Source organism: Schistocerca americana, chromosome 2 (genome assembly GCF_021461395.2).
Source record: "Schistocerca americana isolate TAMUIC-IGC-003095 chromosome 2, iqSchAmer2.1, whole genome shotgun sequence".
NCBI lineage: Eukaryota > Metazoa > Arthropoda > Insecta > Orthoptera > Acrididae > Schistocerca > Schistocerca americana.
This window is the reverse complement of record NC_060120.1, coordinates 834,698,576-834,770,664: the sequence shown is the minus strand read 5'-3', so window position 1 is coordinate 834,770,664 and position 72,089 is coordinate 834,698,576.

The following is a 72,089-nucleotide window of genomic DNA, read 5'->3' as shown; positions in this document are numbered from 1 at the left end:
CATCCGCGCCACGCTTACAGTACAGTGGTACGCTGATGATATTCTACGCCCCATTTTGTTGCCCTTCATTGCAAGCAATCTTGGGCTTCAATTTCAGCAAGATAACGCCCGCTCGCACATGGCGAGAGTTTCTACTGCTCGTCTTCCTGCTAGCCAAACCCTACCTTGGCCAGATCTCGCCAGATCTCTTCCCAATTGAGAACGTTTGGAGCATTATGGACAGGCCCCTCCAACCATCTCGGGATTTTCACGATCTAACGCGCCAGTTGGACAGAATTTGGCACGATGTTGCTCAGAAGGATATTCAAGAGCTCTGTCAATCAGTGGCGAGCCGAATGACTGCTTGCGTAAGGGTCAGAGGTGGACCAAGTCGTTATTGACATGCTCAATCTGTGAAGCTCTTTCTCTTGAATAAATCATCAATTTTTTTCTGAAATTGTAATCATTTGTTTGTCTGTACATGTACGTCACATCTACCGATTTCCGTCTCATTCGGACGCTTCTTTCGTGGTGCTTGTTTATCTTACATTTAGAGAGTAAACGAGAAAAGGACTTATGATACTAAAAATAAAACGGGAATTGGAATTTCAGCAGAGTTGTTGTACGTATCAGAACATCATGTGGAAAATACTGAAATTTAAAATATTTATTTTGATGGCTACAAGCTAATATCATACTACTGTAGAAACAATAAAAAGAAAAGAAGATTAGCAGTATATGCAAAAGATTGAGCTACATACCAGTCTTTTCCGATTAGCAAAATTTGTGTTCAACAGCTTTTTGAATACTGTGCCACAATAGTGGATCAGGAAACACACAGTCTTGTACTAACGGCAGTTCACAGAACACAACTCGAAAAATACTGTTCACAGGACCTGTAACGTTGGTTTTCAGTCGGATGGCTGACTAAGGACGCCTGGAGTTGTTGATGTCCAACTCTGAATAATTTTCCCAGTAAAATTTCCTATGAGGATCGATGTACATAATGCAACTGCCATGGACAACTTGATTTTAGACCCAACAACCTACAGTTATTTAGCTGTAGAACCAATAGTCAATGATTTACCTGACGAAGGTGGTCAAATGTTAATGGTAAAAGTTACTGACCTTAGGTGCAGATTATAGAAGAACATTTTTAGTGAGAAATTACGGGATGTAATACTTCGCAGCCGTATACTCATGACAAAAGGACTCCACTTAAGTTCTGTCTGGGCGTGGTGAGACTTCTGCGAAAGCCAAAGCAGACGGACAGGTACAGTTTAAAGTGTTTACTGCGATCTGAAAGCGGTGGCCTGTTTGAAGACTGACTTGACAGCTGACCGACGCCGCCAAGCTCCGAGCATCAAAGACACTCGAGTGAAGGTTTACAGGCTTTCCCGTTACAAACAAATAGATTTGTTGCTGGGCTCAAGACTTCTCGGCAGCTCAGGAGCGCAGAAAGGCACCTAAAATAATTCTCGGCGGCTTTCACAAGAAAATCCGGCTGTAAGCCGCTAGGAAACCAGCGGCTAGCGGTGGGGAGAGTTGCAACGTTAGACAACGCGAGAACAATGCATGAGTTCCCATGCTGCACACTAGCAACAGCCCAGAGACTTTCCGAAACAAGATCAGTAAGTCTGAGACGCTGCATGTGAGCTGGCTAGTGTTGTTACCCAGCGTCAGTCATCTATTTGCAGTCATTGCAAATTGAACCCACCAATGACCAAGCCGATTGAGGAGAAATTCAGCGCCCTGAAGGACAGAGTGGGGGGAAATCAACAAAACTGCCAAGCAGGTTCAAATGGCTCTGAGCACTATGGGACTTAACTTCTGAGGTCATCAGTCCCCTAGAACTTAGAACTACTTAAACCTAACTAACCTAAGGACAGCACACACATCCATGCCCGAGGCAGGATTCCAACCTGCGACCGTAGCGGTCGCGCGGTTCCAAACTGTAGCGTCTAGAGCCGCTCGGCCACTCCGGCCGGCTGCCAAGCAGGGCAGCCTTGGGAGAGATCAGTTGCATAACCGAGTCAACTGGATCAGTCAGTGAGCTGGAGGACTTAGAGGAATCAACCACTTGGAACATTTGGAGGTCTTTCAGAGATCACTCGTAGTTGTCGCTGTGAGACCCTGATTCAGGGATGATTAGTTCATTCTGAGGTGTCTCGAGAGTTACACAGGAGATCGTTTCAGAAGGTTATCATGTGTCATGATAAATGATTAACCGGCCGCTGTGGCCGAGCGGTTCTAGGCGCTTCAGTATGGAACCGCGCCACCGCTATGGTCGCAGTTCGAATCTTGCCTCGGGCATGGATGTGTGTAAGTAGTTCTAGATCCAGGGGACTGATAACCTCAGATGTTAAGTCCCGTAGTGCTCAGAGCCATTTGAACCATTTGATAAATGATTTGTATGCTGCTTCGCATAAAGCGTTCTGACTGTGCCTTCTAAAGGCGTGCCTGTTATCGATTCAGTTGTGAAATTGAATACGACCTTACATTCTCTTTGATGTCTATTGTCACTTTGTGACAGTCTCTCTTTCAAGCATCAGATTGTCTTTCTAGTGGCCCTATGAGGGAATGTTTAAGCATACGATCTTGTCTGACCGCAACTTGCAAATATGCAGGCAAGGAAAATTACCGCACTTCAAGGTCGACATGCGATTCCTCATCCAGACTCAAGACAACATGTATCAAAACGAGAATCTGGCAGCACTATCACATCGTGCAGTGCACTGGAATGTATAGAGGAATGTGTAGCAAACTGCACTATCGTACCAGCCATCATAATTCACTGAATAGACTGCTGGGACATCAAACCCACATTCACAATGGAGCTACGATTCGTATCCTCGTCAAACTCCGTTTTCCGTTTTTTAGACGTCTGTTTCCTAGTTCTCGTCGTTTGTAAGCAATACATCAATTTGTCACATGACAATAGCCTACTACATGGCAATGGGACCCATTAAACTGCAAACTGCATGCCTGTGTCTACTAACAGCACAGTGTACAACCATAACTGGCCCTGTCATGTTCATGTACGACGGCTTCCTGATGGAGTACACAAACGAAGAATATGTCGATATTGTTTAGGTACCAGGTGCATGTGTATCCTGCGACGTACTCTCCAAGCCGCCGTCCAGGAAGATTGTTTTTCGTCATCTGGAGCAACTCCTTCAGGAAAACGGCAATCTTTGTCCACAAGTAATGAACAGAGGTCGTCCAAGGACTAGACGTACATTACTCCACAAACAGATGACGCGATTCTTGAAACCATTCACCAACCAGCTCGGCAAAGTACCCGTGATATTGCAAGGCAGTTCCATATATCTCAAAGAATGGTCATTGAAGTGTTGCACGGTGAAGAACTGCATCCATATCATTACACGTAACTCAGCACCAGCAGAAGGCCGTATTCGATGAGTACGATTTTCTGAATTCCTTTTGCACCAATTGGAAGACAACGACATTTTATAAATAACGTGATGTGGACTAACGAATCTAGTTTCACTCGTGGAGTTATTTACACCCTCCACTACATCGCTAATTGGTCGGAACACAACCCAATTGTCACCCATGAACGAGGCTTCCAGACAGGCTATTTCATAAACCTGTGGGCTGGAATCATGGGAGGAGTGCTTTTAGGCCCTTAACTACTGCCAGACAAGTTGAATGCTTTAATCAGCGAGCGGTAATGCAGAGAACAGCCGAGTCCCGCTGTTCCTCCAGGGAGGGCGCTGCCGCCGGGAAGTATAGCCCGTCTGTCAGTTTGATTTCGACGCATGTGCAGAATACTCATATAGCGCTGTATTTTGCAGAATGGAGGACGTCGGCGTTAGTCTTCAATGGACCACCTGAGAATGACTGACAAGTGCTAATTTGAAATATCGTGCGATGCATCGAAAGCCCGAAATTTGTTTGAACGTTCAAGTCGCCGGGAAAATTTTTAAAATTCACATGAAAGAAACCTATTCAGCCAAGTGAAACTGAGCCTCCAGAAAACAGCTTCTGCACGAGTGGTGACACTTTCAAATTATTGTGTGCCAATTTCAACGATTAGTGCCTCACAGTGGCTGCAAATACTGCATCCAGTAATAAACAACCAGATACAGGCGCGTTTAATTTACAACTGCAGATACCGCACACACCACTACCAGATATCAATTTAAAAAATACAACCGCTAAGGACATTCTAGAATTCGCCAGGCCAGTAAACTGTAGTAATTCTGTGGTGGTGTTTCAAGAAGAATATTAAAATCTTGTGCTGGTTTGGTGGTACAACACTACTCTTAAGCTATCATCGTAACCAATTAATGACTTGGGGTATATCCCCCAACAGACTTAAGCTTGCTGGAGTAACACCCATCTACAAAGCTGAAATTAAGCAACCACTTTTAATTACAAACGTATATCAGTTCTTGCAGTCTTTTCAGAAGTATTTGAGTTAATGGCCTATGATGGAATACTAGCTCATTTAACCTGACAGAACTTGTGAACCGCCTTTCAGTTCCACTTTCGTAAAGGATGCTCCTCACAGAAAGCAAGAAAAGACCTTACAAACGAAAACAATAGAAATATGTTCTTCGTATAGTCTGAGACGTTGTCACAGCTTTCTATTTTGTGCATAACACAAGTCTACCTAGGAAACTAAAGAGTAATTACGATAATGGCATGAATGGAACCTTTCCTCCGTAGGAGAGGGCAAGCTGTATCTCAGATTTGAGAATAATCTCAAAATGGGGAAACATAACATGTGGAGTGTTACAGGGATCGGTACTGGACCTAATCTTCTTTCTAACCAAAACAAAGTGATAAGCCAAAACATTATGACCACCGCCATCTTCAAGGTTGGATGGCACCTGGCGGCTCTACAGGCACGTGACGCAGTAAGAAAAACATGTAAGCAATACAGAGACGGGCGGGGGGTTATCCTAGCGGATATACGCCCTGCAAATTGAGAAATCCACTGAGATAAGCGACTTTGCCAAACGGCAGATTATTTTCTGAACAGGTATCTCGACAACGGCGCGGCTGGTCGAATGTTCACGTGCTGCCATCGTGAGCATCTACGGGAAGTGGTAGAAGGGCAATGAAACTACTGCTAGGTGCTAGGTGGTTGGACGTCCACGACTCTTCACAGAACGTGGGTTTGGAGGCTTTTCTGTTCTGTAGACAGCTCTGGCGAAAGAGGACAATGCTGGTGGACGCACAGGTGTTCCAGAGCACACCATTCCGTGCAAAATGTTGAACAAGGCTCTACGCAGCAGACGACCCCTGCATGTTCACATGTTGGCCCAACGACATCGTCAGTTATGATTGTAGCTGGTTCGGGATCATTGAGATTAGACCGTGTGTCACTGGAAACGTATCGGCTCGTCGGAAGAATTCACATTTTTGCTGCGCCAGCTCGATGGTCGTCTCCATCAGTGCCGTCATCCCGGCGAACGGCATCTCGAAACGTGTACCGCGCCACAGACGTAGGTGATAGGAACAGTATTATGGTATGATAGACATTTTATGGCGCTTGCTTGGGACCTGTGGTAGTGATCGAAGACATTAGTTCAGCAGCAGACCACCTGCATGCCTTCACGCTTGATGTTTTCTCTGACGACGATGTCATCTGCCAGCAGTATAATTGGACGTTTGTAGGCGCCACAATCTTACAGCAGTGGTTAGCGGAGCAGGATAGTGAAATCACGTTAATATTTTGGCCACCAAGATCGCGCGATGTGATTCCAATGGTTCTCATCTGGGTCGTAATCGGGTCCCATCACCACGTACACAAATCCCCTGCCAGTTATTTACGGGAATTAACATGACTTGTGCATAGGCACCTGGTGCCGCGTAGCTCCACAAATCTACCAACGAACTGTAGAATCGGCGACTGCGCTACATTGCGCTACAAAGATGGCCCAACAAGCTGTTAAGCATATGGTCATAATGTTTTGGCACGTCAGTTTAACTGACCTTCCAATGATATTAAAGGGCAATTCAAAAACTGTAACATATAGTATCCAAAAATTAAGTAGCTATAATGTAGAAAACGGTGATGTAAGGGTAAGATTTGTATGCTAGTGCGCTGCAGGTGCATTGTAAATGTAAAAGTTGTAGTGGTTCGTAAAACGATGAATTGGTTTCAGGGCACAGCTAAACATGCGTTCTGTTGTTACAGGCACCTTAAAAACATTGTGTTTACTGTGCGAGAGAGGATAGTCATTGTGATGTTAAGGTTGTAGACGTTGTCGCATCGTGAAATACGGACGACATTTGATCGCCGAGTCCATAAACCTGGACTTACTGATAAGGCAATTTAACAATTACTGAACAAGTTTAACTGCACTGTACTGTTAAGAACGAGCCAGAACGGGACTCTGTCAGCCTCTGCTGACCGAAATGAAGACATTGGAACATCCATTAAGCGAAGTTACATAGCGTTGCGACAATTGTCGGTGGAACTGGACATTCAACGATCGAAAGTACATAAAGTGTTGCGACACACGCAGTTTCTCCACGAACTACATGACGAAGATTTGGCAGAGTATAAGATGATGTGCCAGGATTTACTTCAAGCAGATGCAAATTGCAATATCTTCAACCAGATCCTCTTGTGTGACGAGGCAATCGTCAACACTTGTGGAAGGGTAAACCGACATAATTGCGTCGTTTGGGCTGACGCACCACCCGTGGATCACTTGTAATTCCAGTGTGACTACCCAAAGTTACTGTATGGATGGAAATGTTGTTTTGGCTTCTGTCTGAAGACTTGTTTGTTGTAGCTCTCAGTGTTAATCTACCCTGTGCGTGCCTCTTCACCTCCGAATAACTACTGCAACTTACATCCTTCTGAATCTGCTTGCTTTATTTATCTCCTAGTCTCCCTCTACGATTTTTACCCCCCCTCTCCCCCCCACCCCCTCCCTCCCACATACACGTACACACACTTCCCTTCTCTATTAAACTGGTGATACCTTGATGTCTGAGAATGTGCCTTCTGAACCTATCCTTTCTTCTAAACAAGTTGTGCCACAAATTTCTTTTCTCCCCACTGTTGTTCAGTAACTCTTCATTAGTTACGAGATGTACCCATCTAATCTTCAGCATTCTTCCGTAGCACCACATTTCAAAAGCTTGTGTCTCATTTCAAGACATTGTCCATTCTAGTCAATCGCTCTTCCAAGTCCTTTGTTAGCTCTGACAGAATTACAATGACATAGGCATACCTCAAAGTTTTTATTTCTTTTCCTTGAACTTTAATTTTTACTCAAAATTTTCTTGCGTTCCCTTTACTACTTGCTCAGTGTACAGATTGAATAACATCGGGGATAGGCTACAACTCTGTCTCACTCCCATCTCAACCACTGCTTCCATTTCATGCCGTCTAACTTCTGTACAAGTTGTAAATAGCCTTTCGCCTATTTTACCCTGCTACCTTCAGAACTGTCAGAATTGCAAAGAGAGTATTCCGGCCAACATTGCCAAAAGAATTCTTTACAACAAAAACAGATGTAAAAGCAGGTTTTCCTTTCCTTAACGTATCTTCTAAGACAAGTGGTAGGATTAGTGTTGCATCGCGTGTTCCTACATTTCTCCGGAATCCCAACTGATCTTACACAAGGTCGGCTTCTGCCGGTTTTCCTATTCTTCTGTAAGGAATTCATGTTAGTATTTTGCAACTATGACTTACTAAGCTGATAATTCGGTAACATTCACACCTGACAGCACCTGCTTAGGAGTTATATTATCCGTCTTGAAGTCTGAGGGTATTTCGCCTGTCTATACATCTTACACAACAGATGGAAGAATTTTGTCATGGCTGGCTCTCCCAAGGCTATCAGCAGTTCTGATGGAACGTCGTCTATTCCAGGGGCCTTGCTTCGACTTAGGTCTTTCAGTGCTCTGTCAAACTGTTTTCGCGGCGTCATGTCTCCCATCTCATCTTCATCTGCTTCCTCTCCCAAATCTATAATATAGCCTGAGAGTTCATCTCCCTTGTATAGACCCTCTATGTATTCATCCCGTCTTTTAGCTTTCCCCTCTTTGCTTAGAACTGAACGCTTGATGTTTCTCTTTTCTCCAAACGCTCTTTAGTTTCCCTGTAGGCGATGTCTATCGCCCTAGTGATAAATCCTTATATTTGTCTTTAATTTTGGATAGAAATATCCACTGACAAAATCTACGGCCCATTCTGCTTCGCCGACAACTCCATCAATGGGGGCAACGTGCCTGGATATGCTGCAACAATTTACTTACCACAGGATAAATGTGTGCATAATGTTTACGTCCAACAGGACGGGGCACCATGCCGTTGTGCCCTACAAAAAAATGGTTCAAATGGCTCTGAGCACTATGGGACTTAACTTCTAAGGTCATCAGTCCCCTAGAACTTAGAACTACTTAAACCTAACTAACCTAAGGACATCACACACATCCATGCCCGAGGCAGGATTCGAACCTGCGACCGTAGCGGTCGCGCAGTTCCAGACTGTAGCGCCTAGAACCGGCCGGCGTGCCCTACATGTGCGTATGTTTTTGAATGATGTGTTTCCTGTGTTGGGCGCGGATGACCTATGATCTTGGCGACGCGTTCCCCGACCTCAGACTCATGCTCTTCTTCGTCTGTGGATTTATCAGGAGATGTGTGTTTGGCCGACACCGTATCAACGCATTGGCGGAGCTCTGAGACCGAATTAGGCAAGCTGCTGCAGGTATAACAGCACAAATGCTCCGGAATGTCTTCCGTGCCACAACTGGCAGATGGGAGTTTTTCCGGGATGTGAATGGTGCTCATCTTCAGTGATAAACGTATACCATCAGAAATAATAAGAACACAATAATTATTTCAACGAATTCGATAGCTAATTTTTTGGCACTGTATTTGATGATGACGCAAGAAAAGGGTACAAACTCTTTCCCAGCAGACACAGCTCATATGATAGTTGAACATGCCTGTAAGTGTTTACAGATAACACTTTAAGTCTTAGCCTCACAAAGACTCATATTAGGCAATACCAAACAAACAATAAATACCTTCTGCCAACAAAAGTACACATTGTATGTTGTATGTTAACCGGGGGCCTAGAAACGACAGAGAGGCTCCATCCCCGTAGCAGCCGCAGTGGTCCACAACCCCACGACGACTACTGCAGTCCACTTCACCCCTCCACCACCCCACACCAAACCCAGGGTTATTGTGCGGTTCGGCCCCCGGTGGACCCCCCAGGAAACGTCTCACACCTGACGAGTGTAACCCCTATGTTTGCGTGGTACGGTAATGGTGGTGTACGCGTACGTGGAGATCTTGTCTGCGCAGCAATCGCCGAAACATAGTGTAGCTGAGGTGGAATAAGGGGAACCAGCCCGCATTCGCCGTGGCAGATGGAAAACCGCCTAAAAACCATCCACAGACTGGACGGCTCACCGGACCTCGACACAAGTCCGCCGGGCGAATTCGTGCCGGGGACCAGGCGCTCCTTCCCGCCTGGAAAGCCGTGCGTTAGACCGAACGGCTAACCGGGCGGGCTAAGTACACATTACTCGTCATACACCAAATGAAGTACAACGTGTAAAATTGCCTGGGGTCCTGCTGCATAACAAGTTCAAATTAGCACACAGATCAACAAATCAAAAAGAAGCTCAGTCTTGTTGTCGTCTCCTTCCTCTGCCCCCCCCCCCCCCTTTCCATTCCAGATCCTGCACACACTCTTGTTTGGAGATTTACTCAACTTTGCTTTGTTCCACATTGAGAGCTTGTCAGCTGGTTTTGACCAGGTGGTGATTTCATCGAAATCTCTCTGAATATTACTTCAGTTCTGACGTTTAAAATTGTCTCATCTACAAACAAATGTATGTCAACAGTAGGGAGGTTCCTAAGGAAAACAGGGCTTTTACGTGATGACAGACGAAATGCGCAGTATTCGATCAACCATCGGCGTCTGACATTTAGTCACAATGAAAATCCTTATTGATTACGACTAATAAGAACTAATGGCGTGGGCACTACTGAACATATTGACAGCTTCGAATTTCCTCTGCCTTCAGAGTACTGAATTGTCGTACAGATTAAATGCTTAGTGAAGTTACTTTTATCTTGATTTTCTAAGTTGTCGCTTAACGACGGTGAAAAAGACATTGCGGTACAGTGCAATTCTTCAGCTAAGGGCAGCCGTTGTAAATGCCACTGCTATGGTAAAAACCCATGTATTCCGATCTTCCTTCGGTCTACGGTTTCTTACGCTATTGTCGGCAATGCTGGGTGTTTTGCCACAGTCCCCTCGCGCTCACAACTTTTTCGTCATCTGCTACTATGGAACAAAAACGCTTGTGTTGGCGACAGTCATATTCTGGGGTTGGACTACAGTGCACACACAGTTAAACTTTGTTTTTCGCGGAGATAGCTACGGTTACATGATACCGGGCGTACTCTGCTGCACTATGTTGACTGCGACAACCGCCTCCTCTATTCTAGCGCTGGCTGTGGGCGGAACTCAAACATTTGCAAGCATAACTGCTAACATCCGAAGTGTAGACGATTTACTCGGCGAACATCGAGGACTTGGTGACCAAGAAACCGATATAATTTTAACGATTGCGCTGTTCTTTACCCTTGCATTATACGCAACTGGCGTCACATTCGCAGTCGTAACTAAATTTTACATTACCGCTGGAATGATGTCGGCCAACTTTGTAACATTTCTCATCTTGCTGCAGTTCATATCAGTCTGCCTGATGCTCAGGCAGAGGTTTCGTACACTCAACGCTGTAATTAGAGCAGATATTTGTTACGATTTCACCTCCTTCGGATTCGTTGGATCAGTCCTCCTTATAACTATGGAGAAACGAAATGCTCTGGACAGAACACATGGAAAGCGGCGAGATTTAGGTACCATCTGCAGGAAAATTATCGAGCTACAAAGTGCACATATGAAACTAACGAAACAGACGGAATGTCTGAGCACCATGTATGGTGTTCCTCTCGCTATGGCGATTGTGCAGTCTATCGTACTGACAGTGCATCTTTCGTTCCGTGTAATATCGGTAATCGTCAGGGCGCCTGCCTTCTGGTATGGTGACATCATAATTTGTATGTTTTTCATGTCATTGGTGGTTATGGGAGTGTTATTTCTCACCGTTGTCTCACACACGACGTGTATCCAAGCAGACAGAACATCAAGCCTCGCTGAAGAGCTACTGTTGCAGAATGAAGTAGGTGTGTACTACAAACATTTCTTTCATCTGTGTTTATACGTTGATAATTTTGTGACATTGTGAGAAAGGGGGTATATACAGTAGACACTTGTAACTTGTGATACTAAGGCTATTAGGTAAGAGACATTGACACAGATAAAAAAGACGCGATTTCAGTGTTTCAACCTAAGAGGCCCCTTATACTGTCATTGAGACTAATAGGACTTTCCACGTTTGTTTGGATTACTTGTTGCAGTTGGTGTATTTCTAGTTTGAAACTTCAAGGTGATAAACAATAAAGCCGGACTTCCGTCTGAAACTAAATTGACTCCACTCGACTCTATGATAATTAATTGAAACCCTCAGCTGCCGACAGGTGTTGTTGATGCACCTCGATGGGGACAGCTGAATATGTGTGCCCCGACCGGGACTCGAACCCAGGATCTCCTTCTTACATGGCAGACGCTCTATCCATCTTTTTTTTATCGTTGTGTTTGGTCGTTGCGGACGTCACATGACATCCGTTCAAGTTCGTTTGTTGATCGTTCCACTCAGTTTTTTTTTATTACAGAGGCCAACTAGCTCTCTGACCGAACACGCTGAGCTACAGTGCCGGCTGATCTCATGTTTGTTCGCTTTCGTTCGTTGCATCTGCTCGGGGCGGATGTCGTACGAAACCCTTTTAAGTTCGTTGTTGATCGATTAACTCAGTTTTTTTTTTTTTTTTTGTTACAGAGGGCAGCTAACCCTCTGACCGAACACGCTGAGCTATAGTGCCGGCAACCACAATCTACGTACGTAATGTTCCTAATAGATAACTGCCGATCCACTCATTACTCGCGCCAACTAAGGTGAGGATTCCCGTAACGGCTCGGGCAACCTGTGCACGGTCGAGGCACACATCTTCAGCTGTCCCTATAGAGGTATATCAACAACACCTGTCGGCAGCTGACGGTTTCTATTAATAATCATTTATTCTAGAGAAGCTGCACGGTCATCAACGGTATCTATCCTTTCGAGAACGGTTATTATCTTCATATATCCACTCGAGCGTGGTCATCGAAGTTGTAATTGGAAACACTCACAAGGGAACATTCCCAGGTGTAAATAGACGATCTTGATGGAAGTTGCTGGGTACGGAGAGCGGTCAAAATAGTGCACCACGCGCTTTTTCATTTTTCCCAAGTTCACTTTTCAGGAGTGAAACACATCTCGAAAGGTACTTTGGTGTATTACACTGAGGTGACGAAAGACATGGTATACCTCGTAATATCGTGTCGGACCTCCTTTTGCCCGGCGTAGTGCAACAACTCGACGTAGCATTGACTCAACAAGTCCTTGAAATCCCCCACATAAATGCTGAGTCATTCTGCCTCTGTAGCCGTCCATAATTGCGAAAGTTTGCCGGTGCAGGATTTTGTGCGCGAACTGACCTCTCAGTTATGTCCCATAAACGTTCGATGTGATTCATGTCGGGCGATCTGGATGGGCAGATTGTCCAGAACGTTCTTCAAACCAGTTGTGAACAATTGTGGCCCGGTGACACGATGCATTGTAATCCATAAAAATTCCGTCGTTGTTTGGGCGCAGATGGTCTCCACGTTGCCGAAAAGAACCATTTCCTGTCTTGATCGGCTCAGTTGAACCAGAGGACCCAGTCCATGCCATGTAAACACCGCCCACACAATTAGATAGCTACCACCAGCTTGCACAGTGCCTTGTTGACAACCTGGGTCCAACGGCTTCGTGGGATCTGCGCCACACTCGAACCCTACCATCAGCTCTTACCAACTGAAATCGGGACTCATCTGACAAGACAACGCATTTCCTGTCGTCTGGGATCCACCCAATATGGTCACGAGCCCAGGTGAAGTGTTGCAGGCGATCTCGTGCTATTAGCGAAGGCAGTCGCGTCGGTTCGTCTGCCGTCATAGTCCATTAACTTCAAATTTCGCCACACTTTCCTAACGGATACGTACAACCCGCACTGATTTCTTCGTTCACACAGTGTTGCTTGTCTGTTGGCACTGACTACTCTACGCAAAGGCCGCTGCTCTGGGTCGTTAAGTGAAAGCCATCGGCCACTGCGTTGTCTGTTGTGAGAGGTAATACCTGAAATTTGATATTCTCGGCACACTGTTGACACTGTGATTGTTGGAATATTAAATTCCCTAACGATTTCCGGAATGGAATGCCCTGTGCGTGTAGCTCCAAGTACCATTCCGCGTTGAAAGTCTGTTAATTCCTGTCGTACGGCCAGAGCCACGCCGGAAACCTTTTTGTTTCACTCACCTGAGTACAAATGACGGTGGCACCAATGCACTGCTCTTTTGCGAGGGTTGGAACTTTAATAGTGGCAACTATTTATTTGCAGCTCGTACGAAATAGATACGTGTTTCAAACTTTTACAGACCTTCAAAGTAGTCACCAGCATTGTGTATAACCCGTTGCCAGCAATGTGGAAGTTGCAGGATACTCTTAGCAGTGCCAGTTGTGTTGACAGTTCGAGCGGCACAGTCTATTTCCCGACAAATTTGTAGCAGTTCTGAAGCGAACTTTTCCTTCAGTTTAGAAATCGAGTTGAACTCACGAGGTCTTAAATCAGGGGAGTGCAGTAGGTGGTATAGCACTTAGCAGCCCCACCAGTCCAACAAATCAGTAACAGCTTGCACTGTATGTGCTTGAGCATTGTCCTGCAAATGGTCAGGTCCTGCAGAAAGTGTCATCACTTCTGTCTCTAAGCTGATCGTAGGTTCTGTACCAAAAATGAACAGTACAGAGGCAGGACAATGCTCAAGCACGTACAGTGCAAACTGTTACTGATTTGTTTGACTGATGGGGCTGATAAGTGCTGTACCACCTACTGCACTCCCCTGACTCAAGCCCTCGTGAGTTCAACTTGATTTCTAAACTGAGGGAAACACTTCAAGGCATTCGCTTCAGAACTGCTACAAATTCGTCGGGCAATAGACCATGCCACTCGAACTGTCAACACAACTGGCACTGCTAAGAGTATCCTACGACTTCGACATCGCCGGCAACGGGCTATACTCAATGCTGGTGACTACTTTAAAGGTCTGTAAAACTTTGAAACACGTATCTATTTTGTACGATCTGTAAATAAATAGTTGCCACTATTACAGTTCCAACCCTCGTCTACCATGTCTACGGTATACTACCACCACCATCTGTATATGCGCATATCGCTATCCCACGACTTTTGCCACCTCAGTGTAAGTCGACTAACAATTCCTTAGAATCTGTCTCGCTATCAAGGGCGGCATGCCGAACTTAATAACTATTCTAACGAGGCAAACACGGGAGGAGCCATAATCCGATTTCCCAGAAGCTTGTTCAGTGAGAGAAGAGTCAAAATACGCGAACATGTGTCTCGACTTATCCACAGATACTCGACCCCTTTGAGAAAACGACCGTTAAAACTTTCTAGTAACTTTATGTACCGTTTGGCCGGTTGAACCGAAGCGGTAGCACAGTGCCTAGCGTCAAGGCTTCACACTTTTTGCGACCCGTGTTAGAACCCCGATTATATTTTCTATTTTTTTTATTTATCTGGTATTCAGGGAATGAATCAGTTTCATGAATAATAATCATAAGAGTAAAATATGAGAAATTAATATAAGAACTGATGGAAGAAAGCAGTGTAAGGATAAGAGGATTTAAAAAGATTGTAACCGTTGAAAATGCCACACCCACATACACTGAAGAGCCAACGTATTTAAACACAGAGATATGTGAACAGGCAGAATACGGCGCTGCCGTCGGCAACGCCTGTGTAAGACAAGTGTCTGGCGCAGTTGTTACATCCGCTACCGCTGCTACAATGGCAGGCTATGAAACGTTAAATGAGTTTGAACGTGGTGTTGTAGTCGGCGCACGAGCGATGGGACACAGCATATCCGAGGTAGCGATGAAGCGGCGATTTTCCCGGACGACCATTTCACGAGTGTACGGAGAATATCAGAAATCTGGTAGAACATCAAATCTCCGACATCGCTACGGCCGGAAAAAGATTCTGCAAGAGCGTGACCAGTGACGACTGAAGAGAATCGTTCAACGTGACGGAAGTGCAAACATTCTGCAAATTGCTGCAGATTTGAACGCTTAGTCGTAAACAAGTGTCAGCGTGCGAACCATTCAACAAACATCATCGATATGGGCTTTCAGAGCTGAAGGCCCACTCGTGTACCCTTGATGACTGCACGACACCAAGCTTTACGCCTCGCCTGGGCCAGTCAAGAGCGACATTGCACTGTTGATGACTGGAAACATGTTGCCTGCTCGGACGAGTCTCGTTTCAAATTGTATCGATCGGATGGACGCGTACGGGTGTGGAGACAACCTCATGAATCCATGGACCCTAAATGTCAGCAGGGGACAGATCAAGCTGGTGGAGGCTCTGTAATGGTGTGGCATGTGCAGTTGTAGCGATATGGGACCACTGATACATTTAGATACGACTCTGACAGGTGACACGTACGTAAGTATCATGTCTGAACACCTGCATCCCTTCATGTCCATTGTGTATTCCGACAGACTTGGGAAATTCCAGCAGGACAATGCGACACCTCACACGTCCAGAATTGCTACACAGTGGCTCCAGGAACACTCTTCCGAGATTAAACACTTCCGCTGGCCACCAAACTCCCCAGATGTGAACATTACTGAGCACATTTGGGAGGCCTTGCAACGTGCTGTTCAGAGGAGATCTCCAGACCCTCATACTTTTACGGATTTATGTATAGCCCTGCAGGATTCGTGGTATCAGTTCCCAGCACTACTTCAGACATAAGTCGAATCCATGCCATATCAAGTTGCAGTACATCTGCATGCTCGCGGGGGCTCTACACGCTATTAAGCAGGTGCAGCACTTTCTTTTGCCGGCCAGAGTGGCCGAGCGGTTCTAGGCGCTACAGTCTGGAACCGCGCGGCCGCTACGGTCGCAGGTTCGAATCCTGCCTCGAGCATAGATGTGTGTGATGTCCTTAGGTTAGTTAGGTTTAAGTAGTTCTAAGTTCTAGGGGACTGATGACCACAGCAGTTAAGTACTATAGTGCTCAGAGCCATTTGAACCATTTGAAAATGGCTCTGAGCACTATGCGACTTAACTTCTGAGGTCATCAGTCCCCTAGAACTTAGAACTACTTAAACCGAACTAACCTAAGGACGTCACACATATCCATGCCTGAGGCAGGATTCGAACCTGAGACTGTAACGGTCGCTCGGTTCCAGACTGTAGCGCCTAGAACCGCACGGCCACTCCGGCCGACGAACCATTTGAACCACTTTCTTTGGCTCTGCAGTATATAAACGAAGTGATCGAAACGAGTTAACGCCTGATAGGTATGCAATACACCTAACGTGTATGTAATGCAGTTACGGTCTTAACTGACCAAGGCTACTAGGAAAACTACCGTAGTCTGCGCTTACTTATGATAGTCTACAGTAGCCTATTTCAGTTTACAACTCTAGGCAGGTGTGTCGTGTTGTCCACAGCCGGCGGGCCGCGGGCTGTGTCCACACAGCTGCGCCTCCTGTCCCGTCAGGTCCGGCGCCGCCGCGTCCTCTTCAGCGCGTGCTCGCTCTTCACAGTGGACGCCAGCTTGCTGACCAGCATCACCAGGACCGTCGTCACCTACATCATCATCCTGCTGCAGTTCACTGGAGGCCAGCCGATTCATGACAGCCTTCCACCTTCATCATTTGTCGCTTACGTTTCCAAAAATCGCATGTCATTAATAACGGAGGTCTATTGATAGTGAATCACAGTCTAACTGTAAGTAATTCAAATATAGCGGTATAAATAACTTATAGCAGTGATGTATTTTTATGTATTCATTGTGATTGCAAAATGACAAACTTGCAAGGCGCTGTAATACTTGTTGTTGCTGTTGTGGTCTTCAGTCCTGAGACTGGTTTGATGCAGCTCTCCATGCTACTCTATCCTGTGCAAGCTTCTTCATCTCCCAGTACCTACTGCAGCCTACATCCTTCTGAATCTGCTTAGTGTATTTGTCTCTTGGTCTCCCTCTACGATTTTTACCCTCCACCCTGCCCTCCAGTACTAAATTGGTGATCCCTCGGTGTCTCAGAACATGTCCTACCAACCGATCCCTTCTTCTAGTCACGTTGTGCTACAAACTCCTCTTCTCCCCAATTCTATTCAATACCTCCTCATTAGTTATGTGATCTACCCATCTAATCTTCAGCATTCTTCTGTAGCACCACATTTCCAAAGCTTCTATTCTCTTCTTGTCTGAACTATTTATCGTTCACGTTTCACTTCCATTCATGGCTACACTCCATACAAATACTTTCAGAAACGACTTCCTAACACTTAAATCAATGCTCGATGTTTACAAATTTCTCTTCTTCAGAAACGATTTCCTTGCCATTGCCAGTCTACATTTTATATCCTCTCTACTTCGACCATCATCAGTTCTTTTGCTCCCCAAATAGCAAAACTCCTTTACTACTTTGAGTGTCTCATTTCCTAATCTAATTCCCTCAGCATCACCGGACTTAATTCGACAACATTCCATTATCCTTGTTTTGCTTTTGTTGATGTTCATCTTATACCCTCCCTTCAAGACACTGTCCATTCCGTTCAACTGCTCTTCCAAGTCCTTTGCTGTCTCTGACAGAATTACAATGTCATCGGCGTACCTCAAAGTTTTTATTTCTTCTCCGTGGATTTTAATACCTACTCCGAATTTTTCTTTTGTTTCTTTTATTGCTTGCTCAATATACAGATTGAATAGCAGCGGGGAGAGGCTACAACCCTGTCTCACTCCCTTCCCAACCACTGCTTCCCTTTCATGTCCCTCGACTCTTATAACTGCCATCTGGTTTCTGTACAAATTGTAAATAGCATTTCGCTCCCTGTATTTTACCCCTGCCACCTTTAGAATTTGAAAGAGAGTATTCCAGTCAACATTGTCAAAAGCTTTCTCTAAGTCTACAAATGCTAGAAACGTAGGTTTGCCTTTCCTTAATCTTTCCTCTAAGATAAGTCGTAGGGTCAGTATTGCCTCACGTGTTCCAACATTTCTACGGAATCCAAACTGATCTTCCTCGAGGTCGGCTTCTACCAGTTTTTCTATTCGTCTGTAAAGAATTATCTGAGGAGTAAAATGATGTATTCTTGTATATTACTGATGAAAGGCGCAAGAGCCGTGACGTCTGTTTGTATATCCATTGTGACTGAAAACTACAAACTTGGAAGGTGCTGTAATATGGAGTTGTCAAAATTATAACACTCAAATGGCAGAAAAATTTTATTAACTTTACATACATCTATTAACGAAATGCATCGAATGTTTAAATACGCTGCAAGTGCTAAACACCTATGAACTCAACCTGCTCACCATCACGTTCAAATAGCAGCATTTAAAGCCCGTACACACATTTCACTGGGAATAGATGATATCACATTCCATATACGGTCTTTAGGTCATTGATGTTGTGAACTTTCCTTCTGTACACGTGTTCCTTCACCATGTCCCATAACCAGAAATCACATAGTGCTACAGTCAAGAGATAGTGGAGGCCAACACAAAGGTCCATCACGGTCAATTCAACGAGCTGTAAACGTCGCATCGAGATTGTCTGTAACAGTACGGGCCCAGTGCGAGGAGCGGCACGTTGTTGGAAATATCCTGAACTGCAGATGTCTAGCGGTAGTTCTTCAATGTTGTACTACTGCAACGTCTGTAAGAAGACGTCAGAAGTTACTGTTCGTGTATCAAAAAAAGTAGGGTTCAGTTACTCCAGCGGCTGTCACAGCGCACCAAACATTTACCTTGGGTAAGTCGCATTCATGCTCCCGAACGACTCGTGGGTTTTCGGTGGCCCAGAAAATCGTGTTACGTCGGTTCACAGACTCTTGCCGGATATTCGTCACTTCTGCTAAGACCTGACAGCGTTCTACCCACTTACGTTTCTGCGCCAATGTCAAAGCTTTGGAGACTTGGGTGCGATACGGACTCATCCCTAGGTCGTGTTTCAAAGTGCGCGACGCTGTGTTTTCAGCAATTCCTATTTCCAAATTGCATCGTACGTTCGATCTCGAAGGACTCTGCGACAGGGCTTCCTTTACAAATGCGACGTTTTGTTCACATCTTCCTGATCGACGTATTGCATTGCCTCGATCGTTGTTAGCTACCGATCAAATATCCACAAGCTTTTCGTAGATGCGGTACACTGTTAAACGGCTTGGTGTCCCACGTGCATCTAAACCTTTCACGGACAAGAGTCGCCGAACAATACATTTCCATCAGGCTTGCTGGAAATCTTCTTTGCTCCAGTGTCAACCGTTCAGCCATTGTGTCAACTAAAAACAGAAGAGACTGAAGACGTTACAATGATCAGTTGTGCAACATCTAAAAATACAACTTAATACATATTACGACATATTTCAATGAATTATTTGTGTCCTCTACGTTTTATGTCCATTTCTTTGCTAACAAAATCTTTACCAACCCTGTATATCACATCGCCGGAAAAAATATGGTTTCAAGACAGAGTGTTAAATGCTCGCTGACGGACTGAACTACAAGGAAATGACTCTAAATAATTTTAAAATGAAGTGTCTATTATTAAAACTCCCACTGTACCCGATTCCGCGCTTATTACTGTCTCTTTTTGTGTTGTGATGACATGTATGCAGACGAAGAATTCGTTGTTGGATAGCAAGAAGGTGGGTGATGTGAGACCGTGTAAAATTACAATGCAATGAAATGTGTCGCAGTGCACAGAAGGATAAATCGGACTTCATATTTGAAACAAATAACACTGCATACTCTAAAATAAATGAAGTAATTGATCAGATGACGCTTAGTCATCACATCACCAAACTTATCCATTGCAGCAGAAATAAATAGCTGAAACATAAAATGTGATTACCCAAATAATCACGGATGTAGGATAGGTTTGTGAAATAAATATAGCCCCGTATTATACCAAAATTATTACCAATTAACTTAAGAGTAATACGATAGAAGTTTTACTTTTAAGACAGCATAAGAGAGAAAGGGCGAGTCTTTCAGACTCATTTACTTTCAGTAGAAAAGAGAAGAATGAAAATGGAGCAAAGATACAACATAGATATTGAATTCATAAAAGTTAGTATATTACAATAAATTTGTTCTGTAACATGCTGTCCTGCCTTCGTAGGAAGGGAATCAAAGACGAGAAACGGAACCGCTTTGTATAAAACATTGTCTTCATTCACAGAAGACTGTGATAATCATTTAACAGGATAACAATGACGTCGCTTGCTAGAATCGTAGTTATAACTGCTGACATGACTCAGTCACATTGCTGGCGCAGATCGAACAAAGAGGGGAGGAAGACTACATCGGGTGCTCTTGTAATATGAAAATATATGACGAAAGCGAAGTGATTCTGGATCCACCATATTCTAAGTCACCTAGCAGCCTGGGACGTTACTTTTCGATTTTCAGAACAAAAATCTCGGAGGGAAGTTGTCCGATAATGAAGATGCTTTTATAACTTCTTTTGACTACTTCAAGTTCGAAACGAGCGGATTTATGAAGAGATCCTAACGGTAAACTACCAAAGTTCGGGCGAGTGGCAACGATAATTTAGGAGAATATATCACTGATTAATTTCTGCATATTGTCAATATTTGCCAAAACACATTACATAACGTCCACAAGTAGGAACACACACACACACACACACACACACACACACAAAGACACCCACTTTGTTATCGTTGTCAGCTGCACTGTAGTTTGTGTTTAAGTGGTATTACAGATGGAATAAATACCGGGTGATCAAAAAGTCAGTATAAATTTGAAAACTTAATAAACCACGGAATAATGTAAATAGAGAGGTAAAAATTGACACACATGCTTGGAATGACATGAGGTTTTATTAGAACAAAAACAAAAAACAAAGTTCACAGAATGTCCGACAGATGGCGCTGGACAGCAAAACGTCAGTGACTGCGCATGAAACTTGTGTATATAAGGAGAATCAGAGAGAGAATCAGGGCGCATCCATCTCCACCTCCAACAAAACCACCTCCTCCCAAACACCCAATGTGGCTTTCGACCTTCCTTCTCTGCTGATGACCAACTGCTCCGCCTCACTCATCTCCTCTCCCTCCAGCTTAACTCCCGTCGCTCCGCCATTTTTGTCTCACTTGACCTTGAAAAGGCCTACGACCGTGTCTGGCATCCCGGTCTCCTGTTTAAACTCCAAACCTACGCCCTTCCTATCAACTACATCCGTCTGGTGGCCTCCTTCCTCTCCCGCCGCCCCTCCTACGTTACCATCCATCATGCCAATTCCCACACCTTCTACCCCTCTGCTGGTGTGCCCCAGGGCTCTGTCCTCTCCCCTCTCCTCTCCCTCCTGTACACGGCCGATATGCCCCAACCCCCCCCTCCAGTGCACCTCTTGCAATATGCTGATGACACCGCATTCCTCGCCCTCGCTCCTACCCTCCAACGGTCCCAACGCCTTCTCCAGAATCACCTTGACCTTTTTGCTGCATGGTGTAACCAATGGCTCCTGAAACTAAATCCTTCCAAGACCCAGGCAATCATCGTAGGTCGTACCACTCGCTCCTTCCGGCTCCTGGATTTCTCCCTTACTGTCTGCACACGTCCTGTCCGTCTCACCCCCACCCTCACCTACCTTGGCCTCACCATTGACCGTCACCTCACCTGGATCCCTCATCTCCGATCCATCCAATCCAAAGCCCACAACCGCCTCCGCCTCCTCAAACTCCTCTCTGGCCGGACATGGGGGTTGCACCCCTCCACCATCCTCCACACCTACAAATCCTTAATCCGTCCCATCCTCTGTTATGCCAGTCCTGCCTGGATATCTGCCCCCCCCCAAATTCTATCAGTCCCTCCAGATCCTTGAGCGTCATGCACTCCGCCTCGCCTTCCGTATCCGCCTCCCGTCCCCCACGCGGATCCTCTATGATCTCATTCCTTTCCCCCATCTGCTCCTCTTCCTCGAACATATCCGCATCCTCTACACCTCCCGCCGTCTTGAACCCCCTCACCCCCTGGTTGCTCCTCTCCTCTCCCATCCCCGCCCCCTGCCGCGTCTTCACCGTTGTGTCCCCCCTACCCTCCATCTCTACACCCTCCATCTCCTTTCCCAAGGTGGCTTCCGTCAGCTCCCCCTCCCGGATGATGCCCTCTCTCCCTCCATTTATCCTTCCTATCAACTCTGATCCTCCCTCCCCCTCCTTTCCTCTGTCCTTTCCCTGGGCTCCCTCTTCCCCCCCCCCCTTCCGTCCTGTTTCCTCCCCACTACAGCTCTCCCTACCTCCCTTCTCCCCCCCAGTCCTTTTGTATTCCCCTCCTCTACCTACCCCCCTCCCTGTCGCGTCTGCCCCCTACCCCTCTTATGGGTCCTCATCCTCCATCAGCTCCTTTCCCGGTCCCCCCCCCCCCCCTACGCTTTTACTCTCCTTTCCCCCTTTTGTTTTCCCATCTCCTGTCCAGTTTCCCCCCACCTGCTCTCGACTGTGGTGTCACCTTTGCCGACTTTTTCGTGCTGTGTTCTAGTGCCTATTCAGTGTTGTGTTGCGAACAGAAACCATGCTGTCGCTGGGTGTGAATTTTATATACTTTGCGAACAGAATCCAGACTGTCGCCGTGTTTTTTTAACTGTCTATTGTTTTCCCTGTCTGCTCCGTATGTATTTTTATTCGCTTCATCATCCCTCTGTTGCTTGTTTTAATTTCCCCATTTTCTTTTCACCTTGTTACTCACTAAGTCCCCGATTTTATCGCCTGTTTTTTATTATTATTTATTCTCCTGCTCTTTGTCAGAAAATCTGTAGGCTGCAGAGCGGCGTCCTAAGCTGCTGCCAGCCCGCCCCCTTTGGGGGGAATTGAAATTCAATAAAGGAAAAAAAAAAAAAAAAAAAAAAAAGAGAATCAGGCGCATTCGAGGGTTGGATTCCCTCTCTTCTTCATCGAAGAGTATTACTGCCTGGGCTACTCTCAGGGTGCACCTTCGACGTGGAAGATTCCCGCCGTTTCCCTGCCGTGTCGTCTGCTTGCCGTCCATACTGCCTGCCGGTGCTCGCCGCCGCCGCCGCCGCCGCCGCTTGGTCGCCGCCTTCCGGTCCTCGCCGCCGCCGCCGCCGCCGCCGCCGCCGCCGTCGCCGCCTGCCGGTGCTCGCCGCCGCCGCCGCCGCCGCCGCCGCCGCCGCCCGCTGGTCGCCGCCGTCGCCGTCTGCGCCGCCGTTTGGCCGCCTTCCGGTCCTCGCCGCCGCCGCCGCCGCCGCCGTCGCCGCCTGCCGGGGCTCGCCGCCGCCGTCGCCTGCCGGTGCTCGCCGCCGCCGCCACCGCCGCCGCCGCCGCCTGCCGGTCGCCGCCGTCGCCGTCTGGTCGCCGCCGCCGCCCTTCTCGCGCCCCGCCGCCATGTCCCAACCCACCACCACCACCACTATCATTTTCACCTCTCCCTCCGCTGCTCCAACCACCATCACATGGAGCTCCTCCTCCACCCCACTTCCCGTCCTTCCTTCTCTCCCTGTCCACCCCACCCCTGCACCACTTTCGCTTGTAACCACCCCAACTCCTCCTCCCCTATCACTGTCGCCCCATCGACAGCTACTGACTTTCCGCCGCTCCCCGCACTGCCTCCGACAGGCTCCAAGCCAGCACGGATCTCTGCTCGACGTTCCACAGTCTCAGTGACGCGGCTCCGACCCCCGCCCCCGCCCCGCCTGCCACCCACACCTTTGTCCTCTCCAATCCTGACCCTCAATTCCTTGATGCCCGCTCCCTCACCCTCGCCATCCGGAAATACTACCCCAATGCTCCCATCTCCCAACTGATTCCTCGCAAGGACTCGGTCCTCATCAAATCCCCCAGTGCTTCCCTCCACACCGATCTCCTCTCCCGCATCCCCTGTATCCAATTTGGCCAACGTGCAACCCTCACCCCCTACCACACCCCGTCCTCTCCCCGTCAGCCTCAACCTCCCCGGCGTCCGCCAACCTTCACCGCTGTGATCACGAAGCTTAGCCCCGTGATCACGGAGGCTGAGGTGTTGGCGGAACTCAACTCCCGGCCCGACATTGAAATCCGCTCGGCCCGTCGCATCTTCAATGATGCCGGGCCGACTTTTCTCATGCGGATATTCACCGAATCCTCCTCCTCCATTGACCGCCTCCTCACCGAGGGAGCCCTCATCTACAATCAGCGCCATAAGGTGGACCCCTCCCGTTCCCCCGTCCAATCCTACCGCTGCCAACGCTGTCTCACCTACAACGACCACGTTACCTCTGCCTGCAGGAACCCCCCTACTTGTCCCCACTGCAAAGCTTCCCACTTCCTCAAGCATTGCCCCAACCTCACCTCTCCCCCCTCCTGCAACACTTGCAACGAACGTCATCCTACCTACTCCTCGAAGTGTAAAGCGAAACCTCCACCAGTAACCCCTGAGCTCACCGTGCCTGTCCGTCCTGTTGATGACCCCAGCCACCCCAACAACTCGCTCCGCCCTCCCCCTACTGCTGAGGACATCATCCGTTTCACCACCATTGTGCTCCAAAACATCCACCCCTTCCAGCGGTCACACACTCTTTCCCAAATCGCCCTCGCTGCCCGTTCCATCTTACCACCTATGCCACTTACTCCCACAACCAGGCCCACTTCACCTTCACCCCCTTCACCACCCTTGTCTAACTCTCCACTCCCATGGTACAACAACCGTACCGTATCCTGTACCACAACATTCGCTCCCTGCCCACCCACAAACTCCTCTTCCTCCACACCCTACGTCAGCACCGCGTGGATGCCTTCGTCCTCAATGAAACCTTCCTTCAGCCCCGTATCTCCGTCTCCACTGCCCCTTACACCCTACATCGCACCGATAACCCGTACCCTCTGGCACGTGGCGGAGTTGCTATAGGCCACCTCAAGCACCTCCCAGTCCGGCCCCAACCTCTCCTTAACAATCCTGCCGAGCATCTCACCCTCAGCCTCTTCTTCCCTGCCCTTACCATCACCTGTGCCACCATTTATGTCCGCCCTCGTACCCCCATCCCGTACGATTTCCTGGCCCACATTGACCGCACCTTCTCCACCTACGTGATTGCCGCCGACCTCAATATCCACAGCCGTGATCCTGCCGACCTCCGGCGGTGGCATCAGTTTCTCACCACTCTCCAGGGAGACCTGGTTCCCCTGCCCCAGCACACCCGGCCCGAATCCAACACCACTCCTGATGTAGTCCTTGCCTCTCCCAACCTTCTTGAGCGCATCACCGCGGATGTCCTTGACCTCATTGGCAGTGACCATGCTCCTGTCCTCCTCACTATCTCTAACGGTCGACATCCCCGCCACACTCCTCGCCCTGACGTCCCTCCTAAACTTGTCCATGATTACTCCCGTGCCAACTGGGATGCCTACCGGGATTCCATTCACACCCAGGTTGACAGCCACGACCTTACCCTCCAGTCTCCTGATGACATCTCTCGCACTGCTGCCTTCCTGCACCAGACCTTGTCTGACGCCGTCGCCACCCATATCCCCACCAAAGCCATCCACCCTCACCGCCCCGCCCTGCCTCCACAGGCCGTCCTTCTCCTTCGAGAGTCCCGCCGCCTCTACCGCTCTTTTCTTCTCACTCGTGACCGGGATACACTTACCCGCCACCGGCAATTACAGCGACACATCCGCAACCTGCTTGTTGCGAAGAAACGCCGAGCTTGGCGCCAGACATGTACACGACTCAACACCACACTCCCCATCAACTCTTCCAAGTATTGGTCTGCTTTCCACCGCCTTACTGGGAACCGCCCCACCCCCCAGTACCCTCTCCTCCTTAATGACCGTCCCTTTCCTGACAACCTCAGTAAGGCCAACCACTTTGCCTCCCACCTCTCTGATGTTTTTTCCATCCCAGATGATCCCCACTTTGATTATTCCCTCTTCCCTGATGTCATGGACCGTACGAATACCTCTGTTCCTCCCCTTGCTCCTAGCTTCCAGTACTTGGGCCACACCCCACCTTCTGCACTTAACACTCCCATCACTACACAGGACATCAGCCTCACACTCCGCACTAAACGCAACACTGCTCCCGGCCACGACTGCGTTACCTACCGCCACCTCAAACACTGCCCTCCCTCCTTCCTTTCCCTCCTTGCCACCCTCTACAATGTCATCCTTGCCACTGGCTTCTATCCCGACCTGTGGAAAACCTCCCGTATCCTGATGTTCTCCAAACCAAATAAGCCTCCATCTGATGCCTCTTCCTATCGTCCTATCTGTCTCACATCGGTGTTCAGCAAGCTCTTGGAATCCATCCTTTCCCGGCGCATCCATCTCCACCTCCACCAAAACCACCTCCTCCCAAACACCCAATGTGGCTTTCGACCCTCCTTCTCTGCTGATGACCAACTCCTCCGCCTCACTCATCTCCTCTCCCTCCAGCTTAACTCCTGTCGCTCCGCCATTTTTGTCTCACTTGACCTCGAAAAGGCCTACGACCGTGTCTGGCATCCCGGTCTCCTGTTTCAACTCCAAATCTACGCCCTTCCTATCAACTACATCCGTCTGGTGGCCTCCTTCCTCTCCCACCGCCCCTCCTATGTTACCGTCCATCATGCCAATTCCCACACCTTCTACCCCTCTGCCGGTGTGCCCCAGGGCTCTGTCCTCTCCCCTCTCCTCTACCTCCTGTACACGGCAGATATGCCCCAACCCCCCCCTCCAGTACACCTCTTGCAATATGCTGATGACACCGCATTCCTCGCCCTCGCTCCTACTCTCCAACGGTCCCAACGCCTTCTCCAGAATCACCTTGACCTTTTTGCTGCATGGTGTAACCAATGGCTCCTGAAACTCAATCCTTCCAAGACCCAGGCAATCATCGTAGGTCGTACCACTCGCTCCTTCCGGCTCCTGGATTTCTCCCTTACTGTCTGCTCACATCCTGTCCGCCTCACCCCCACCCTCACCTACCTTGGCCTCACCATTGACCGTCACCTCACCTGGATACCTCATCTCCGCTCCATCCCATCCAAAGCCCACAACCGCCTCCGACTCCTCAAACTCCTCTCTGGCCGGACATGGGGGTTGCACCCCTCTACCATCCTCCACACCTACAAATCCTTCATCCGTCCCATCCTCAGTTATGCCAGTCCTGCCTGGATATCTGCCCCCCCCCCCCCAAATTCTATCAGTCCCTCCAGATCCTTGAGCGTCATGCACTCCGCCTCGCCTTCCGTATCCGCCTCCCGTCCCCCACGCGGATCCTCTATGATCTCATTCCTTTCCCCCATCTGCTCCTATTCCTCGAACATATCCGCATCCTCTACACCTCCCGCCGTCTTGTACCCCCTCACCCCTTGGTTGCTCCTCTCCTATCCCGTCCCCGCCCCCTGCCACGTCTTCACCGTTGTGTCCCCCCTACCCTCCATCTCTACACCCTCCATCTCCTTTCCCAAGGTGGCTTCCGTCAACTCCCCCTCCCGGATGATGCCCTCTCTCCCTCCATTTATCCTTCCTATCAACTCTGATCCTCCATCCCCCTCCTTTCCTCTGTCCTTTCCCTGGGCTCCCTCTCCCCCCCCCCCTTTCTGTCCTGTTTTTCTCCCCACTAAACCTCTCCCTACCTCCCTTCTCCCTCCCAGTCCTTTTGTATTCCCCTCCTCTGCCTACCCCACTCCCTGTCGCATCTGCCCCCCACCCCTCTTATGGGTCCTCATCCTCCTTCAGCTCCTTTCCCGGCTCCCCCCTTCTATTTTACTCTCCTTTCCCCCCTTTTTTGTTTTCCCATCTTCTGTCCAGTTTCCCCCCACCTGCTCTCGACTGTGGTGTCACATTTGCCAACTTTTTAGTGCAGTGTTCCAGTGACTATTCAGTGTTGTTTGTCTTTCTCGTGTTGCGAACAGAAACCATGCTGTCGCTAGGTGTGAATTTTATGTCCTTTGCGAACAGAATCCAGACTGTCGCCGTGTTTTTTAATTGTCTATTGTTTTCCCTGTCTGCTTCGTATGTATTTTTATTAGCGTCATCATCCATATGTTGTTGTTTTAAGTTCCACGATTTCTTTTCGCCTTGTTACTCTCTAAGTCTCCGATTTTATCGCCTGTTTTTTATTATTTGTTCTCTTGATCTTTGTCACAAAATCTGTCGGCTGAAGAGCGGCATACTAAGCTGCTGCCAGCCCGCCCCCTTCGGGGGGAATTGAAATTCAATAATTGAAAAAAAAAAAAAAAAAAAAAAAAAAAAAAAGAATCAGGTGCGCCAGCAGTCGCAGCATGTTGACGTTACCTGAAAAGGCGCTTTTAGTGAAGCCGTATTATCAGAATGCGGAATGTGCTGGTTCAACGTTACGATGCTAGGAAGGGGATTCGAACAGGTAAAGCTCCGTTGACAAATGCAGCTGTGGCGAGAATGATTTCGAAGTTCGAAGCCACGGGTTGTTTAGACGATAGACCCCGTAGTGGCCGACCGAGCACAAGATGTAATGATGCTGAGAAAGTTCAGGAAGAAATGCAGACTGTAGCGGGTTCGTCTATGCACGGGGAAGTCAGCGCTCGTGCAGTCGCACGTCGCACCGGCATTCCATACACTACTGTTTGGTTGGCACTGAGGTGTATCCTCCGATGCTATCCGTACAAAATCCATCGGCATCATGAACTGTTATCTGGCGATTTAGTGAAGCGGAGAGCATTTGCGGTGTGGGCGTTTCAAAAGCCGACGGAAGATGAAGGTTGGTTGTGTAACGGGTTGTGGACCGACGAAGCTCAATTCACGCTCCGAAGGTCTGTCAACGTCCACAACTGCAGAATTTGGGCTACCGAAAATCCTAGAACTGTCGTGGAAACTCCGCTGCACGACGAGAAAGTCACGGTATGGGTTGTATTTACCACATCTACCATTATCGGGCTTTTTTTCTTCGAGGAAATGCGAAATTATGGTTTTGTAACTGCTACCGTGATGGGTGAGAGGTACGCCAATATGTTACAGAATCACATCATCCCCAGCCTGGCTGATAAACACCTGCTGGAACGTACGATGTTTATGCACGATGGCGCTCCACCCCATATTGCTAGACGCGTGAAAGATCTCTTGCGCGCGTCGTTTGGTGATGATCGTGTGGTCAGCCGCCACTTTCGTCATGCTTGGCCTCCCAGGTCCCCAGACCTTAGTCCGTTCGATTATTGGCTTTGAGGTTACCTGAAGTCGCAAGTATATCGTGATCGACCGACATCTCTAGGGATGCTGAAAGACAACATCCGATGCCAATGCCTCACCATAACTCCGGACATGCTTTACAGTGCTGTTCACAACATTATTCCTCGACTACAGCTATTGTTGAGGAATGATGGTGGACATATTGAGCATTTCCTGTAAAGAACATCATCTTTGCTTTGTCTTACTTTGTTATGCTAATTATTGCTATTCTGATCAGATGAAGCGCCATCTCTCGGACATTTCCTGAACTTTTGTATTTTTTTGGTTCTAATAAAACCCCATGTCATTCCAAGCATGTGTGTCAATTTGTACCTTTCTATCTACATTATTTCGTGATTTATTCAGTTTTCAAATTTATACTGACTTTTTGATCATCCGGTATTTATAACATTAACGTATGAATAACTATCCATCAATCAACAGTGAACAGCAAAGCGAATTCTACGTTTTTCTTGATTTTTTGGATGCTTTGTGACGTAAACTCAGCACTGCTTCTGGGTTCAGCAATCTGAGGCTCCCGTATACGATCGAACGGTTTGTCAAACTGTGTTACATTTGCAAACATTTGACCGTGTATGGTGATGTTTGACGTGTTTGACAAGCACAGATCGTGTTTGCGAGAAAGTTTGGTGGCTGAAAGTTTGAAAAGACGGCGGACGTTGTTTGTGCCAGTGTTTCGCCGCATATGTATAGTGAAAAACAGTTTTCTTACAATTTATCTCACTGTATAGTGAGTTTCAACAACTATGGATACTACGATCAAGGATAAAAACAAAATAGCCCTTGCAACTACCAAAAAGTTAGAGGTATAACCTATCTCATCTTTCTCAGCCAAGGAGGAAGAGGTTATGAACAAAACCAATATTTTAGGCATGCCATAAAAACGGGAGTGCAATGAAATAAAAGAAATCGAAGTTCTCCAGTACTTCTACAAACGATGTGGACTATATGTTCTCACGTCATGATATTTTAAAGAACTGTCGCTAGAGGACCAAGTAGAAGACAATAAATTTTCGCATAGCTGCGTCTTCGTTTTCAGTGTGAGTACGAAGTTGTCTAAACAAGTTATTAAAAGTTTTACTGCCCACCCACCGAAAGTTGGTGCAGTCATTAGGTTCTGAGTGTAGCATTTTCATTAACAGGTTTTCATGAGTATATTTCTCTCCCATTTTAAACAATTTTCTGGATCAGCGTCTTATTTTCATCTTCTTTAAACACAGTGTTCTTGGTTAGAAAAACTTTATCTATATTTGTAGCCATTCCCACTATAACACCAAAATACATTATACACTAAAAGCGTCTGTTTCAAACGTAAGGTTTATTTGGCATATTTTCTTGGTACGTGTACAGCTTGTTTGATCCATCCGTGGCTACATATGATCGCATTTGACAGGAAAGTTTGCTCTTTTACTAGGACCTTAAGAAGTTTTAAAAGTTTCATTGCCCATTCGATGACATTTGATATAATCATTTCCTTTAGCAGATTTTCAAGTGTGAATCTCTCATTTTAAACCATTCCCTGAATCAGTGTCTTGCTTTCTTACTCTTCTTTTAAACAGTACCAAAGTCAATGCCAGGACTGCTTTGTCTACTTTTGTGGTCACTTTACTCATGTCAAAATCCTTACGAACACGAACGGCGTCGGCTTCAAAGTGAGGTTAAACTGACAAATTTTGCTTGTACGCGTGCCAGACGTGTACACATTCCTCTTTTAACATGCCTATGCTTGTCTGTTAGCCAGGCGGCAAGCTGCCACTCATAATCTGCTCCAAGCCAAGTTATTCCCGACCCAAGGAGGCTAAAGGAATCTTGCTTGACTGCTCGTCTTCTAACTGTCTGACGCTACGTAGAAATTAGTTCTGTACGCTTTCACTTTAATGTTATTAGTAGGGTAAAATATTGATGACAAGTCTTTTTTTTTACCCGAGTGTCACAAGACGAGGCTCAATGAAATATACTGTTTATTCATTTTCCGCCATTGAAAGTTGGAAAATGGTGAATTTTATTTGTCCTTTGTTTCATTTTCGGCGTATTTCGGGTTTATTTATTGCGGTATGAACGGTTTTCTCCATTGAATCATAGTTTTTTTCTACTTCAATCAATGTTTGCCATAAGTTTAGCAAGCCCGTATACTGTTAAATGGCCTCAAGTTCTTGGCACATATTTCGACACACTTGTTAGCCACTAAGTCTTTGTCGCCGGCCGAAGTGGCCGTGCGGTTAAAGGCGCTGCAGTCTGGAACCGCAAGACCGCTAGTGTCGCAGGTTCGAATCCTGCCTCGGGCATGTATGTTTGTGATGTCCTTAGGTTAGTTAGGTTTAACTAGTTCTAAGTTCTAGGGGACTAATGACCTCAGCAGTTGAGTCCCATAGTGCTCAGAGCCATTTGAACCATTTTTGAACTAAGTCTTTGTCGTTTTTCAAAATATATATGGAGTGAGAAAATTGCTGGTCACATTTACAAACATGTCGTAACACATTCGTGGATCCCGAATGAGGATTTAACAGCTTTTCATAATTCGCATTGTGGGACACCTGCTGAATTATTTGAAGCTGTCTCATAATCATACGAAAACTTTTCCCCTGCCGCGCTTGACCTCTGTTTCGTAGCTAGCAGAGAAAGCGGTAGAAATATGGAATACCATTTTGTTTTCCGTTCATAATTTTCTCAGTTTTTCACATTAAGCAAACAAAATAGTTGTTCCACATATTTTGAGATATATTTTAATACTTCCTGTATTTTCGATTAGATACTACATTAGGAACATTTCTACATTAGGCTTAACGCAAAATTTGACGTTTTTGACACTTCAGGTGATGGGGTACAAAAAATGGAATATTTCATTCGTTTCAAGTTTGCTAAAGTGAAAACAAATAATTGCAAATCTAATAATTTATTGTCAAAGAAAACACTATAAAACATAATAACACAATAGAAAAACACACGAAATATACCATATACACTGCTGTCCACAACGCTACTAACTGTGGACGAATCATGTCTCATTAAAAACATCATCCTCAGAATCAGATTATTCTTGGTTCCTAGGCGTTGGTGACCCCTGCTCCTTTGTCTACGGTTTACTTGTTGGTGTCGTCGATACTGAAAGAGATCTATTGTATAGAGGCAAGGTTAGTGCTACTGAAGGACCTGCTTTTCTTCCTTTCATTCCTGGCCTCTTCTTTGTTTGTGCAATCTGTGATATTTGTCAAGGTGTAATTACAGATGTTCCTCCCTCGACTTCAACATAAGCGTTTTTCACTTTTAGAAGCCGCAACTCCTGTATTGACTGGGTCATTCGGTAAATCCTTAATTATTCCTTCATTGCTGGCAATGAAGTCTCATCCGTGAAAATATGAGGGTTTAACGAGTTTATATTCCTGCCACCCTAAACCCATTGACTGCTATCTCCCCTATCTGGCACTTGAGGTAGACGTCCATTCAATTCAGTGATGTGCGTGTTTGTTACTAGAAATTCATTTTTCCTCATCCATACGCGTACCAGTTCAGAATAATAGGCTCTCAAAGGACTTGTGCAAGTTCTGTCCAGCGGTTGCATCTTGTGGGAGGCATGAGGTCGCAGACACAAGGTTTTGACGTGGTTTCGCGTGCGAGATTTATAACATCCAAATATCTGGAGTGGCCCATTATCTATCCTCTAACATTTTTAATTGATATTTATATAGCAGGCTCATTCCACTGCTTTAGAGCTCGTGAAGTCATGTCTGAAGCAATTCCTATAAGTAAAACAGGTTTTGAAAGTACGATACTAGGATACAAATATGAAATACTAGTATTTCATATTAGTAACACAGCCATCTTGAAATTCAGCAACGCAAATAAAATCTAAAATTAAATTTAAATAGGTAACAAACAAGCCATTTTGCGGTTTAGTGTATTAGCTAAACGTCTGTTTACAAAATACATTAATAATTAACGCGTTATGTCAAGAATGGTACTGAAAACCAGCAACCTGCAACAATTATGCCTCCCAATGAATTCGTTGAAATGGCTTCACTCACTCGCAATGGTTGCCAACTGTAGTATTAATGCATTCCAAAGCAGTCTACACATGCGGAACGTAGTTTTTAAGCATCTAACCAAAGTACAGCACTTACAAGGCAAGAAATCATAGTATTCCATATTACTACCCCTACTACTCATTAGTACCTCTTCCTCTTTATATTCCCCTACTCTTAATTTCTCCCCAATCTCCTTTCAGTTCGGTTTGTTCATTTTGATGCTCTCACCGTTGTGGTAAATGAGTTGCAGTGAAACTATCTACGCCAACAACTGCAAATGAAAGCCGGCCGGAGTGGCCGAGCGGTTCTAGGCGCTACAGTCTGAAACCGCGCCGCCGCTACGGTCGCAGGTTCGAATCCTGCCTCGGGCTTGGATTGTGTGATGTCCTTAGGTTAGTTAGGTTTAAGTAGTTCTAGGGGACTGATGACCTGAGAAGTTATGTCCCATAGTGCTCAGAGCCATCTTTTTGCAAATGAAACAACAGATTCTAAAAACCACAAAGGTATCTATTTGGAATCACATATACTATATAATACATTGTTATGTACAAATATTAGAAGTCCCCAGATCAAATTTTCTTCAATCGCCAACCCACTGCCCCTTTTACTTATAATCCATCTTGATTGCAAAAATGTTTATTCACATGACCAGTTTCGGTACCTCCAGAACCATCTTAAGATCTGCAATTTCGGTTGCAGGAGTAACCCGTCCACACTCAGCAACCTTCACACGCACCTTCTTCTCTGGCAAAGAATTCAGCAAATTTATCTCTGCTAACAGCGGCTGATTTGTTCCTTGTTCTCGGCATTAGGGCTTCCTCGACTTCGTGTAGTCCAACGATGTTCAATTTGTCTTCGAATGTATACCCGTCTCTACGAAGAACGAAATTATGTAATATTCAGCATGCTTTTATTATATCTGACGCCAAATCAATTGAAACATTGAGTGGACGATGGAATATTCTCCGTTTGTTGCTGATTATTCCAAATTGCGCTCTCTATGAAACGTCTCGCTCGTAATAAACGATATCGTTTTGATGACTGACAAATTATTTCCACCATAGGGTGTTTGCATATATTCTGTCAAACCAAATGCTTCATCACCAACGAATGTAAATGGCAGTGGCTCTCCTCCAGCCAGAGATGTATCTGATGAGAGGCCAGACAAACGTGTGGTTCCTGAAGAGAGGCAGCAGCCTTTTCAGTAGTTGCAGGGGCAACAGTCTGTATGATTGACTGATCTGGACTTGTAACATTAACCAAAACGGCCTTGCTGTGATGGTACTGCTAAAGGCTGAAAGCAAGGAGAAACTACAGCCGTAATTTTACCCGAGGGCATGCAGCTTTACTGTATGATTGAATGACGATGGCGCCCTCTTACGTAAAATATTCCGGAGGCAAAATAGTCCCCCATTCGGATCTCCGGGCGGGGACTACTCAGAAGGACGTCGTTATCAGAAGAAAGAAAATTGACGTTCTACAGATCGGAGCGTGGAGTGTCAGTTCCATTAATCGGGCAGGTAGGTTAGAAAATTTAATGTAGTCAATCTAAATCAGGTGATGCTGAAGAAATTAGAATAGGAAATGAGACGCTTAAAGTAGTAGATGAGTTTTGCTATTTGGAGAGCAAAATAACTGATGATGGTCGAAGTAGACAGGATATAAAATGTAGACTGGCAATGGAAAGGAAAGCGTTTCTGAAGAAGAGAAATTTGTTAACATCGAGAGTAGATTTAAGTGTCAAGAAGTTTTTTCTGAAAATATTTGTATGGAGTGTAGCCATGAATGGAAGTAAAACATGGACGATAAATAGTTTAGACAAGAAGAGAACAGAAACTTTCGAAATGAGGTGCTACAGAAGAATGCCGAAGATTAGATGGGTAGATAACGTAACTAATGAGGAGGACTGAATAGAACTGGGGAGAAGAGAAATTTGTGGCACAACTTGACTAGAAGAAGCGATCGGTTGGTAGGACATGTTCTGAGGCATCAAGGGATCACCAATTTAGTATTGGAGCGCAGCGTGGAGGGTAAAAATCGTAGAGGGAGACCAAAAGATGAGTACACTAAACAGATTCAGAAGGATGTAGGTTCCAGTAGGTACTTGGAGATGAAGAATCTTGCACAGGATAGAGTAGCATGGAGAGCTGCATCAAACCAGTCTCTGGATTGAAGACCACAATAACAACAACAACAACAACAACTGTTTTTAAAGATTTGTGAATCTGAACGAAATTATAATTTGCATCACAAATGGCTAATAACACAACTGAGAAAAAGTGTTTGGAGTTAAAATGAGCTACTATGCCGGGGCTTAATCAGACGCATTGCCCCTATACAGTTTGGAAAATCTGCATTTGTCTTGAAACCTTCTGCAATGTTCAACCAGTCCTCTTCAGTAAGCACTGGGAATGTAGATTCTTTCAGAACATTTCAAATATTTTGGCAAGTGTCCTTTACTATGCTTGAGATGGTAGAAACTCCACATTTATATATTTAATGTAGATCTGTGAATGTATTTCCTGATGAACGATACTTTAAATCAGAAAAGAAATCTTTTTATTTTAGCAACACAGTTGCAATAGAGGTGGAAAACTGTAAGAGATTCGTACACTCGAGAGCTGCAAAAACAGAAAAGAGTGGAGTAGTTCAGCGGCAGATGCCAGGGAGCAGTACATTTTCTTCAAGCAAGTTTCGTTTTTAGCGCCTGTATGTGAAACTAAACCTTCTGTTGAGTAAGAAACAGACAATATGACAAATGAAGAGTCAAGCACTTATCAAGAACCATCTCCTACTGTCTCAGGCTCTAGAGTTCCCAAAAAGAGACTTTTGGAACAGCAGAAATTGTTTTGCATACGTGCAGAAAGTATTCAAAAGAAATTAAAATTATTGGAGGAAGATCCTGACAGATTATTTCTCTTGTCCCTGCTCTCTCATTCCAAGGCCATGCCTGAACAAAAGCGATTTAATGCGAAATTCAAATTTATGAGTGTGTTGTAAAAATGCATTAAAGACTATACTGCACATGGAAACGTGGCCGTATCACAGGGAAATGTAAGAGGAACGCACTTCGTGGAACATGCCTCATCTGCTTCCATGACCATTTATGAGGAGCAGCTGGCTCAGTCAGAACAAAGGGCGTCGTTGGAATCGCCATCTCAGTTTTCTGATACATCATTGTACGAAGATTTGTTTTAGCATTTCTATACATATTGTAATTTTCTCATGTAACACAAATTGCTAAATTGAAATCATTTTACATGAACTATTTGTAGGGCTAGTTTGACAAACGCGTTGCTAGACAAGGGCGCATTTGACAAACAAGTTTTCTCATATACTGGGGCCTTAACGGCTCCACAGTGTTGTCAACTTCGAATAAAATAGTTTCAAAATACAGAGTTTAGTAAAAGAAAACCGTCAACGTACTCATTCGTTGCCATTATACAGTGCAGCTTGGACTGTGTTGTAATACAAACACACGCAACACTGTACACTTCGTACGCATAAAATAAGTGTTTCATTTTTTCCTCGTAAAGTTATTCGGTTTGAAAAACCTTGTTGTGGAATATCTATAGTTTATTACTGACAACAAGCAACCCACAAAAATACAAAGACCGTGAACAATCACCAGAATCAGACAGGCAAGTGAGAACATTAACAGTAGAATTGCAGTCCAGAGCAAGTCTGATAAGATGCAGCACTCGTCATAGAGTTGAGTTGTTTTGGGGGAAGAGACCAAACAGCAAGGTCATCGGTCTCATCGGATTAGGGAAGGATGGGGAAGGAAGTCGGCCGTGCCCTTTGAAAAGAACCATCCCAGTATTTGCCTGGAGCGATTTAGGGAAATCTCGGAAAACCTAAATCAGGATGGCCGGACGCGGGATTGAACCGTCGTCCTCCCGAACGCGAGTCCAGTGTGCTACCACTGCGCCACCTCGCTCGGTCGTCATAGAGTATCACGGACCTGTCCTAGTCGGTAAATGGAATCTTCGCTGATTGTAAGCAGGGATAAAGCGAGAGGGGATGTGGCGGCGCTGGTGGCACAGGACTTCCCCATTACGTCCAACGCTGGGGTGCTATCCCAATGCCGGAGAGTCACGGCAATAGTGACCATGTAAGGGGAAAATAAGCTGAGGATATGAGTCGAAGTTTGCGTGGGGCAGGGCACTAGTGTTGCAGTGGTGTAATGGTTACCATTTTTGTCCAGTATGCAACAAGACCAGGGTTCGATAACCGATGTGCCACAAAATTTAATTAATTTCTTTATCTTCCATCACCATCGTAATTAGATGGGTGTTTTTTTTCCGCAGATTAAACCGTGGCGTGCCGACATTCCACTGAAGAACAAAGGAAGATAGTGGCCTGGATGAAGATTTTCAGTCCCAAGCATCGTACAACAAAAATTCAAGGCCTGGACCGGACGGGATGCACCGTGACACCTGATCTGTAGGAGCTACAAGAAGTTTATAAAGACTGGATCCGTTCAAGATGATTGCAAGGGAAACAGCAGTAGAGACAGACCTGTCCGAATGCAAGAGAATATTATCCTCGTCCACAGAGCGACGGTAGCCAGCCCAAACAAGTTCTGTAGGGAGAAACATTTCTCAAAGGTCAGTGGTTAGAATTTTGCACCGTGATTTGGGAATGAACTCGTACCACTTGCAGACTGTACGCAGCTCACAAACGCGGACAAGCAAGCCCGTGTGAATGCTGCACAAATTACCTGGGAAACGGTGAACATGGCGCCTGACATTCTGTTCACTTTTTTGACGAACCAGCATTCCACATCAGCGGTCGTGTGAACAAGAACAACTATGTCATCTGCGAAAGCGAGCACCGCCTGGAAATTCGAGAGAGTTTGTGTGATTTCCCCAAGATGAAAATCTGTTGTGCAGTGAGGAAATCTGGAGTGATTGGGCCCTTCTTGTTTCTGAAGAAAGACCGTCAGGGGAGAGAACTACCTTGCCATGCTCAGAACATTCATGGAAGAGAATGCACCTCTTACCATTTCCAGGGAGGGTACTTTCAGCAAGACGACGCCTCTGCCCATTACAGTCAGATGGTTCAGGACTACCTAAACGGCACGTTTGGCAAACGTTGGATTGGAAGAGGTGCTCTTCTTCCATGACCAGCACGTTCAACCGACATGAAGCCATGAGATTTTTGGCTGTGGGGCCTGTTCAAGGATAGTGTCTATGCCAGAAAATCTAACAATTTCGACGACCTAAAGCACTACATCACTGAAGTGATCGCTTCTATCCCTGCCCAAATGGCCCCTTGTGCCTTGCAGTCAACAATGGGCAAACTCTATAGGTGCACTGAGCGGGATGGGTGCCGAACTGAAACCCCGTAACCAAATCCCTGCCTTGTAATTTCGCATGATTTAACACCCATTTAACGTTAACATCTTTTTGCTTCATCCTGCACAGTTTATCTCAGAGAAACAGGATAAACGTAGGCGAAGCACCTTCCTGAGGAGAAGTTGGCAAAGTGCGGCGGGCAGAGAGGATGTGGAGAGGAAGGCGGACTGCATGTAGCATCTGAACTGGACAGACGTGTATGGCGTACACGAGCTCACCAAAGCTTTTATATCGTTAAACTGCGTCATAAATTTCTTTTCGATCTAACAGTTCTTCTTTAGTTATCCGATCTATCCATCTATTTTTTTTATAGAAAAGATTTTCTCACTATTGCATGTGCATACTTCTGTCATGGGCGCCGGCCGGTGTGGCTGAGCGGTTCTAGGCGCTTCAGTCTGGAACCGCGCGTCCGCTACGGTCGCAGGTTCGAATCCTGCCTCGGACGTGGATGTGTGTGCTGTCCTTAGGTTAGTTAGGTTTAAGTAGTTCTAAGTTCTAGCGGACTGATGACCTCAGATGTTACGTCCCGTAGTGCTCAGAGCCATTTGAACCATTTTGTCATGGGCAATCATTTTGCTGTCGAAATAGAAACATTTGTTTGCTGCGCTTCGTGCCCCATAACCTAATATTCACTGCCTCACCAAAAAGAGAAGCAGCCAGATGTGGAGGAGGAAATGAAATTAAACTTCAGGTGTTGAGATAGTTTGTGGTGTTATTTCAGTGCTTACAAAATCGAGTCAAATTTACAAAGAACTGGACAGTACGATCCCCTCTTATCAGTGTGTCGTTGCACACCCTCTGGCATGGATGCGGGCACTGATGTGGTTGAGAACAGCCTCATTAAGCCATTGTATCCTTTTCTATTACAACATGGTCCACAACTATTGTAACTGATCCTTAATAGCCTAGATATGGGGTCTGGGGCAGATTGACGTCCGAGCTGGACACACACATCTATCAGGGATTAATCTGGGGATCTTACTGGCTGCAGGAGTACCTCAACATCACGCAGAAAGTTCATAGAGACACGAGGCAAATGCAACGAGGATTGATCTGTTGAAACATGGCACCACGTTACTGTCCTTTGAGGGGTAATAAAAAATGGCTCTGAGCATTATGGGACTCAACTGCTGAGATCATTAGTCCCCTAGAACTTAGAACTAGTTAAACCTAACTAACCTAAGGACATCACAAACATCCATGCCCGAGGCAGGATTCGAACCTGCGACCGTAGCGGTCTTGCGGTTCCAGACTGCAGCGCCTTTAACCGCACGGCCACTTCGGCCGGCGAGGGGTAATACATGATGGTACAGGATGTCAGAGTTCCCTCAGTCAGTACTAGCCGTGACGTGATATCTTACTTGAGGGCTCCCCCCTAGAACTGTTGGTATGTTTAAAAATATCGGGAATCCGATGTATCAATATTTAAAGGAATATCATTATCGACCCTCGATATATCGACAAAGTACCGATATATCCGCCTACAAAAATGTCGACTCCACATTATAAATATACTGCCAGTTTTAGAATTTTTATTGAAGTACTGATTTATTATTAGATATTCTGTCCATCTACAAGCTACCAGCCTGCCTATTCCCCTTACAAGAGAGGTCCCCAGCGGTGCGATCGACTTTTTGAATCTGTCTATACGGAGAACTTTACTGATGTGTCTTTAATTAATTTTATGTATTAATTTCCATTTACTTTCCATTGTTATATCACCCAGTTTTTTTCGCCCACATTTTTGCTTTCATTATATCTGTTCTTAATTTGCTTGAATTTCGTTTTTCTGATAAACCCGTCTTTCATTCAGATTTTCATCTGTGTTGTTTTGTCCAAAGTGCAGTGGGCATTTAGGTTACATTTTAAATGTTTGTACGACGATTACTGTGTAAAAAAAACGCACATTTGGTAACAAAAATACATTTTTCACACCACTGCCCAAATAGAAATAAATTATTTCGTCTTTTGTTTTTTAACTGATAGATCGGATTTTCAAATAATTGAATATTATAATAGATAAACATAATTAAATTCATCTTCACAAAAATTCCGATTGGAAAGAGAATGATGTAAAGAAAAAAAAAGAAACAAATGAAAAATTTTATAAGGTGATTAAAATTACGTTACAAAGTAATAGAAATATAAAAATACATTTAAACCAATTAACTGAATAAAAATGATGATCAAAGTCATTTCGATAACGACTTAAAAAGAAAAATTTCGTACATTTGATGAGATTCGAACCCACATCCTCCTACACGCAAAGCTGCTTACTCATGCATTACAGCATACAACCTCACTGTAGACGGTAATTATTTGCAAGGCTATTAAGTATAACGCAAAATTCCGATTTTTTTTTCGTCAATAACTCGCAAGCGAGGGTCCACCATGGTGAATGGCTGCAGTGTGTGATACCTGGGATATTAACTTACATCAGTGTATAGAAAGTTTCAAGAAGTCATACGCACCGCTGGGGACCTTTCCTTGCTAGAGCAAGAACTGAAAGAAAAATAATTCATTTGAAAATCATACGGTCGCAGGTTCGAATCCTGCCTCGGGCTTGGATGTGTGTGATGTTGTTAGGTTTAAGTAGTTCTAAGTTCTAGAGGACGGATGACCTCAGATGTTAAGTCCCATAGCGCTCAGAGCCATTTGAACAATTTTTGAAAATCTGTAAGTTAACAACGGATTTGTGCAGATGGAAAGCTTGTATTACAATAATTTTTGATCGACTGTTGTGTTGTTAATAAACAGCAGCGTATATGGTGCACTGTCATGCAAAATTTCATTCCAGTTAACCTCTGATAACCTACTTACTTTATTTGCCATTTACTACATGTCGAAATACGAGTAAACCTTATTAAACCTTATTTCACGCTGATGTAATAAAATTGGGTGGTGAAGATAAACGCTGCAATTTCTATTGGTGGCGCCGAGCGCCGATTACGTCAGCATTTCTCTTCACACGTCTCCACCAGCCACAAAGACCAATCTTGTCGTTTAGATTTTTGTTCATCGTTTTCAGCAATTCTTTTCGAAAAATGCCGATGTGAAGAAACAGCACATTAGTTACGTTAAAAATATTTTTTTAACACAAAACATGTGCTATTTCTTCTCATCAGAAGTCTTGTTATTCCATTCACATCACTATACCCCAGTACAATCGGACTTCTACTTTTGTGACACCTATACTTGCTGCAAACAGTCAAAGAGAAAGACTGGACGTGATGAAAGTTCAAAAAGTAGAAGGACTCGTTCACACAGTGATAGTAAAATTATGTTCTACGAGGGTGACTTCAAAAGAAATGCACATTATTTTTGTAAAAATACACTTTTCATTCTGCATGTGTGAAAGTTTTACATTGTGTAGATACATCCTTTCCGCTTGTTTTCAAACTTAGTTCAACCTGTTCCCGTGAGTGGCGCCGTCACAGCATGTCTTCAAGATGGCTGGTACACTTGACGTTCGTCAGAAGCAATGTGCTGTCATAGAATTTCTGTACTGTGAAAACAAGACAGTGGGAAACATCCACAAGAGGTTGAAAAAGGTGTATGGAGATGCTGATGTCGATCGCAGTACAGTTAGTCGGTGGGCAAGGAGGTTACGTGATGAAAGCGGGCACGGAAATATTGTGGATTGTCCTCGCAGCGGCAGGCCTCGTACTGCACACACTCCAGACAATGTGCGAATTGGTGACTGCTGACAGACGCATCACAGTGAACGAATTGTCACGATATGTTGGGATAGGGGAAGGAAGTGTTTGCAGAATACTGAAAGTGTTGGCGTTAAAAAAGGTTTGTGACGGGTGGTTCCCAGGATATTGACAGTGGCTCACAAAGAAACAAGAAAAACGGTATGCAGCGAACTTTTGGAACAGTACGAGAATGGTGGAGATGAATTTCTTGCAAGAGTTGTGACAGGTGATGAAACATTACTCCATCATTTTGCACCAGAGACGATGAGGCAATCAATGGAGTGGCATCATGCAAATTCACCCAAGGAAAAATTCAAAACCACACCTTCTGCTGGAAAAGTTATGGCTACAGTGCTTTCCGATTCCGAAGGACTCTTGCTTGTGGACATCATGCCAAGTGGAACCACCATAAATTCTGTTGCATATGTGACACACTGAAGAAACTTCAAGCTTGACTAAGTCGTGTTCGACCACATAGGCAAAAGCAGGATGTTTTGCTGTTGCACGACAATGCACGGCCACATGTCAGTCAAAAAACCATGGAAGCGATCACAGAACTCGGTTGGACAACAATGAAACATCCGCCTTACAGTACTGACCTGGCTCCATGTGACTATCATCTCTCTGGGAAACTGAAAGACTCTCTTTGTGGAACAAGGTTTGAAGATGATGACTCCCTTGTACACACTGCCAAACAGTGTCTCCAACAGGTTGGTCCAGAACTTTACCGTGTGGGTATACAGCTGCTGGTTCCAAGATGGCGTAAGGCAGTTGAGAGGGATGGAAATAATGTGGAGAAATGAAAATATTGTTTCTAAAGGATGTATCTACACACTGTAAAACTTTCGAACATGTAGAATAAAAGATGGATTTAAAAAAAAATAGTGTGCATTTCTTTTGGAGTAACCCTTGTACTGCAAGTTCAAAAGAACAATTTCAATATTTATTGAAAATTTCGAAAAAAAAAATATAAAATAAAAATATCAGTACTCGATATTGTCACGTTCGTATCGATATATCGGGGATGCAAACACTGTTGATGTACACTGATGAGCCAAAGAAATTGGTATAGGCACGCGTATACAAATAAAGAGATGTGTAAACAGGCAGAATACGGCGCTGGTGTCGGCAACGCCTGTATAAAACAAGTATCTGGCGGAGTAGTTAGATCGGTTACTGCTGCTACAATGGCAGGTTATCAAGATTTAAGTGAGTTTGAACACGGTGTTATAGTCGACGCACGCACGATGGGACACAAGATCTCCAAGGTAGCGGTGAAGTGGGGATTTTCCTGTATGTCCATTTCACGAGTGTACCATGAATATCAGGAATCCGGTAAAACTTCAAATCTCCGACATCGCTGCTGCCGGAAAAAGATCCTGCAAGATCGGGATCAACGACGACTGAAGAGAATCGTTCAGTGTGAGAAAAGTGCAATCCTTCTGCAAATTTCAATGCTGGGCCATCAACAAGTGTCAGCGTGTGAACCATTCAACGAAACGTCATCGGTATGGGTTTTCGGAGCCGAAGGCCCACTGGTGTACCCTTGATGACCACACGACACAAAGCTTTACGCCTCACATGGGCCCGTCAACATCAACATTGGACTGTTGATGACTGGTAACACGTTACCTGGTCGGATGACTCTCATTTCAAATTGTATCGAGTGGATGAACGTGTATAGGCATGGAGACAGCGTCATGAATCCATGGACCCTGCATGTCAGTAGGGGACTGTTCAAGCTGGTGGAGGCTCTGTAATGGTGTGGGGCGTGTGCAGTTGGAGTGATATGGGATCCTTGATACATCTAGATACGACTCTGACAAGTGAATCGTATGTAAGCATGCTGTCTGATCACCTGCGTCGATTCATGTCCATTGTGCATTCTGACGGACTTGGGCAATTCCAGCAGGACAATGCCACACCCCACATTTCCAGAATTGAAGCAGAGTGGCTGCAGGAACACTCTTCTGAGTTTAAACACTTCCGCTATCCACCAAACTCAGCAGGCATGAACGTTATTGAACTTACCTGGGTCGTTGCAACGTGCTGCTCAGGAGAGATCTCCTCCCCTTCGTACTCTTACGGATTTATGGACAGCCTTGGAGGATTCATGGTGTCAGTTCTCACCAGTGCTACTTCAGACATTAGTCGAGTCCATGCCACGTCGTGTTGCGGCACTTCTACAAGCTCGTGGAGACCCTACAAGATATTGGGCAGGCATACCAGTTTCTTTCGCTCTTCAGTGTATATCGATATTTTCTGGGGGGAAATATCGATATTTCGATATTTTATCAACCCACACCATGGTGCCAAGAGTAACACTACTGTGCCTCTCCAAAACACTGAATGAATGAGACCTGCTCCTAGGTCGCCGCGGGACCAAGCGAGGTGGCATAGGTGCAGTTGGAGTGATATGGGACCACTGATATGTTTAGATAATACACTGGACTCGCATCCAGGAGGACGATAGTTCACACCTGCGTCCGGCCATCCTGATTTAGGTTTTCCGTGATTTCTCTAAATCGCTTCAGAAATATGCAGGAATGGTTGCTTTGAAAGAGCACGACCGATTTCCTTCCCCAGCCTTCGAGTTTCTGCTCCGTCTCTTATGACCTCGTTGGCGACGGGACATTAAACACATATCTCTTCCTATGTCGCCGCCATGCTTTCTGACGACCGTCACCTGGGATTGTATCGACCTGCGATTCATCGCTGAACGCAGCACAACGCCGTTCGTCAGCAGTCCGTGTTTCCTGGTCATAGCACCGCACCAAACGCAGTCGTTTGTCTTGCGGTGTTAACGACAACCTATGCGTGGAGCGATAATTTTCTTATTCAGCTGCCGCTAGTCTCTGCCGACTGGTGCAGGATGACACAAAGCTTGGAAAGAGTCCATTACTCGTTCTCTGATGGTGATGGTAGGTGCACATCTGAACGGGTTGCGATGTGCCTGGTGCACAATGCTGTGGACGTCCCTTAGACGTTATCGACCGGACCCTTGACGACAAGTACACCAGCTCTCACGTTCCCATACAGTTCAACATCGGACCACAGTTCAACATAGGGCCCTTGTAACGTCCTTCGGATCTTCGGTCTTGGCTAACACTCAGCGGTAGGGCAATGAGATTGTTATTTCTTATTTATCAGTATCGACGTTACAAACAGAACATTGATGAACTGAACTCGCGACTTGTGCGAGATATTTACTTCACCAAATGTCGTAATTAAATCGTTTATAATCGATGGTTTATCAGTTGCTATTTAAATATTAATGGTAAGTTCAAATTAGTTCCAGCGACACCAAATCCCCTATAGACTGGTTGTAATCTCAAATCTATAATCAGTCGTAACAGTGTTATTAATTCCTAACGTCAAGGAGTTTCTATATAAGCGCCTAGCGCTTCAGTCAAATAATATCGCAGCACGTTATCTCTATAAATAATATTGTAAAACTTGAATGATAAATGCGTGAATTGACACGATATGCTGGTTAATTACACAATGTTAGTCACTTCCTAACAGACCGTGAGGAAGAAGCTTTCCCAGATGTTGGGGGGAATTATAAATTATATGCTTCGTAACTATCGCCAAGTTCCATTATTACGAATGAAATTGTCTATCTGTGTTCAGTTCCTAAATAGTGTTAACTTCAGGTTATCTAATTAAAAGTCACTTCTGTCTATTATAGCAAGTCCTCTATCTGAATTCTAAATCACGTAATATTTGAAGTCAAAGTATCTTTTCACTGCGTCATAGTAGATCGCAATAATCAATTCTGAAAAAACAATCTAATTGCTACTACATATACGAGCATTCAAAAGTAAGACCTGCTTTGGCTAACTCTCGTAACGTAGTGACAATGGATTGAATTATCCTTAGCCATTACTCACGAATCTCAAAGAGTACTCACACGGAGTATTCTTTGGGAACGTTGGTTCTACTTTGCGAATTTTAATTATAATGATTTTGCGATTTACTATGATTTTGAATTTTGACTTTGATTTTACTGGAATCCTATCTTTCTTTCGTATGTTAATAAATTACTAAGTATTAGATTCCTGATTCAATTACTGGTTGATATCCAAATAATAGTGTTAACTGGAAATTTGTTTGCTTGTTCATTTTTCATGGAATTTGGAACTTGTTTTGGGGAAATCTTTGGGAATTTTGGAGCTAATTTTTGATTTTCATTTCTCGTCCGAGGAAGTGGCATTACACCCTGCAAATGTGGATATTGCACGATTCGACCAACCGGCCAAACGGGGATCCGCAACGGAGCCCCTTTCACACTCTGACAGTTGCTGATAACGTTTTCTCGTACGAGTAGGCGCGTCATTTTCTACACAGTGATCAGTCGACATATGATACTGTTCGCGCCCCTTGTGCGCCCTATAAGGCCTGACAACAGCACTAAACACGAACAGCACTAATGCTGCCTGGTGGCCGCTCTACCTGTCACAGAAAATCGAAGTTCTTGTCAGTTACATGTCGACATATAGTGTGTAAGTGTATGATGTTACACTGACATCCGACCATGTCTTCTGAATATTCCGCTCCTTTTATCAGGCAGTGTAGTTCCCTCAGCTTTACGTAATTTATTCTCACAACTCTCCTATTTTTCTTTTACCGGAGTGCTTCTCGTAATTTCTCTTCAAGGCACCCCGTTCGGCTGATCTTTATAATCTTCAGGCGTCTCTGTGAGAACTGAAACGTCAGTGTAGTCCCTAAAGTTGTATTTGTTCTCCTGTAATTTAATTCTATTTCACACTTTTCCTTTCGTTTCCTTTACTGTTTGCTCTTACGTACAGATCGAATAACATGGTGAATAGGCTGTCACCCTTTTGAATAGGCTGTCACCCTTTCTCTCTTGCTGTAGATATACAGCGATGAAAGAAAAAAAAATACAGCGTACCTTTGTGGAAGTGAATTAAACGTCGTGGAAGTTTCTTAGATTATGTAGAACCATTTCAACTCGAGGCCTGCAAGTTGATTACTCATGGGTGGCTGGCGTTAGGAGAGACTTACAGATGATGGGGTGAATATAAAACAGACACTTGTCAAGATATTGAAATCCACGATTTTATAGAGTGGAAGCTCTCGATGGCGATCGAGGGGAGCGAAACAGAGTAACAGCACGTGCTCGCTACTTGCAAATAACTGTCGTTATTTATTAAGCAAAGTAACTGACTCGTCGAGTGGACGTTGTTGAATAGGTGGCAGGCAATCGAACATGGAATTCATTTCCGCTTTTACGATGCATAAGTAAATGCTCAGTGAGGTCGCTCTTCGGTTTTCCACGCCGTACGACGATGCCGGTCTGCCTAGGTTACAGACAGAGCGCACAAGAATCTCAGTGCGTCACGACCCAGGACGTAACCAATGAGCACTGCCATGGATGGACCAGAGAGCAGCACATTTGCCAGAGGGCTGGGGCTGCTTTTGCTCTTGTCGGCCGTGCTGGGGGTGTCCCCGCACTCGCCGCGTGGCCGTCCCCCATTGGCCGCCCTCTCCCGCGCCTACTCTTTCCTCGTACTGGCGGCTCTCTTCTTCCTGGGCTGGTACAAGCTGCAGAGATTGGTCAGCACCATATTCCCAGGGCAGTCCTTCTGCTACTCGGCGCCCGCGCACATCTGCTGCGCTACGGCGACCGTGACGACCATCTGTTCAGTCCTTGCGCAGGCTCTGACCAGGGGTCGCACATTCGCAAGCATCCTTGCCAACATTCAGAGTACCGGCGTTTTCCTGAAGGAAGATCTAGGGAAAAGCGATAGACGCGCTGGACTGATGTTGCTAATCGCGCTGCCCCTTCTTGTTATCCTTAACGCCGGAGTCGTTGCTCTTGCAGTCATTAATGAATATTACGTTACCAGTGCGATAATATTAGACAACTTTGTGACGTTTCTCGTCTTGATGCAATTCATAGCAGTTTGCTTAATTATTAGACAGAGGTTTTGTTATCTCAACACTATCTTGTCAGCAGATTTCTGTTATGAACCCACTGCTTTTGCGATAGTTGGATCAGTCAATGTTATAAGTACGGATGACGGACCTATTCCACACCAAATGCGTACAAAGTCGCGAGATTTAGACGCCCTCTGTCGGAAAATTATGTTGCTACAGAATGTGCACATGAAGCTAACGAAACTGGCAGAATGTCTGAATAACATGTACGCTATTCCTATTACAATGGCTGTAGTGCAGGTTCTCGTGCTGGCCATTCATTTCTCATTCCGCCTAATACTACTAGATGCGGCCAGTGGATACAAGGAGAGAATGAATGGGACATTCATCTGTGTATATTACATTATGGTTCTGATTATGGAAATCACATTTTTGTCTGTCGTCTCTCAATCGACATGTACCCAGGCGGATAGGACTTCAAGCCTAGTTGAAGAGGTTTTATTGCAGGTTACTGTAGGTGAGTAAAACTGTCGTTACTTTACTTTATGTATAGCTTTTACGCTAAGAAATACAGCCACATTGAATTATTCTCTACTATACGACGAGGGTGCTTCAGCAGCGTAGCCGAGAAAAATTTCTTAGCTTGTAACTATTCGTTAGTACACTACTGGCCATTAAAATTGCTACACCAAAAAGAAATGCAGATGATAAACGGGTATTCATTGGACAAATATATTATACTAGAACTGACATGCGATTTCATTTTCACGCAATTTGGGTGCATAGATCCTGAGAAATCAGTACCCAGAACAACCACCTCTGGCCGTAATAACGGCCTTGCTACCCCTGGGCATTGAGTCAAACAGAGACTGGATGGCGTGTACAGGTACAGCTACCCATGCAGCTTCAGCACAATACCACAGTTCATCATGAGTAGTGACTGGTGTATTGCGACGAGCCAGTTGCTCGGCCACCATTGACCAGACGTTCTCAATTGGTGAGAGATCTGGAGAATGTGTTGGCCAGGGCAGCAGTCGAACATTTTCTGTATCCAGAAAGGCCCGTACTGGAGTTGCAACATGCGGTCGTGTATTATCCAGCTGAAATGTAGAGTTTCGCAGGGATCGAATGAAGGGTAGAGCCACGGGTCGTATCACATCTGAAATGTAACGTCCACTCTTCAGAGTGCCGTCAATGCGAACAAGAGGTGACCGAGACGTGTAACCAATGGCACACCATACCATCACGCCGGGTGATACGCCAGTACGGCGATGACGAAAACACGTTTCCAATGTGCGATCACCGCGATGTCGCCAAACACGGATGCGACCATCATGATGCTGTAAACAGAATCTGGATTCATCCGAAAAAATGATGTTTTGCCTTTCGTGCACCCAGGTTTGTCGTTGAGTACACCATCGCAGGCGCTCCTGTCTGTGATGCAGCGTCAAGGGTAACCGCAGCCATGGTCTCCGAGCTGATAGTCCATGCTGCTGCAAACGTCGTCGAACTGTTGGTGCAGATGGTTGTTGTCTTGCAAATGTCCGCATCTGTTGACTCAGAGAGCGAGACGTGGCTGCACGATCCATTACAGCCATGCAAATTCGATGCCTGTCATCTCGACTGCTAGTGATACGAGGCCGTTGGGATCCAGTACAGCGTTCCGTATTACCCTCCTGAACCCACCGATTCCATATTCTGCTAACAGTCATTGGATCTCGACCAACGCGAGCAGCAATGTCGCGATACGATAAACCGCAGTCGCGATAGGCTACAATCGGACCTTTATCAAAGCCGGAAACGTAAGGGTACGCATTTCTCCTCCTTAATCAACTGCTGTTTGAGTATGAGAAATCGGTTGGAAACTTTCCTCATGTCAGCACGATGTAGGTGTCGCCACCGGCACCAACCTTGTGTGAATGCTCTGAGACGCTAATCGGTTGCATATCACAGCATCTTCTTCCTGTCGGTTAAATTTCGCATCTGTATCACGTCATGTTCGTGGTGTAGCAATTTTAATGGCCAGTAGTGTATAAGGGGCGATCAAAAAGTTTCCGTCTGAAGACCACACTAACCCCTTGCGTAGATGTCGGTGCTTAAGTACCCGCACCGCAGTCGCGCTGGGTTGCACTTAGCCTGCAGCAATGTCCTCAAACGGAAACTTTATGATCGCCCGTTACAGTTCACAGTTCAGTGTAGTTACGTGCAGTGATGTTTTTAACTTTCATGTTGTCGATGATCTTGAGAGAAGGGACAGAATTCATCATGGAACATTTTTCGAATAGCTGACGGAGGACATTGTCCATCAGAAACTGCATGTCACAGTACCTCCGTTTCCTACGGAATAAGCCGGCCGCGGTGGTCTTGCGGTTCTAGGCGCGCTGTCCGGAACCGCGCGACTGCTACGGTCGCAGGTTCGAATCCTGCCTCGGGCATGGATGTGTGTGATGTCCTTAGGTTAGTTAGGTTTAAGTAGTTCTAAGTTCTAGGGGACTGATGACCACAGATGTTAAGTCCCATAGTGCTCAGAACCATTTGAACCACCAACCTACGGAATAAATCGTAGAGTTGAAAATTTCTTTAATCATCGGTATTCGAAAGTGACAGCATCATACCAAACGCCATCGTACGTGAGCGCCATACCATGGACGTGGTTCGTCTATAAGAGGTCTCTCAAAAAATTCCGGGTGTACCCTGGACTCTTGTACCTCCAAATAATACTATCAACAGGAAATACCGAGCGAGGCAGCGACTGATGCGCTGCACATTTGCATGAAAGTGACAAACAGCCACGGTCTAAAAACATTTCATACGTCTGTAGTTAATTTACATTCAGATAAAGTAGAATTATTTGCTGTCAGTCGATGTTTACAGAGATCCAAATTATGAATTTTCCAATTAAGATTCTCATCTATATGAACACCCAAAAACTTAGTATGCTCCACCCTGGTTACTGACTTCTGTTGATGTTACATATTTATAGAAGGAACCATACTCATTCCGGGAGAAAACTGGATTTGCTGGGTTTTTTTTCAGTTAAGAGCAAGCCCATTAGCAAAAAACCAATCAATAACTTTTCCAAAGGCATTATTTGTATCATTTTCTATTGGAGTTTCTTCTACTGGATTAATGTGCTTGTATCGTCAGCAAATAGTGTCTGTTTAGCTTCTTGTTTCTGATAAGAAGGGTTCAAATGGCTCTGAGCACTATGGGACTCAACTGCTGAGGTCATTAGTCCCCTAGAACTTAGAACTAGTTAAACCTAACTAACCTAAGGACATCACAAACATCCATGCCCGAGGCAGGATTCGAACCTGCGACCGTAGCGGTCTTGCGGTTCCAGACTGCAGCGCCTTTAACCGCACGGCTACTTCGGCCGGCTAATCTGATAAGAAGGTAGGTCATTCACAAATATCAGGAGCCGAAGAGGACCCATGATCGAACACTGTAGAACGCCTACTGTAACTTTACCCCAGTTAGATGAAGTGGGAAACTTCCTTAAATCACTTAAACCATATAAAGGAACTTTTTGCTTCCTGTTCTGTAGATATGACGTAAACCACTCATATGCTGTTCTATTTATACCGTAGAACTGTAATTTCTGTAACATAATGTCATAGTTCACACAATAAAATGGTTTGAATACGTCACAGAAAATTCCTATCGGCGACAATTTCCTATTTAAAGACTCTATTACGTGGGCAGTAAAATTGTATATTCTGTCTCAGTGAACAGCATTTTTGAAATCCAAACTGTAATTTACTAAGTATTAAATTACTCCAGAATGAGATTTTCACTCTGCAGCGGAGTGCAGAGCTGGTATGAAACCTCCTGGCAGATTAAAACTTTGTGCCGGACCGAGACTCGAACTCGGGATTCTTGCCTTTCGCGGACAAGTGCTCTACCATCTGCGCTACACCCAAGCACCACTGCCCGCATCTCGTGGTCGTGCGGTAGCGTTCTCGCTTCCCACGCCCGGGTTCCCGGGTTCGATTCCCGGCGGGGTCAGGGATTTTCTCTGCCTCGTGATGGCTGGGTGTTGTGTGATGTCCTTAGGTTAGTTAGGTTTAAGTAGTTCTAAGTTCTAGGGGACTGATGACCATAGATGTTAAGTCCCATAGTGCTAAGAGCCATTTGAACCAGCCCAAGCACGACTCACGACCCGCCCTCACAGCTTCAATTCTGCCAGTACCTTGTCTCCCACCTTACAAACCTCACAGAAGCTCTTCTGCGAACCTTGCAGAACTAGCACTCCCGGAAGAAAGCATATTGCGGACACATGGCTTAGCCACAGCCAGAGACGAGGTACTGACAGAATTGAAGCTGTGACGACGGGTCGTGAGTCGTGCTTGGGTAGCTCAGATGGTAGAGCACTTGCCCGTGAAAGGGAAAGGTCCCGAGTTCGAGTCTCTGTTTTAATCTGTCAGGAGGTTTAATTCCATTACTGCTGTGGTGGCTAACCACTCTTGAGTACATCACATTCTCCACTATTTTTGAAAATGCTGTGAGCAAGGATAATGGCCGGTAATTATTGATATCTGTGGTGTCCCATTTTTTGTTGAGAGTCTTGACAATGGCATATTTTAACCTGTGTGGGAAAACACCTTGATTTAGTGATGCATTACAGATGTGACTCAGAACATCAGCTGTAACTGCTTCACATTGTTTTAATATCTTGTGAGAGATGTCAACTACTCCAACAGAACATTTATTTTTCAAAGATTTGATGATTTTCCTTATTTCACAAGTTGTTAGATGAAAATTAATCTGACTAGGATTTCTCGAAGCTGACTCTTCCATGTACTGCATAACTTATTTTGAACTATTCTCACCAATTTTTTCACCTACACTTAAGAAATGATTGTTAAATACATTAGCTACTTGTGTACTGTTGGTTAAGATTGTCTCACTCTCTTTAATAGTAATACTACAAACCCAAGTGGTTACTTTTCCTGTATCTCTTCTAACAACATTCCATACTGATTTGATTTTATTGCCCCAGTTGTTAATTTCATCTCTAATATACATATCTTTTGATTTTCTGAAAATTTTTCTCAGTATGTTACAATAATTTTTATAGTGTAAAATTGCTTCTGGGCCTTTACTAATTCTTGCTGCCTCATACAGTTTTCTTTTCCTTTCTGAGGACAGTTTAATACCCGTAGTGATCGAAAGTTTCTGTGAAAACTGTTTGGTGTTACATTTAGTAATTTTTTGGGGGCAACAGTGTTCAGAAAGGGATATAAATTTATCAACAAATATGTCGCATTTATCATTGGCATTTGGCTCATTATATAGCCTACAGGCCATTAAAATGGTTACACCACGAACATGACGTGCTACAGACGCGAAATTTAACCGACAGGAAGAAGATGCTGTGATATGCAACCGATTAGCGTCTCAGAGCATTCACACAAGGTTGGTGCCGGTGGCGACACCTACAACGTGCTGACATGAGGAAAGTTTCCAACCGAGTTCTCATACACAAACAGCAGTTGACCGCCGTTGCCCGGTGAAACGTTGTTGTGATGCCTCGTGTAAGGAGGAGAATTGCGTACCATCACGTTTCCGACTTTCATAAAGGTCGGATTGTAGCCTATCGCGATTGCGGTTTATCGTATCGCGACACTGCTGCTCGCGTTGGTCGAGATCCAATGACTGTTAGCAGAATATGGAATCGGTGGGTTCAGGAGGGAATACGGAACGCCGTGCTGGATCCAAACGGCCTCGTATCACTAGCAGTCGAGATGACAGGCATCTTATCCGCATGTCTGTAACGGATCGTGCAGCCACGTCTCGATCCCTGAGTCAACAGATGAGGACGTTTGCAAGACAACAACCATCTGCACGAACAGTTCGACGACGTTTGCAGCAGCATGGACTATCAGCTCGGAGACCATGGCTGCGGTTACCCCTGATGCTGCATCACAGACAGGAGCGCCTGCGCTGGTGTACTCAACGACGAACATACTTGATCTATTTCACCACTCGCACTTCGCTGCCTAGTCGACACACTGAACAACACAAATAAGAGAAGCAGTGCGTTTCGTACTTTAAAACTAGTCCAAGGCAACGAAACACAGGAAAGAAGTACCAACAGGCACTTCTCTAACATTTTTAGATATCTATTGTTCTCATCGCCAGAGCTATCTTGTTCAGACAGTATATTTGTACAAATAATGAGTCATCTGTTTTCTAAGTATGGTTGAAATTGCTCAAAGCGAGCTTGAAATATGCTTTCCAGCCCGATATTCGCCCATAGGGATGAGAGGGGTATCTTCTTGCTCCCATAGTATATTTATACAAATAATGTGCCATGTATGTAAAAAGATTGGATGAAATTTCTCGACATGTGCTTCTTTCTGGATATAATGTTCGATTGAAATAGATCCTGTGGTTTAGGAGGAGACGTGGATTATAATTGTACACACACACACACACACACACACGCACACACACACACACACACACACACACACACACACATATATATATATATATATATATATATATATATATATATATATATATAAGGTGGTCCATTGATAGTGACCGGGCCAAATATCTCACGAAATAAGCGTCAAACGACAAAACTACAAAGAACGAAACTCGTTTAGCTTGAAGGGGGAAACCAGATGGCGCTATGGTTGGCCCACTAGGTGGCACTGCCATAGATCAAACGGATATCAACTGCGTTGTTTTTTTTTAATAGGAACCCCCATTTTTATTACATATTCGTGTAGTACGGAAAGAAATATGAATGTTTTAGTTGGACCACTTTTTTCGCTTTGTGATAGATGGCGCTGTAATAGTCAGAAACGTAGAAGTGCGTGGTATCGCGTAACATCCCGCCAGTGCGGACGGTATTTGCTACGTGATACATTACCCTTGTTAAAATGGACCGTTTACCAATTGCGGAAAAGGTCGATATCGTGTTGATGTATGGCTATTGTGATCGAAATGCCCAACGGGCGTGTGCTATGTATGCTGCTCGGTATCCTGGACGAGTTCCTGAAGCATTTCCGTAACACAAGTGTGATGATCAAACCTACCAGTAACAAATCTAGCAGCCCGCCTCTGAATTGCTTCTATGTCCTCCCTCAATCCGACCTGATAGGGATCCCAAACGCTCGAGCAGTACTCAAGAATAGGTCGTATTAGTGTTTTATAAGCGGTCTCCTTTACAGATGAACCACACCTTCCCAAAATTCTACCAATGAACCGAAGATCACGAAGGCCTTCCCCACAACTGCCATTACATGCTTGTCCCACTTCATATCGCTCTGCAGTGTTACGCCCAAATATTTAATCGACGTGACTACACTGCTAATGGAGTATTCAAACATTACGGGATTCTTTTTCCTATTCATCTGCATTAATTTACGTTTATCTATATTTAGAGTTAGCTGCCATTCTTTACACCAATTACAAACCCTGTCCAAGTCATCTTGTATCCTCCTACAGTCACTCAACGACGACACCTTCCCGTACACCGTACATCAATACCAAGCCAAATAAATGCTTGCATAAGGGCCAGAGGACGACTAACTTGCTCAGCTTGTGAAGTTGTTTCTCTCGATAAATCATCCAATTTTTCTGAAATTTGTTTGTCTGTACGTGTACATCACATCTGCCGATTGCCGTCCCATTGGGATAACTTCTTCCGGGAGTGTGTGTGTGTTTTATCTGGTATTGTGGTGCTTACAGTAGTTACAAGCAGTGGCAGTGATGACGACGGTGAGTTTCCCACAGACGGCGGTCCGCGAGAGCTGTGCCAGCACCTCCGCCAGCTGTCCCGGCAGGTGCGCCTCGGGCCCGTCCGCTTCCACGCCCGCGGACTGTTCACTGTGGACGGCGGGCTGCTCACCGGCATGGCCAACATCGTCGTCACCTACCTCATCATACTGCTGCAATTCGCTGTTGGCGGCGGTGCCAACGTTCCTACCTCGCCTTACGCAGTCCAAACCAACGCGACTCTGGTAGTCTCAATGCCTTCAAAACACGTGGTGTGACAGAGAAAAATACCTGCATTCTCAACGAGTGGTGTTAGGAGACTCTCTGTAATGTAAACGGAAGGCATAAACGTCTCACACATTCATTCACAACCTCACCAAAAGTTAAATTAACCAGCAAAGGGCTTAGCACACTCACGTAACACAAGCAGTGAAAATGGATTCATCAAGCAAAACCATTTGTTTCATAAATGACTAGCGAAAGTGGAAGATCTGACCTACCACAAAATGTTTCTTTTTCACCAAGGTCTGCACCATAAAAATTGTTGTGGGTGATCACTTATATTTGCGTGTGGACTGACTCACTGCCTAGTGGTACTCACTACCTAGTGGTAAGAATAGTGTTTACATTCACGAGTCATGTGTCTAAAGCAACTATTTCATAGAAAGATTATTCACCTTTTGAGCTCATCACCCTCTGAATATGTCAGAATTCGCAACAAATGAGTGGCAAATTATGTCATTTAAAGATATTACACACAATATACTTCTATATGTAATAATCTTTGAGACGAACAATCTTGATAAGATGCTAAAAATATAATATTAGAAAAGATCTTTAGCCTGTGCTGATAAATTTTGCCTTGTAAATGAAATTAAGTTTTCCTTACGATGTTTTGTAATAAACTACCTAATATATTGGCATTCCAGAGCTCTGTACTGGTATGATTTTTATGATTTGCTATGAAAGTTTTCGGAGAAGGAATAAGGAATGTACTGTGGCATTCAACTCCTTAATTCTCGTGTCATCGATAGATAATTGCTAACGCAATCTCAGAGGGCTAACCACCCAAGAGAGAGGAGCTTGGGGCCAACAGAACCGTTTGTGGAGACCGCTTATATCTTTTGGCTCCAGTTTCCGATGAAATGGCCATAACTGACAAAATCAAATGGTCCAAATGGCTCTAAGCACTATGGGACCTAACATCTGAGGTCATCACTCCCATAGACTTAGAACTACTTAAACCTAACTAACCTAAGGACATCACAAATCGATGCCCGAGGCAGAATTCGAACCTGCAACCGTAGCAGCCGCGTGGTTCCGGACTGAAGCGCCTAGAACCGCTCGACCACAGCGGCCGGCTCATAACCGACAAATCCATGTCTTGCGATAACGACTTTTCCACACTACGCACTACTGTATACCAACCCACCAACTCCGATGTCACCATACTCCTCCCTACAGCACCACAGAATCATCGCATCCTTCCGCTCAGTGCAGGTTTTACTGGACTTTACAGCAGTGAAATACATGATTTTCGTTTCCAGCACTCATCAACATTCGTTAAAAAGACACAATATAGTTCTTAAAATCATCAAAATAGAATACTATTTTAAAAACAATATGTAATTATTTATTATTTAAATACCAACGAAAATTTTCTTTGCAATTTAAAGAACTTATTGCGTAAAGAGGAGATAATGTACTGTGACGGGAGAGGAACTGATATTGCAATAAAAAAAAAAGATAGGACGACGACGGTTGAGTTTTGACCAATCGACGTGGACCATTGTCAAAAGCTACTGTTGCAACATATGAAATCTAACCTGTGTTCATCCACCGTTGTTCTTGGGCCACCACCGTACTCTGCACTTGTATGCCGACGTCATGGCGGCCAGCTGCTATCCTCACTTCGTTAATTCGCGTATTTCCTAATACACGCCTCTGACAACATCACTCGCTAACTGTTCTACACGCAGTGTGTGTACGGCTATGACCTCCAGCCCCGACTGCAACAACATCGCCGACGCTGGCAAACGCATATTGTAGAGATTCGATGCGTTAGCTGTTGACTCCAAAATTTGCAGTGTCTCTCCCATCATTTCATCACAGTCCGAAGTGTGCTGTAGTCCTCTCTTTTGCAGCCCTCTTTTGTAACCGAGTACGGAACGTGCTGTCTTGTGACGGCACAGCAGGTGCAAGAATAAGGGACGGAGTGTCGTATATAGCTTGGGATTCCTAAAATTACAAAAAAAAAACTTATTTTATTCACAAAACACAGGGAATTTGCAGTAACATTAACCTCATTATTTCGGACAATTAAAACCTAATTATTGGTTGCACATTGCGTACAGCGATTCCTTTAATTGGTGGAGCCTTCTACAGTTATGCTGATCACCCAGAACATTATGACTATTGCTAACCGCGACTTCGGATGCCGCCAAGTGGCGTTGCGGCCAGAGGCGTTGGCCCGCATCTCGTGGTCGTGCGGTAGCGTTCTTGCTTCCCACGCCCGGGTTCCCGGGTTCGATTCCCGGCGGGGTCAGAGATTTTCTCTGCCTCGTGATGGCTGGGTGTTGTGTGCTGTCCTTAGGTTAGTTAGGTTTAAGTAGTTCTAAGTTCTAGGGGACTTATGACCACAGCAGTTGAGTCCCATAGTGCTCAGAGCCATTTTTTGAACCAGAGGCGTTGAAGAGGTAGCAAAAGTATGTAAGCGAAGCAGGCAAGGACGAGGGATCACCCTAGCGAAGATATGGGCTGCAAATGAATGGGAATATCCATTGAGTTAAACGACTTTCACAAGGGAAAGGTTATTATTACGCAGTGCTTGAGCACTAGTATCTTGAAGCTGGTGGAATGATCACGTGCTGCTGTCATCGGCATCTACGGAAAGAGGTAGGAGGAAGTGAAACTACCAAAATGGCTCTGAGCACTATGCGACTTAACTTCTGAGGTCATCAGTCGCCTAGAACTTAGAACTAATTAAACCTAACTAACCTAAGGACATCACACACATCCATGCCCGAGGCAGGATTCGAACCTGTGACCGTAGCGGTCACGCGGTTCCAGACCGAAGCGCCTAGAACCGCATGGCCAAAGCGGCCGGCAGTGAAACTACCCCTATGCACTAATTGGTTAGACATCCATGACTCTTCACAGAACGTAGCGCTCGGAGGCTTGTCTGCTCTGTAAAGCAGGACAGATCTGTGGCGTCTATACCGAAAGAGAACAATGCTGGTGCAGGTACAAGTGTTAGAGAGCACACCAGTCGTCGTACACTGTTGAACATGAAGCTCCGCAGCAGACCATCCCTAAGTGTTCACATGTTGACCCAACGACATCATCAATTACGATTATAACGGGCACGAGACCATCGGGATTCAACAGTCGGACAATGGAAACGTGTCGGCTCTTCGGGTGAATGACATTTTTGCTACACTAAGCCGATGGTCGTTTCCACAAACGCCGCCATAAGGTGAAAGGAGGTTAGAAACGTGCAGTGCCCCACGGAGGTAGCCAATTAGGAGCAGTAGCTATGGAAGACATTCTACTCTGCTTGCATTGCGCCTTTTGTAGTAATCAGAGACAAGCTGACAGCTGCGAACCATCTGCATCCCTTCATGCTTCATGTCTTCCCCGGCGGCGAAGTCATCTTTCAGCAGTAAAATTGTTCGTGTCTCGGAGCCAGAACCGTGCTACAGTGCTTTGAAGAGCATTATAGTGAACTCACGGTGGTACCTCGGCGACCAAATTCGACTGACGTACATCGTACAGAACCCATCTGGGTCGCTATAGGGCTCCATCACCGCTTATGCAAATCGGAGACCTATTACTTACGCGAATTAAGCGATCTGTGCTTAGACATCCAATGCCACATGCCTCCACGAACATACCATCAAACTGCAGGATTCCTGATACGCAGAATCAGTGATGTAATTCCTTCCAAAAATGACAAACAAGCTATTAAGCAGGTGTTTATCATGTTTTGGCTCACCAGTGTATGTAGCAGAAGGACAAGGCTCAAAAACAAAATTCAACAGCCGTGGAGTACTTTCAACCACATGCTTTTATTTTTCTCAAAGTTAAGAGTCATCTACTAACGTCGTGCCATAAGTAACACTGCAGTTACGACGAAGCGTGACCATGAACTGTGAAAAACATTTCGGTGTCATTTTAAGCTGATATGCGGCCTTAGTCTACTTTCCCTTACATCCTTCATCACACATTTACTGAAACAGCAGCGCTTGTAATATGTTATATTCCGTATTGCAGGAGTCTAGGGGTTGTAGCAGAGGCTTAGCAGATTGAAAAGCAAGTCCAGAAATATACCATTTGAATGAGAAATACGTTTGGAGATAGTGCCACTTTCAAACCTTCCACTTCACGGTTTACATCACTGCTTCAGCGTTCTGGTCTCTCGTCAATCCATCATTAAGCAGCAAGGACGACCTAAATAGTACAAGATGGCGGAATAAGCATTTGAAGAGTAGACAGAGGTGTTGATTTTCAGTTAACCTGAGCATAATGCTAGAGCTATAGTACAAATGTATCGAGAACATTTTCCAGATTGCCTCAGTCCATCACGAGGTTCCGCGTAGGACATGGTGGCTGATGCGCAGTGACCAATATTCATCTAAAATGCTGGCCGAGTTCATTTATTTGTTCGTAAGGGGCAGGCCGAGAAGTGTTTGCCCCCTTTCGGACGGTCGGCGATTACAGAATTGTGGCGTACAATATGCAATCTACCTTAAACGATACTGCAGAAGCTTTTAGGTAACACAATTTCATTTTTGTGTTATTTATAGCTTTATACTTCGTTAATGGTCGTAGTTATTGAGATATTTTCAAGGAAGTAAGACATTGAGAAAAATTCGAAAAAGTTTGCGATGAAAAAGAGGGATGGCTATGATTTTCTGTTTGGTGAATTTTACATAATATGTTGCTGATTATGAAGTTTAGCTAACATTGAATTTTTCTTTGGTTTTGGGTGGATATCTTGAAACTTCTCCTTTGAATGTAAAGAATGAGAGTGCTGGTAAACTTCTACGTTATTTGATTTTCAAACAGCTGAGCAAAACTCAACGTACTCAGACAGTTTTCTCTTTACTTATTCTGATCATCACTAAACTGACACACATTATATTTAGCGTAACGCCATCTGACTTTCAATAATCCCTACAAAAAATGGCCCTGACTAACAATAACCTATACCTTTCATGAATGACTTACCTCACAAAAATCTTCGTTACTCGAACTACTGATACACAGCGAGCGCGAATACTGCCAGCTAAATTAAAGATTCTAACAACTGAAAGCACTAACTACCGATAGGAATAGCTAGCAAATGAAAGATTTTGATAGAGAACAAACAATTTATTTACCTTAATAATGTTCAAAAATCATCATATATGTATCTATCAATTCATGAGATCCATCTTTACAAATTTTCTTTTTTTGGCGGACGCACGTCCAGAACGTCCGCTTATAGTAACCTCTCAAAACTCCGGCATCTCTCTCTCCACATCCATCACTGCTGGCGGCTCACCTCCAACAGCCAAATGCTACGCTCTGTTTACATAGAACTGCCTAACACTACGCAAGTGAATATTCCAACAATGAGTCCAACCATCCACAGACTGCACGCAGCACTGTCAGTGATTTTCATACAGACCACTACTTGGCATTACCGACATAAAAACGTAAACAGCCTACTTATATAGCCCCCATGCTCCCCACAAAAATTTACAAATAGTTTTGGGCAGTGGACAATACTTATTTGCTAAAATTTTTTATATTAATGACAAAAAATATATCAAATTCACACAATTATTGATACACTGTTGGTCAAAAGCAGAAAATTGTTCTCACAGTCCATAAAGATAGTCCTAATCATTCATCACAGTGGTAATTGCAGTTTTTTTTCTTTTTCACAAAGTCTGAGCAGTAAAATAAAATGCACATGGAAGTAGTGGATTTCCATGCAGTCTTGAAGAAGTAGTGTCGTCCTTCCAACGGAAAGACAGTGATGACTCTTGACATGCAGACAGGTAAGGGACCACAACAGAACAAACCCACAGCAGAGTCAATAGAAGTTTTGAAGAATATTGGTAGGTAGGTCAATACAGAGCAGACCAACTGTAGGCCTGGTAGAGATTATGGTACTGGTGGGCCATCAAAAGAGCAGACCCACTGTAGTTCTTGTAGAGATGGCCGGCAGCCATCTGTTGCGACTGTGCAGGTGCACAATCACCATCAAAGAGTATTGCAGATAAGATAGCAAGTACATTAACCACCATTTGTGCAATCATAAATTTTTTTTTTGAAATGTCCTTAAAACCGGCAGTGCTGTTAACCAGTCCCCTGCTGAATTATCAACACAGATGCGAGCATTAACAGTCCCTTTTTTTAACTTCTCACATATTGTGCTTGTACTATGACCAACAGAAATGTGTGCAGTAACCCTACTATATACTTCATTTGAAGAACTGGTGTCTATATACACTCCTGGAAATGGAAAAAAGAACACATTGACACCGGTGTGTCAGACCCACCATACTTGCTCCGGACACTGCGAGAGGGCTGTACAAGCAATGATCACACGCACGGCACAGCGGACACACCAGGAACCGCGGTGTTGGCCGTCGAATGGCGCTAGCTGCGCAGCATTTGTGCATCGCCGCCGTCAGTGTCAGCCAGTTTGCCGTGGTATACGGAGCTCCATCGCAGTCTTTAACACTGGTAGCATGCCGCGACAGCGTGGACGTGAACCGTATGTGCAGTTGACGGACTTTGAGCGAGGGCGTATAGTGGGCATGCGGGAGGCCGGGTGGACGTACCGCCGAATTGCTCAACACGTGGGGCGTGAGGTCTCCACAGTACATCGATGTTGTCGCCAGTGGTCGGCGGAAGGTGCACGTGCCCGTCGACCTGGGACCGGACCGCAGCGACGCACGGATGCACGCCAAGACCGTAGGATCCTACGCAGTGCCGTAGAGGACCGCACCGCCACTTCCCAGCAAATTAGGGACACTGTTGCTCCTGGGGTATCGGCGAGGACCATTCGCAACCGTCTCCATGAAGCTGGGCTACGGTCCCGCACACCGTTAGGCCGTCTTCCGCTCACGCCCCAACATCGTGCAGCCCGCCTCCAGTGGTGTCGCGACAGGCGTGAATGGAGGGACGAATGGAGACGTGTCGTCTTCAGCGATGAGAGTCGCTTCTGCCTTGGTGCCAATGATGGTCGTATGCGTGTTTGGCGCCGTGCAGGTGAGCGCCACAATCAGGACTGCATACGACCGAGGCACACAGGGCCAACACCCGGCATCATGGTGTGGGGAGCGATCTCCTACACTGGCCGTACACCACTGGTGATCGTCGAGGGGACACTGAATAGTGCACGGTACATCCAAACCGTCATCGAACCCATCGTTCTACCATTCCTAGACCGGCAAGGGAACTTGCTGTTCCAACAGGACAATGCACGTCCGCGTGCATCCCGTGCCACCCAACGTGCTCTAGAAGGTGTAAGTCAACTACCCTGGCCAGCAAGATCTCCGGATCTGTCCCCCATTGAGCATGTTTGGGACTGGATGAAGCGTCGTCTCACGTGGTCTGCACGTCCAGCACGAACGCTGGTCCAACTGAGGCGCCAGGTGGAAATGGCATGGCAAGCCGTTCCACAGGACTACATCCAGCATCTCTACGATCGTCTCCATGGGAGAATAGCAACCTGCATTGCTGCGAAAGGTGGATATACACTGTACTAGTGCCGACATTGTGCATGCTCTGTTGCCTGTGTCTATGTGCCTGTGGTTCTGTCAGTGTGATCATGTGATGTATGTGACCCCAGGAATGTGTCAATAAAGTTTCCCCTTCCTGGGACAATGAATTCACAGTGTTCTTATTTCAATTTCCAGGAGTGTAATTACAAATTTACAACATAAGAATACAATTATAACGGTACAGAAAACATCATTAAAGAACATAACAATACAGATAACATTTGTTGTAATACAGGCTTTACAAATTAATAGAAATAAACAAGTGTTACAGAAATTATGACATAAGTAAATAAATAAAAATTGAGAATAGCTTTCGAAACATTAACTTCACACATGAGCATTAAAAGGAAACACAACAGAATAAATAATGTCTCAACATCTTCACAAAGTAAATAACATATTATTAATGCCAATTATATTTGAGGATAACAGTATTCCTCATCATAGTGAATGTAGCTTGGTATTAGAAAAATTCTACTACATAACTCTTATCAGATAAACACATGAAGACAGGAAGAACACAAGTACACAAGGGTACACAAACACATAGCGGAATAATACAAAAGGAAAGGACAGTCTTTGTTTTTAGTGTGACATTTGGTACTGCAGCCCAACCCAAAACTTCATTCAATAGACCTTTCCTCTTATTTCAACATTTTTTTGTTTTGCAAAAAGGTTCTATCCAAGCATGCATTCTGTATTTATATGTTCACATATTTCATACCTCATTATTTATTTTCCATTATCTTACCTCATTATTTGTTTCCAAGAAAATCCTACCTGAACCTGTTGTCCCTAAACCCTACTTTTTTGTTCATATCCTCTTTCAAAATAATTATTATTCATTGTACACTACTTTTTTGGCCAAACCCTTTTCTTATAGCTTTTCAATGCATTCCTTCCAATTCACCACAACTCATTCTCTTATATAGCCTACCCCCTCTTAAGATAACTTAAATCTTCTGAGCTCAGATACATATACTAGAGAACGAGGCAATGCAGCAGCACAAAACAATTAACACAAATAGCAATGAAAAAAATGCAAATTGGCAAAGCAAGCAGCAGTATATCTAAATTAGCAAAGCAAATGCAACATTACAACTAATATAAGGCAATGTGCAGCAACAAGAAAAATAAATCAGTATTAAAACTGGCTTAATACAACGTAAAATTCAGTAGGACAATGACTGGCAAACAGCAGCTTCAAATGCAATAACTTACACCTAAACACGACAAAGCTCAAGCAGAAAAAATATTAAAGATAGCCATGTCACATCTTAACATTAGAATGAGGCATCACAATAACTTACTCTACCAAACAAGTTACCAAGTTATTAAAAAAATTATGTATACAATTCCTGTGAAGGGAAATGTCTACATGTACTCTGTTCTTTTTTAAAGAAAGTAGATCATAAAATTATTATTTAATGCATCTGTAGACAGAAAAATTTCTATTAGCACATCTATTAAATTTTATTTTAACCAATGCTGCAGTGCAGCTAGAAACTAGATATTAAACAAAATAGGCAAATATATACATAAAGCAAGGCATGAAACGTCATTCACTAGCCATTTGGAATTTCATAAGGCAGTAAAAAAAAATCTCTCAACTAGACAGACAGCAGTCACAATCAGATGTGCAGACATAAAATATTTCTGATCAATTCATTAGGCATTTCAGTAAATATCAGAAATTACGAGCTCGAAACGGTAATCATATGTTTTCAAATATGAGCATGTCGTATTTGCGAGGGTTTCTATAAAAAATGTCAATAGCGAGGTTAATGGCTCCTTTTTCCTACACCTGTGCCTCTGAAGGGCCCACACTAATGACTTTTTTTCCAGGAGACGTTGCGCAGCTGGGCGCCCACAATGCATTACATCAAGGTCTCCTACCTTCTTTACTGAAACATTTACGACAGTGACAGTCTCACATAAAAAATTTCACAAATTGAAAATGTACGTTAGAAGTGTGTAGAAACAAAATCTCATATTGTAAAGTCTAAAATTTCTGTCAGCACAGTGCTACTAACATTCACACAAGCACACACATTTCGTAACTCTAAAAGTACGATTCTTGGTTTCCAACATACTTTTTACAAGCAAGAGTCCCTAAACTCTACTCATTATTCATATACATATGAACATGTAACCACATTCCTCATATAGCATCATCTTATCGATCATAAACATATCTCAACATCATAATACACATCGTCATCATAATAATATCATCATAACACATCATTCAAATCTCAAAATCGTCGTAGCTTCCTCCAATAATCTCAAAACCTTTAAAAATTCTCTCTGTTCGCTTCAATAGAGTCATCTACCCCAAACGTACTTCAAAGCTCATGATGCCATACAAAATACATCTTTCAAAGCACTCATAATATCACAATGGTTCCGAAAAAATATGAACAGTTTACAAAGTGGAGACCAAATACAATTTCGTAAGTGTGAAGTTATCCAACTGTGTAAATTGCGTGAACATGTGTCACTGACATAGTAAAAAAAATGTTTATTTCTCTGTTAAACAATCAGATAGCTGTGTAATTCTGTGTTAGAGAAATATGGTACCGATGTGTAAAGTTGTATAAGCAAATACCTTATTAGCTGGGGCCCCTAGCGTTTGCCACAAAGTAGACAAAGTAGGCGTGTACCCACTGAGGATTAATGTAATTACACCCTCAGGTGTTACAAATTACAACAATGGATTGAAATGTATCACTGAAAACATTCTTTGTACATTTGTAATTCAAGAATCTTTCTAAAAATGTTCCAAGTACAACAACTAATCACTCAAATGCGTTTCCTGTAGCGCTAAACTGTGCATCTTGCTGTAAGAAAATTTCTGTCATCGCTTAACAGTAAAAATGTACCAAGTGTCGTAGTTATCGTCGTCCATAAGCAAAGTTCTGTAGAAGTCAATGTACTTACCTCGTCATAAACAAAAGTGAAATGCTATGCATATAGATATCGTAGTTATTACGTTCATTGCCGTGATAAAGAAAGTACTATACTGTAACGCATTGTCGTGTTGCAAAAAGGCTGTCTCATTGTAGCTATAGCACAAAAGTCACTGCTAAAACATGTTTTACTTTCCAGAAGAATATAAAAAAACTGTGCAGATATAAAACAGATACAGCGCAAAAGCAATAATGTGAACTGTGTCTCTCATTAACAGCGTCGTAGTATAATCATGTAGCTGTTAAACAAACCAACTACCAAGTCATCTGTAATCTCTCAGAAATCCAGAATGTCTTTTTAAGTAAACCAAAATGTTGCATTAAAATCTTATTAGCAGTATATGTTCTAAGTATGTAAGCCTTATAGTCGTAACATAATCGTGCAACTAACAAACAAAATGTACACACAATAACACCGTGTCGTCTGTTCACTATAACAATGCATTCGCAGTTATTGTCTAAATAAGTTCCCTAGGCTCTAGACTGGATAGTTAAGCGTATTAGTAACATGAAGTGAAAATCTTACCTTATAGCAAAGACTAATTCAGAAAGGAAATTATCTCTCAATAAATGGTGCCACATGTAAAATGCAGTGTACTTCTTTACTTTTCTTAGTATGCAGAGTTTCAACTTCAACGCAATTATCATGTAGTATATGTCGCTAAAGAATGGTAAAATTTTTCTCACGCTTAGCGTCTATGTTATTTTTCTCTGACTGAGCTGGTGCACGTGGCTGCCTGCAGTGCGAGTCATTGTCTACTGTCTCTTTGTTGTCGCGTGTCGTTATTGGGATTAGGAGACCTAACTTCTACAATTTCGAAATGTCGAGAGGGCCCTGCTCTGTTTGAATCCCGCCAGTTCTGATTAAATTCTGGTCTTTTGTTAAGATTACATCATCTGCCGTCATGTCAGTAATTTCCGTAATTTCTTTCTTACCGGTCACGTGGTGGAGAATTTCTCCCGGAACCGTAACTGCGATGTGGCCCATTGCATCTGAAGTTGTTCTGTCTTCCTTGATAATAATAGTTCTGGTATCCATACCGTCTGGTTCTATGATAGTCTCTGTCATAGTCATTACCGCGGAGAGGTGATCTTTCCCTGTAATTATAATTACTCTGCCAACAGTTGTCATACGGGTTGTGTCTGTTTTGGTCACGATTTGTTTTGTAAGAATAGCCTTCTCGTGTCCAGTTATTATTTCTGTCGGCCCGGAATTGTGATGGATGTGACCTGTAATTGTTGTTTTCCTGGTTTCGCGACCTGCGATTGTCAGTGTCAATTTCCAGTCCTTCTAAGAGTCCCTGAAAAGCCTCAGTGTCATATTTGCAACGTCCTGCCAAAATAATATGTCTTAAATGTTCAGGCAATTTGATTAAGCAAATGCGGATGAGTTCTGTGAGGCTGCATGGGTTTGACAGGTACTGATTCTTGTGCAACATGTCTTCAAAATATTTGACAAGACTGGAAAATTCAGATTGTTCGAAATGTTTCACCATTATGATGCTATGTTTTACGCGATCTTGAGTAGCTTGAGACCAATATGCTGAGAGGGAGGCATGATAAAATTCTCCTTCACTGTGACAATCGTGAATGATCGATTGCATTCTTACAGCTGGTTCATTCTCTAAGTAGCAACACATAAATTCTAATCTGTGCTCTACTGACCAGTTGGGAGGAAAATAATGAGAGAATTGATGAAGCCAAGCTTGTGGATGAATGTCGTTGCCAGAAATCTTAAATGTTTTGCATTTACATGTAGCAATGAACAGCTTATAGGCAAAGTCATCATGACGGCGAGTCGCATATCGGTCATTGTTACGTCGTGTCGGCGGTTCCATTTCAAAATTCGGTGCACCTTGCTAATTCTTACATAATTTCCGAAATGCCTGTGTTATTACTTTGTGGCTTTTCAGTATTTCTAAGTCCCTCTTCCCGGATTTGAGCGCGAATGTCCTCTGAAATATGTAATTCTTGTATTACTTGTGCCAACTGATCTTGTACTTCCCGGATTTCTCTTTTGTGTTGCGTATTAATTTGATTCTGATTTTGTTGGAATTTCCTAATTTGTTCGTACCTTTCTATGTCAGTAAAATGTCCCGGTCTTGTGTCATTCAGATTATCATATACCTTCGTAGATAAATTATTTAGCTGATCCGAAATTTCGACTACTGTCTCTGATAATGAACTGATTTCCTCCGTGTGTCTTTCTCAACCAAGTTTCAGAATATCTACTGTGTCCTTTAAGTTTTCCTGAGTTTTTGCAAGTTGCGTAACTGAATCAGTAGATGCAACTGAGTCAATTTCAGCCCGAAAGGTGTCGTGATTTTCATGAACAATGGTTTGCAGTTCTTTTATGGCTGCTTCGCGATTCTGTAATGCATTTTCATGCCGCAAAAAAAAGGTTGAAAATGCTCACAAATTTGTGTTTTTACGTCATTACAGACTTTATGACATTTCGATTCGATGTTATGTAACTCAGTAGTTAAATCTTCACGTGTTTGTTGAAGTGTTTCTTTAATTTGTTTCTGATTTTGTTCCATTTGTTGCTGCGATTGTTTTTGATTTTGTTCCATTGCATCTAACTTTTGAAGCTGTTGTCCCATTTGTTGCATTAATTGTAATAACAATGCACTGGTGTCTGAAAGATGTTCCCCTGTACTTTACGCAATGCATTTGCACCAGCAACATTCGAATTTTGAAAAGCAGAAAATGTATCTTGACTTGATTGAGAAATGGGTAATGATGCAAAACCTGCCATTCCAGAGGCTAGCTGTTGCTGATCGATCGATCGACTTTACTTCCCTGTTCACTAGCTATTTTACTGTCTACACCATTATTTATTGCCTGGTCCATTTCCCTATGCACAATTTCCAAATTACTATTCTGAATATTTGTTAATTCATTACACGGTGGCGCTAACACACTACTCTCGTCTTCACAGTCATTTCTCAGTTTACTTTGGGGCCTAGTATTACGTTTTTCACACGCCACACTTGTCACAATATTTCAAACAATAACACAGAAAAGCACAATTTGAAGAGCACAATAAGAAAACACATTAAAATAGCACTGAAAATAAGATCCAATTAATTGGAAGCGCATCTGCGAAATACTTGGTGCAAATCTACATGCATGCCACAATTGTTTTACAGTACAAGAATGAAAAACTACTACCACAAAGTAGATTCTCTCTACAATTATGCGCTAGAAATAAACAATAACTACAATAATTACACAAACTACGAGAAAAAATCAGAAGATTCCAGCGAGGTACCCTGGCAAGGTCGCCATATGAAACTTCTCCTTTGACTGTAAAGAATGAAAGTGCTGGTAAATGTCTACGTTATTTTATTTTCAAACAGGTGAGCAAAACTCAACATACTCAGACAGTTTTCTCTTTACTTATTTTGATCATCACTAAAGTGACACACAATATTTTTAGCGAAACGCAATCTGACTTTCAATAAACCCTGCAAAAGAATGGCCCTGACTAACAATAACCTAGCCCACCCAGTAGGCCGTGCGGTCTAACTCACAGCTTTCCGGTTGGGAAGGAGCGCCTGGTCCCTGGCACGATTCCGCCCGGCGAATTTGTGTCGAGGTCCGGTGAACTGGCCAGTCTGTGGATGGTTTTTAAGCGATTTTCCATCTGCCTCGGCGAATGCGGGCTGGTTCCCCATATTCCGCCTCAGCTACACTATGTCAGCTATTACTGCACAAACAAGTTCCCCACGTATGCATACACCACCATTACTCTACCACGCAAACATAGGGGTTACCATCGTCTAGTGTGAGACATTCCCTGGGGGGTCCACTGGAGGCCGAACCGCACAATAACCCTGGGTTCTGTGTGGGGCGGTGGAGTGGTGAAGTGGACTGTGGTAGTTGTCATGGGGTTGTGGACCACTGTGGCTGCGGCGGGGTCGGAGCCTCTCCGTCGTTTCTTGGTCCCCAGTTAACATACAATACATACATACAATACAATACAACAATAACCTATACCTATCATGAATGACTTACCTCACAAAAATCTTCGTTACTCAAACTACTGCAATACAACGAGCACCAATACTGCCAGCTAAATAATAGATACTACAACTGAAAGCACTAACTACTGACAGACATAGTTAGCAAATGAGAGATTTTGATACAGAACAAACAATGTATTTACCTTCATAATGTTCAAAAATCTTTATATATATATATATATATATATATATATATATATATATATATATATATATATATATATCAATTCATTACATCCATTTTTACAAATTTCCTTTTTCTGGCGGACACACGTCCAGAACGTCAGCTTATAGTAACCTCTCAAAACTCTGGCATATCTCTCTCCACGTCCACCACTGCTGGCGGCTCACCTCCAACAGCTCAAAGCTACACTCTGTTCACATCTAACTGCCCAACACTATGCAATCGAATATTCCAGCAATGAGTCCAACCAGCCACAGACTTCACACAGTGCAGTCATTGATATTCATACAGAGCAGTACGTGGCGTTACCAACGTAAAAATCTAAACAGCCTACTTACAATCTCTAACTGTCACCACTCTCGAGAAAACTGATCTGATGTGGCATACTCACTTACTGTCGCGCCGCGCCAGCAATAAAGCCAGAATGAAAGATCCACAACATTCATAATATTTCATATATGGTTTGAGATACTGAAATGAGATTTTGGTAAACGATAGCTGCCCATAACCCCCACCACTACCGTTCTCACCATGTGTGCCTTGCCAAATGCGCATCTACTGACCACCTTATTCTGTGCAGACTCTACCGTTTTCGTCCAGCTACAATAACAGCTGAGAGAAACTGGTACATTCACAACTAGGAGAACTGACTTTGGTGCTTCATGGACGTGTCACAATCCTGACTTTTAAGACAATGTCCTTCATCACACAGAGAAGGACCCTGGTCCAGATTTAATCTGTTTATTCACTTCTACAACTGAGAAACCTGTAGTAGGCATTGTGAAACGTACTGTATATTGTTCTCTAGCTGAGACACCCCGCGTTGCCAGGATACCCGTTTTGCCAATTTTCTATTAGGAACGATAACAGAAAATTAACTATGTTTGTAGTGTAATATCCCAGACAGTTTCCGTACGCTGGGTGCAGCTGCTTCGCCTGTCTACACCGTGATTTTGTAAACGTCTCTATGGCAATGCCTCTTCAAAGCTCTATTGACGGTGATTGTTTCCG